Source organism: Brassica napus, chromosome A7, assembly GCF_020379485.1.
Source record: "Brassica napus cultivar Da-Ae chromosome A7, Da-Ae, whole genome shotgun sequence".
NCBI lineage: Eukaryota > Viridiplantae > Streptophyta > Magnoliopsida > Brassicales > Brassicaceae > Brassica > Brassica napus.
Genome location: NC_063440.1, coordinates 4,057,336 through 4,118,283, shown reverse-complemented (window position 1 = coordinate 4,118,283; position 60,948 = coordinate 4,057,336). Strand labels below are relative to the sequence as shown.

The window sequence follows — 60,948 nt, the reverse complement described above, 5'->3', positions numbered from 1 at the left end:
TGTCATCTGATTAAAAACCTGCAAAAAAGATAGATTAGTAAGAAAGACATGAGACAAAACTGAAAAATTCATATAAAGTTTGGTGTTTTCAAGTCAAAGAGATTAGAGTGGGTTTGGAGAGTTTTAGTTTGGGAAAAAAGTAAGAACTTTATACAAGAAGAAGTTACAAAATGAAGAAAAATCAGACATAAAAACTTACCAAAACGCTCCAATCTATTATGAAAGGGAGACTTCGTCAGAAGACTTCCAGGAAGTCCAGACGACTTCCAAGAAGTCTAGACGACTGAAATGGAAGTCGTCTGGAAGACTTCATCGAAGTCGTCTAGTGCATTATATTTTAGACGACTAACAGGTAAGTCGTCCAAGAAATCTTCCAGATCTGAAAAATTTGCATATCAAATCTAGATCTGAAAAATCTGCATATCCAAAAACGTTCAAATAGCTTAAAACTGAAAAAATGAGTGGAAGATTAGATAAATCTACCTTTATAGAACACACAAAAATACATATCTAAAATTAATAGATCTACCCTTAAATGAGTAGAAGATGAGTATCATCTGATTAAAAACTTGCAAAAAAAAGATAGATTAGTAAGAAAGACATGAGACAAAACTGAAATATTCATATAAAGATTGGTGTTTTCAAGTCAACAAGATTAGAGAGAGGTTGAAGAGTTTTAGAATGATGAACATTACATTTTTGTTGCAGCCATTTGAGAGGAGAAGAGAAAATGTATAAATTTTTCTTTATATAGGGAGACAAAAAATCTAATTAGGTTAAATATTTTTGATTCAGACGACTTCTTAGACGACTAACTTGTCTAAGAAGACTTTAATATTTTTAGCGGGAAATTAAAATATTTTAAGCGGAAAATTAAAATATTTTAGACGACTTACTTGTTTTAGACGACTTACTTGTAAGTCGTCCATAAGACTTTAATATTTTTAGCGGGAAATTAAAATATTTTTAGCGGGAAACTAAAATAGAAGATTTCCCAGACGACTTACAAGTAAGTCGTCTGGTTTAAATTATTAAAGCGGGAAAATATTTTTTTTAAAACTTAATAAACTAACTAAACACTTCATAAAACTTAATAAACTAACTAAAATGGAAGACTTCCCAAACGACTTCAAAGTAAGTCATCATTTCATCAGACGACTGAAATGTAAGTCGTCTAGACCCTAAACATAACCGCTAAACTTAATAAACTAACTAAACACTTCATAAAATCAAATTAAACTTCAAAAGTGTTTACTATACACAAAAATAAACACGTATAGGTAAAAATTTAGTTTTTCAAAAAAAACATTCAAGCTTTCCAAAATCTAACCCTAAGAATACATACAATACTACAACTTATGTTGCCAAACCCTAGACCAAAGAATACCATGATTCACTACCTACACTCATCTATGTTGAAAACAGTTCAATTTTGTTATAATTTAATTTATATCACTTAAAACTGTTTATAATTACATGATTTTAATTTTTCGCTTATCAAAATATTTTTTATAAAATTTATAAATTATTTTTAAGATTAGCTACACCATAAGACTTACTTTGAAGTCGTCAAGACGACTTCCAATATCTCAGACGACTCACTGGGGCTATATTCGTAAAAATAGCTTTTGTTTTTTTGTTTGGTCACAAGGGCTGGACTGTAATTTCACAAGGCTTTTAGGTTAGTTTTGAATTTGATTCAAGTTTGGGTATAGGTTTGGGGTTAAAATCAAGTTGTGAGTTAGTTTTGGCAAAACCCCAAAATTTTGATTCTAAACTTTCTAAGGTTCATAAAGTCATTCAAGCTCATGATTCTTGGTCATTAACAAGTGGGTCACTTTGGTGGTGAAATTTTGTGTGGTTGGAGAAGTTAAACAAGTTATCTCACTGGTTGAAAATATGAAATCATTTTTTTTCCAGATTTGACTATTAGAAGATTTCTGTGTAAGTCGTTTCATGTTACTTTTGCAAAATAAAAAATAAAACTTAAATATTTAATTTTATTCGGACGACTTCCCTGCAAGTCTTTCGATAGACGACTTACACGAAAGTCTTCCAGAATTTTATTCCGAGATTCTGGTCATTCTGGTCAAACCTTGATTAATACAGAAGACTTCCGTGTAAGTCATTTGCCGAAATACTTACATGGAAGGGGTCCGGATAAAATAAAATATTTAAGTTTTATATTTCAGTTGCAAAAGTAATCCGAAAGGACTTACATAGAAGTCGTCTAAGAAAAGTTAAATATTTAAGTTTTTTTTTTCTGTGGATGACTTCTCTGTAAGTCGTCTAGGAAAAGTCAAATTTCTGACACAATCTGGTCAAATGCCAAACAAACATGTTTATCTAAGACGACTTACTAAGAAATCTTCTCTGGTATTTTTGAGATTTTTTGAAAACAAAAGTAAGCCAATATTTACAAAAAAAAAGACTTCCAAAGAAGTATGATGTAGAGTAGACTTCTCTGGAAGTCTTCCTTTATAAATTTTCAATTGCAAAAATGATCTTATTGTCAACTTCCTATAAATCTGTCAGAAGACTTCCATAGAAGTCGTCTACGTCAACGTTTGATAAACTTTCATTTTTCTCAAAGACTTTTTAACATTTTTTTTATTAATTCATGTATATTGGTCAACATTGGAATTCTTGAATGAAATTCATAACTTATTTGGTGATGATTATGAAATTACAACATTCATGCTTATTAATGTTTTTAGCTAATGAGAGAAGTCTTCTACGTTAATTTTTGTAAAACTTGTATATTTAAGATATATATTTGTAACTTTCAAAAGTGTTAAGTAACTTCAAGAATATCAAATCATATGGTTTAATGTGTCTTTTTAAATCATAAGATATACCCATCATAACCTCTATTTTTTCTTATAAAACCTATAGTAGAAAGATAAGTTTTGTTCCAATGTATATCTCAATAGTCGAATTATTTATTTTCATAAAATATAAGGAAAACTATTCTTATATATATATATATATATATTTTTTTAGAAGCAAAATTTTGTTTTTTTTTTATATTTACTAAAAAATAGATAAGCCTTAAAATAGAGGAATGCATTGTAACAAAATCTACATCTATAATATAGTTCACTATTTTAGAAAACATATAGAGTTATGTTTGATAAAAAAATATATTAGAGTTATGTTGGTGATGATTTTATGCTACCGTGATTCATATAACTTTTTAATCTATTGTATAACCCCTCTGTTTTAGTGATGTATATTTCAGAAGGGTACCCATTTTAAAAAGGAATAAAATTCAAAATATATGATGCTTCTATTTATAAGTATATTATCGTTCTTTTTCTTAATTTATTTCTTAATAATTCAATTTTTTTAAATTGAAAACTATAATACTAATTAAACACAAAAATAAAATAGAGTATAATTGCAAATAATTTCTTAATGTTTAAAAACCTAAAACATTTAACAACTAGTAACAAAGAATATATTGTATCACTCAGCTAGTTTGTGACATTTAGCTAAAACAATATATTAGTATTTTAGGGTGTCGTGCAATACTGTTTAAATAAAAATAAATATAAAATAACGTTTTCTGTAATATTAACTAAACCTAAAAACTTTGTTAAGATTTTTTCCTGTAATTTTGGAATCAAACAAATCCTAGAAATATATTAAGGGCCTGACTGGTTTAACCGCAGCGGTTGCGGTTGCGGTTGCGGGAGTTTGCGGATGCGGGTGGTTGCGGTTTCTAGCGGTTTTAAGAGATTTGTACGACTAGTAGCGGGAAAACCAGTCATGCCCTAAGAATATATATCTTATTTTAGTCATGACTTCTTTCCATGTGTGATTTTTTTTAGTTTGGACCATCCTTAGAAAATATCATATTTTACTTAAGTTCATTATTATATCTTTTAATATATTTATTTTTTTTATTTGAAATACAAATGAATATATTTAAAATGTTCTAAAAAAATCTTTTTAAAATCTTCTTAGAATCTTTTTAAATTTACTTTCAAAAATTAGTTAGTTTTAATTTAAATTATCATAAAATATAACTAAAAATGAAATTGAATATAGTTTTCCTTTATAAACGAAAATTTAAATAAAATGAAATTAATTAATTTCAAAAATACATTTACAAATAAATTTTAAAGATTTTGTTAGAAATAAATATTTATTTTTATTTTAATTTTTTTCAAATTTGTTTTCTAATAAAATAAAAATCATGATTTTTTTATGAGTGATATTTTTATTTGGACCATCATTTAAATTTTATATTAAATGTATATCACTAATGCTAATATACATAATATTTTTAGTTACTTTAATCATAATATCTTTTAATTTAAAAAAAACAAATTCTAACAAATCTCTTGAAAAAGATTATAATAAGATCTTAATTGTCATAAATTGAATATAAATATTTTCAACTAATTTCGTAATTAGTAATGAAATGTTACTAAAAGAATATAATTATATCCTATTTTATCAATTTTATAATAATATCTATCATTTTAAAATAAAAATATTATATTGAAAAAAATATGATAAAATTATTTTAAATTGATAAGTTAACATTTTTTTCTCTATAAATATAAAATATTTATGCTAAAAATATAATATGTTGGTAGAACGGGTTAATATTTGTAAACCATATAATACATGTATAAAAATTTAACTTATCTTAAACTTTTTAATATACAGTAATTTATTAAATAAAATTAATAAACATTAAAAAATTACTAAAAAAATCTAGCGATTTGAATTACGGATCATGATTATTATAAATTAAATACAAAATTGTTTTCATATATGTTGTTTCATGCATTAAAAATTTTACTTTAGTAATCAAACGCAAATTAAATAAGACAATATATAATAAGCAACATATATATGTGATGATTTTAATTTATAGCATGAAAACTATAAAATTATTATATTTGGTATAATTATACAAACATTTAAATATGTGAGTAACATTAAAAATATATAATAATTATGTAAAATAAATATCTATATATATAAATATGAAAATATATACTCACACAACCGTGCGGGTGGAAATCTAGTTAGTTTTAAAAGGTAATAAATTATATGATACTAAAAAGTTAACGATTTTAATTGTTTTAGCGTAACAACATTTAGAATATTCTGTATATATAAAAAAAATATAAACCACATGAAAGACCTATGAAACTGATCAAATATTTTCAAAAATCTTGCAATCATGTTTATATAGAATTATTTAAAATAATTGACAAACACTTTAAAAATTGGATTTTAACAACTGAACAATGTATAAATTCAAAAAATAATTTCTGTAACCACTAAAATGCACTTATATGTTTCCACATAAATCAACTTCTAATAAAGATCGTTATCTTATAGTTTCACTTCACTGCATAAGTAATAAAATCAGATATAACCGATCACTACATTAGTAACATAAGCCCAAACAACCTAATATCTAATCAAATGGTTTAACATTCACAATAATTTGTTTGTCGGTTTTCTAAATCAGAAAATAAAGAAACATAAACGCCGGTTAAAATCTAGTTAATATATTAATCTATAGAATAAAACAAAATAAATTATGAAAGTTTTATATGTAAATTAAGATTAAACTGATATGATGCTGTTACTCCTAATGAAAATCTAAAAGTATAAATATTTCTAAATGAAAATTTCTCAAGTCACATGTGAGCTTAAAGATAATTCTATATAATGTTTCTTTTTTTAATCAAAATTTATATGTTGTTTCTAAATTAATAAAATAGATAGTTAATTAATATTCCTTCTTTCATATGATCTAAGATATATAAAATGTTTTTGGTTTATTTTAAAATATGTATATTTTATATTTATCTAATACGCTATAACTATTAACATTTAATTACATTTTTATTATTGGTGAAATTTTTAGTTAATACTAAATGTTTTTTGTATATAAAAGGTAAAAACATTTATGGTTTTCTTTTCTCCTATCATTAGCCTTAGGTTCTTATTAAATGAAACTAAAAGATCATATTTAGTGAAAGTCTCTTAAGTTAATGGTTAAAATTTGGATTACAGGTATATCTTTAAATAATTTTTATTATATTTTCTAGGTTTTTCATTTTTAATTTATACATATATAATATTGATGTTAAAAACACATCAAACTCATATATTTTACAAAAAGACTTAAAAATGCTAACTTTGAAAATATAAGTTACTAATGTTTAGATAATATTATAAAATTTTGACTTTTTTTTTTTTTTAGATTTTTTATGGTAAAACGCCTCAATTATGTTTACTTAATATAGAAACTCCAACTAAATATTTACCGATAGTAATGGTAACTATAATCTGTTAGGGTTTAATTCATTAAATAAAGGTAGTTTAAGAGTTTTTTGGTTAAATACTTAGTTTAATGGTTTTTACCCAAAACAAACTTAGTTAAGTGATTATCGCGTTAAAAATCCTTAAAAGTTTAAAGTCTTATATATTATGCATGAGTTTGATTCTAAGCACTGAATGGATTTTATTATTGTGAACACATACAACGAATTTAGTTGTACACTAAATGTAAGTTTAATTCTTCAAAGGGAAATACACATGTCTTCGATTTGTTAATTTGTAGCTTTGAAAAGGAAAAAAATTAATTCAGTTCCTATACTTCTTACATGAGAAAAAAACGAGCCTCCACAATAACCGAGTTGAAGAACTTACAACAGTTACATCCTAAATCAAAATTAAAAGCTAAACCCCAAGATTGTGTGAATATAATATGTACTGGATGGTTGGCTTTATTTATTCTTCCACCCCACATTTAAGTTTTACTATTTTATTCTCATCCAAGTTGAAAAGGCCACGTTACCTTGTAACGGCATGTTTATGAATTCTGAACATATAATTGGAAATAAAGGACAGTAGATAAAAGAAGTAGTTGCTTCTTTCTTCACTCCTATTTATTACACATGAATGTGGGTAGTTACTCCATAAATAAAGCATTATCTATACATCACTGTTTCTTTGGCAAAAATTTAAAGAAACGCGACAAATAATAGGTGCGGGATTTGATTTATTTGATACTGTACTGAGTTAATTTTAGCTATTCATAGAACCATATATATAGTATAGATGTATATAACAATGATGATTGCCAACGTTGATCTGTCCTTCAAAAGAATAATATTTGGAGAAAAACAAAGCAATTAATTTCTCTTGAGAGCAATGCTCGAAGCAAAAGAAATTTATATATACTTAAGTGTTTATATTTAAGTTTCAAATCTAACGGGTGTTTAATTATCTTAATTATATATATATATTCTTTTCTAGCCGAACTAGTGTGCAGGTGTGTAGAACAACATTAAAAATAAATATAAAATCTTGCCTCATTATGCAAGAAGAGCAAGTAAAATTAATTTGTTTGGTTATCGCTTGCTCAATTCACGGTCCATTTTCTATATATGTAAACCGAGCCATCTCGAAACGAAAGGCCACAACACAGCTTACTAAGAGCAAACACAACAAACTTTTTCTACTCTTCTTTCCACTGTTTAGGGAAAAACTCCAATGAAGAATTTAAAGATGTTTTTCTTCAAGATCTTGTTCATCTCATTAATGGTAGCATTATCCATGAAAGGATCTGGGATCAACTTAGAAGATCTACAAAACTTTTTTCACCATAACCTAGAAACCATAACCCTTCTTTCATTTCCTCTGCTTTTCCTGTTGACCATCTACATGTTAAGCCGACCCAAACCCGTTTACCTCGTCGACTTCTCCTGCTACCTCCCACCGTCCCATCTCAAGGTCAGTGTCAAAACACTGATGGAACATGCGAGACGTGCAAGAGAAGCAGGCGTGTGTTGGAAGAACAAAGAGAACGACTATTTGATTGAGTTTCAGCAGAAGATTCTTGAACGTTCCGGTCTCGGTCAAGAAACATGTATCCCCGAGGGTCTCCAATGCTTCCCGCTTCAGCAGGATATGGCGGCTTCACGTAAAGAGACGGCGGAAGTCATATTCGGAGCGCTTGACAATCTCTTCCGCAACACCGGTGTAAAGCCTGGCGAGATCGGTATCTTGGTGGTGAATTCTAGCACATTTAATCCAACTCCATCACTTGCTTCCATGATTGTTAACAAATACAAACTCAGAGACAACATCAAGAGTCTAAATCTTGGAGGAATGGGTTGCAGTGCTGGAGTCATAGCCATTGATGTTGCAAAGGGATTATTACAAGTTCATAGGAACACTTACGCCATCGTAGTAAGCACAGAGAACATCACTCAGAACTTGTATCTGGGGAAAAACAAATCAATGCTAGTCACCAACTGTTTGTTCCGGGTCGGTGGAGCCGCTATTCTGCTCTCTAACAGATCTAGAGACCGGTCACGCGCAAAGTACGAGCTTCTTCATACCGTAAGGATCCATACCGGATCTGATGATAGGTCCTTTGAGTGTGCAACACAGGAAGAAGATGAAGATGGTATAATCGGAGTTACCTTGACAAAGAATCTACCAATGGTGGCTGCAAGGACTCTTAAGATCAATATCGCCACTTTGGGTCCTCTGGTTCTTCCAATGAAAGAGAAGCTAGCTTTCTTTGTGACATTCCTCAAGAAGAAGTATTTTAGGCCGGAGTTGAAAAACTATACACCGGACTTCAAACTCGCCTTTGAGCATTTCTGTATCCACGCTGGTGGAAGAGCTCTAATAGATGAGCTTGAGAAGAATCTTAAGCTGTCTCCATTACACGTTGAGGCGTCTAGAATGACACTTCACAGGTTTGGTAATACTTCTTCGAGCTCGATTTGGTATGAGTTGGCTTATACAGAAGCTAAAGGAAGGATGAAGGAAGGCGACAGGATTTGGCAAATTGCTTTGGGATCAGGTTTTAAGTGTAACAGCTCTGTTTGGGTGGCTCTACGAAACGTTAAGCCTTCGGTTCACAATCCGTGGGAAGATTGTATGGACAGATATCCGGTTGAGATTGATATTTAATTTTGTGGTTTAGGCCATGTTGGCTATTTATCGAACTATCTATCTTTGTTTGGTTTGTGGACCATTTCTTACGTTTGTTCTTCAGAGAGTTTCGCATCGTATGTTTATTCATGTCTCATGGTTGTTTTTGTATGGTACTTGTTCAAGTAAGAATTGATGGATGTTATAGAATATTCTTTACCTAAAAGTCTTACAAAACATTCATAACTAAGTTTGGTTTCGTCATAGATGGACACCAATTTCGCTAGAGTCAATATGTAGCCAAGTCGGAGAAGCCGCACAGAGGTACGAAAATTGCAGTGTCTGAGTTTTTTTCTTACCAATGGCTACGGTAATGTGCGTTTTTCCATCTGTCATCTGCATACGAATTAATAATCCATTTTGATGATTTATCCAAATGATCTATCTGGATGTATTTTGAAATGGTTGGTTTTTCCATCATGATAGTTTATCTCTGTTGTTTGTAACCACAAATTCGTACACCATAAAATATGTGAACTTATTATTTTCACATTTGGAACTAAAAAAGCACATAGGAAATCGAACATAGATGTTACTACTTCCATTTCGTTTTATATGTCGTTTTAGGTTCTTTCATACATATTAAGAAAATTATTAAATTTTTTATTATATCATTAATTAATATACTGTTTATTTATTTTAATTAATTAATGAACTGAAAGATGAAGTGAAAGAATTATCAAACATTTGCATTGAAAATAAAAATTGACAATTATAATGAAATAGATTCTAAATTATACAAGACATTTAAAATGAAACGGAGAGAATATTATTTTTTGGGTAAGCATGTTAAAAACGGTGATAATTGTTCTTTATGTGAAGTAATTATTTCCACACATTTTACACCAAAGAACGATGATAATAGTTCTACCCAAAATTTACGTTCAGTTTCCAATTAATTTCAAACTTTATATGAGCTGCTCTCTTTGCCTTCAGTTTGTTCTAAACACTTTAACGGTGACAACTGATAAGTAGTTGATATCAGCATATCAGTCCGTTATCAAAATTTACATTCAATTTCTAGTTAATTTTTAACACTTGAACAATATAATTGGTTGATGATCTAGGAGTTATTCGTATTAAACTTTTTGTCTAATTTTCAATTAACTAGGGGCGTAGCTCCGTGCAAGCGCAGAGTCGTGGGCGTTGTTGTTGCACTATCTAAATATGTGGAGGTGATGATGTGCTTGTGATGTTGCTTTTTTTGTTGCGTCATTGATTCTCTAAGATTTGTATTGTAATAGAATTGAAATGGGGTGATGAACTGTGCTACTTTTTGTGATTGGTGTTTTGCATTTGTTGTGTAAGCAGAGTAGTTTACATGGTTGGGTTTATTTGATGTATTTATATTTAAACAATGTTCATACTTCCAAATTTGGTAGATATTCATGTTATATCCTTTATAATATGTAATTGGCCGTAAGTTGTGTAAAAATTGCATACATTAAGTGTAAGTGGTTATTGGGCCATAACTGGCCAAAAATGTAGCGAAGTTTTTTTCCAGAAAGATAAAATCGAATGGCTCGTATTTTATCAGGCTAGGAACATTGAATTAGTTGTTTGTCAATTCCATAAACGAAAATTTCACGAACTCTGTTAGGATCGGTGGCTCTGAATCTCGAACTCTTTCAGCTCACAAGATCAATCACTCAACTCAAAACAGAATACAAAGATGACACAGGAGAGTTATACGAGTTCGGGCCCTCAAGAATGAGTAACAACCCTACGTCTCGGTGCTGATAGAATCACAGCACAATCACTATCTTTCTCACGTACAAGGAACTCTTTTGAATCTGATAATCCCTCTCTTGCTCACTTAGAACAATAGCTCACAAGAGAGAGGGGATAAACCACATATGCTCTATTTATATGATAGAGTCTATTACACATACTAAGCCGGTATAAACATAACCGTAAACCATGAGCTAACCGTCTTGAACCGAAGAACCATCCTCTTTAATCTTGACAAACCCAATTGACATAACCAGTCGCGGTTTAAGTAAACCAGAGTTGATTATCATCACCAAAGCACTACAAACCCCACCTTGATGACATCACTCTGCTTTAGCTCCTTAGTATGGCAAACATATGCATTCCCACCGCCCAAAGGCTTCACCTTAGTGACTCGCTACGCCAAGAAGACTTAACGCCTTCTCAAGCTTCTCAACCGGAAGAACCTTTGTCAACATATCAGCAGGGTTCTTCAGCGTAGCTATCTTGAGCACTTTTACATCACCTTTTGCGATTATATCTCTGATGAAGTGGAGTTTCCGGCTTATGTGTTTCGTCCTCTCATGATGAACATTATTCTTCGCCAGACACAGAGCACTCTGTGAATCACACCACACTTTTACACTCTCTTGTTCATAACCAAATTCCTCTATCAAGCCTTTTAGCCAGATACCTTCTTTTACCGCCTCAACCAACGCCATGTATTCAGCTTCGGTCGTTGAAAGCGCTACTACACCCTGTAGTCCTGACTTCCAGCATATAGCATTTCCTCCTGCTGTGAACACATAGCCGGAAATAGATCTCCTTCTGTCTAAGTCTGACGAGAAATCTGAATCACAGTAGCTTTCTACTATAAACTCCTTCTTCCTTCTGAACACAAGCTTCACGTTTTGAGTTCCTTTCAAATATCTCAAAACCCATTTCACAGCAGACCAATGAGTAAAGCTTGGATTACTCATAAAACGACTTATCAGTCCTACTGCATAAGCCAAATCACACCTGGTACCTGTCATTGCGTACATAATGCTCCCAATGGCATTCGCATACGGAACATCATCACCAACCGCTTCCTGTCCATCATCGTCTTTTATTGATGATACCTTAAACTGTGCTCCAATAGGTGTGGTCACTGCCTTTGCTTCATCCATATTAAACACTTGAAGAATCTTCTTGATATATCCAGACTGAGACAGTGTTAGTACCCCACCTTCACGATCTCTTTCGATATCCATACCAAGAATTCTTCTGGCGGGACCAAGATCTTTCATCTCAAACCTTCCTGCCAACGACTTCTTTACTCGCTTAATTTCCTCAATATCTCTTGAAGCTAGTAGCATATCGTCTACATACAGGAGCAAGTAAATCTTAACCCCTGTCTTTATCTGTTTAATGTATACGCAGTGATCATACTCACTTCTCTGAAAACCCTGACTCACAACAAATTCATCAAAGCACTTATTCCATTGCCTGGGCGCTTGCTTAAGACCGTAAAGCACTTTTTCAAGTCTGCAAACAAACTCTTCTTTGCCTTTGACTACATACCCTTCAGGCTGCTCCATATAGATCTCTTCTTCTATAACCCCGTGAAGAAATGCCGTCTTTACATCTAGTTGCTCTAACTCAAGGTCTTCATTTACTGTGATTGCAAGTAGTAACCTTATAGAGACGTGTTTCACTACCGGAGAGAACACCTCTTGATAGTCCATTCCCTCTCTTTGTGAGTAGCCCTTTGCTACTAACCTCGACTTATGGCGTGGTTTCTCCACTCCAGGAATCCCTGGTTTTAATCTGTAGACCCATTTGCACCCTATCACTTTCCGATCCTCGGGTCTCTTCACCAACCTCCAAGTTTTATTCTCTTCTAGAGACTTCATTTCATCATCCATACCTTCACCCCAGAGCTTTCTATCTTTGATTTTCATTGCTTCTTGAAAGTCTCTTGGTTCATCTAAACTCACTTCAACGGCAGCAATTAGAGCAAATGCCGCCAGGTCATAGTCACCAAGTCTAGATGGAGGATTAATAACTCTTCTAGGTCTGTCTCTAGCTATATTGTAGCTTCCATGTACTTCAGTTCGATCACCAGCATCGTTTTCCTCCTCACTATCTGACTCCACTCCTACATGTGAGTCTGTGAGAGCTTCACTCTTTGATGCTTTGTCACCCTCTTCATTTTTGTTTCCGATATCAGTTTCAAGTGTCACAGAGCTTGTCTTCTCCATATCTTTAAGAACTGACTCAGAAGATTTGCCCTTGCACTCATCTTTATACACTTTATCTTCAATGAAGATTACGTTCCTGCTGATCATACACTTCTTCTCATCTAGTAGCCAGATCTTATACCCTTTGACTCCAACTGGGTAACTCAGAAACGCTCCCTTGATTGCTCTTGGTTTGAGCTTTCCTTGATCCTTGTGAACGTATGCTATAGACCCGGATCTTCTCAAATGCATATAACCCGGCTTCTTTCCCAACCATAACTCCTCTGGAATGTTACTGTCTATAGCTGAAGAAGGACTTCTGTTTATCTGATATACTGCTGTGGAAACTGCCTCTGCCCAGAACTCTTCCTCAAAACCAGACTCATTTAAGAGACACCTCACCTTCTCCATTATTGTTCGGTTCATGCGCTCTGCCACACAGTTTTGTTGTGGTGTGTAGGCACATGTTCTGTGTCTCTCTATACCGTGTTGCCTGCAGAAGTTATCAAACTCAGTGTTACAAAACTCTAGGCCATTATCAGTTCTTAAGCACTTCACCTTCCTGCTTATCTGATTTTCAACTAGCCTCTTCCATTCGCAGAACTTCGTGTAGTCTTCACTCTTCACCGTGAGGAAAAACACCCACACTTTTCTTGTGTAGTCATCAATGATTGAGAGGAAATATTGTTTCCCTGATATACTTGGCGTGACGTTCTGAGAACCCCAAAGATCTGCGTGAACATACTTCAGAGCCTCACCGGAGTTGTGCTTCCCAATATGGAAGCTCAGTCTCTTGTGTTTTCCCATTACACAATTCTCACAGAAACTCAAGTCACCGATCTTCCTCTTGTCTAAGATCCCTTTCTTGGTTAGTATCTGCAGATTCTTTATACTCATGTGGCCTAGACGTCGATGCCATAGTTCGGTTTCATCTTGTTTTCCTTTCGACATCACATTGTTGCTTTCACCTGCAACAATTGTTTCTCCATCCAACAAGTATAGAGTTCCAGACAATGTTCCTTGTAATGCTAACTTGCCGTCTTTATAAAATCTAGTCTTCCCTCTACCACCGGCATGATCAAAGCCTAGTCTATCCAATGTTCCAGTAGAGATAAGATTCCTTTTTAGTTTAGGAACATATCTGACATTGTTTAGGACCTTCACTGTCCCTCCATATGCTTTGATTCTTATTGATCCGACTCCTTCCACTTCAACAGAGAAGTTGTCACCTAGCATTACATGTCCTGAAGCTGTATCTTCAAACGTCTCGAACCAGTCTCTTCTTGACTTCATGTGGTAAGAAAAACCAGAGTCTATGACCCACTTCTCTAAGTGCCACGAGTCTGAGACTGTCAATGCATCTATCACAACCGCTGCCTCTGCACTTTCATCTCCATCTAGTCTTTTCTTCCGTGCATAGCAGTCTGCTTTCTTGTGGCCTTCTTTCTTGCAGTACCAACACGTTATTCTTGATCCAGAACCAGACCTTGATCTGCCTTTCCATTTCTTGTTGCCAGACTCTCTCTTTTCAGGTCTTCCTCTTGCCACAAGAGCATCTCCACTCTTTGCTGACGCATTAAGTTCTTGCTTCTCTCCCAACTCTAACTCTTTGGACTTAGCAGCATTCATGACGCTTTCTATGGTCAGAGAGTCTCTCCCATACTTTAGCGTTTCTTTGAGAGTGTTGTACTGCCCCGGTAATGAGTTTAGCAGCAAAATCGCTTGAACTTCTTCAGTGACCTCCACGTTCAAGCTGCTTAATCCAGAGACGAGCTTCAAGAACTCATCTATGTTCTGATCCACTGATTTTGATTCCACCATCTTAAACGTGTAGAACTTGTGTTGTAAGTGGATTCGATTTGGAAGGGTCTTTTGATTGTATAACCTTTCAAGAGCCGTCCATATAGCAGCGGCTGTTATGCAATCATCAAGCTTCCGCAGAACATGATCTCCAAGATTCAAGATTAACATGTTCATCGCTTTTTCAGCTCGCTCAAGTCGTTTGACTTCATCTTCCTTCAACCTTTCTTGATACGCATCTGGATCTTCTTCCTTCTTGATTGGCTTCGGATCTGGGATCGATTCTTCAAGATCGTCTTTCAATCCCAAGATCGATAGGTGAGCTAACATCCGTTTCTTCCCCATCGAGAAATCGCCTTGCCCGTCAAAGATCGCCACTTTGACTTTCGCCATCGAGTCGCCCATCGAGCCGCCGAACCTGGCTCTGATACCAATCTGTTAGGATCGGTGGCTCTGAATCTCGAACTCTTTCAGCTCACAAGATCAATCACTCAACTCAAAACAGAATACAAAGATGACACAGGAGAGTTATACGAGTTCGGGCCCTCAAGAACGAGTAACAACCCTACGTCTCGGTGCTGATAGAATCACAGCACAATCACTATCTTTCTCACGTACAAGGAACTCTTTTGAATCTGATAATCCCTCTCTTGCTCACTTAGAACAATAGCTCACAAGAGAGAGGGGATAAACCACATATGCTCTATTTATATGATAGAGTCTATTACACATACTAAGCCGGTATAAACATAACCGTAAACCATGAGCTAACCGTCTTGAACCGAAGAACCATCCTCTTTAATCTTGACAAACCCAATTGACATAACCAGTCGCGGTTTAAGTAAACCAGAGTTGATTATCATCACCAAAGCACTACAAACTCTCTGGATCTTTGATTTTCATTTCCAATCAAACCTTTTTTTTTCCTTGTGATGTGATCTAGTTTTGCGGAGATTTAAATTTAAATTTGAACTTGGATGATGTTTCTATTTTCACGATGAAATTTCACACACGAACTAACTGGGGTGAGTTAACTCAGAGGAACATTCATCATTAGTCCTCTGGTATGCTTTTTTGGTTGTTCATCATGTTCGCTTTCTTTACTCATTTTGGTAATGCTTATTCTTATTGTTCTTGTATCCAATACTTAAGTAATTTCCAAGCTTCCAGCCAGGTCTGTTTTCTTGGGGCGCCTAAAAGCCAAATCCTTTGAGTTTAGTTAAAAAAAAAGTTTATCGAAAATGGTAGGTTCAAGGCTTGAACCATGTCTTCTTGCGCCGTTAGTGTTAGATTAAATAACTATACCCAATTATTATTTTTAAATTTATTTCTCTTTAACTATATAACATAATTGTATCCCAATTATTGCTGGAGCTTGGCCATAAGCTCAGCTCACCGTCGCGACACTTATTGCTGGAGCTACACGAGGAGTGGACAATACACGGTCAAATCGGAATATTGGGTGGCTCAAAATGTATTAAAGAGAGAGGAGGAAAAGCAGGTTGTGGAGCCAAGTATCACCGACCTTCAAGCCTATGTTTGGAAGTTGAAGACGCCTAAGAAGATATGTCATCTTATAGGGCAATTGTTAACTGGTCATGTGGCAGTTACAAGGAACCTTGCGAGACGGAATATGAGGTGCGATAACTACTGTCCAAGATGTGGAGAACTAGAGGAATCTGTAACACACGCGATTTTTGAATGCCCTCCTGCTCTACAAGTTTGGTCTCTTTCATCAACTCCAACGGGCCCGGGGATATTCCGAGTACCAAGTGTCTATACAAATATGGACTTTCTATTTTGGAGAAAAAACGCTATCATCGAGCCAGACCAGGACAGAGATCCTTACCCCTGGTTGATTTGGTACATTTGGAAGGCTAGGAATAAGAAACTCTTCAGTGGGATAGATAGAGATCCGTTGGAGCTGGTCCGACATGCAGAAAGCGAATGTCAAGCATGGTTTGAGGCGAATAAGGTCGTACAACCAATCATACAAGACATCAATGTTGAGGAATCTCAAGTCATAAACTTGGGTAATATTTGTTTGTTAGATGGATCCTGGACGGCTGACGCTCATTTCAGTGGATTCGGATGGGTGTGGATGGACAGTGGTGGGAACACCCAACTTATGGGGGTAAGGAATCTCACGCGGCGCGAGTCACCCCTGCATACAGAATTGGAAGCACTGCGGTGGGCAATGGAGAACATGCTCCAACATTCGACATGCCAGAGCTTTGGAACGGACTGCAAGGAGATGATTGCAATGTTAAAAGAGCCCCAGGTTTGGCCAAGCTTTGCGACGGAGCTGGAAAGGATTGAGACGCTTCAGATTTGCTTTCCGGAGTTCAACATCACTTATGTTCCACGAGCGCAAAATCAGTTCTCAGATTTTTTAGCCAAGACTGCTAGATCCTTCCATAGGGAGTTATATTTTATTAGTTGTTCTATCCCGGTCTGGTTACCCAGACCACCTCAAGCTTGAGTAATAGAATGACCTTTTGACGTCAAAAAAAAAACTATATAACATAATTTGGTGCCTAAATCTTTTGATTTGTCAGCTTTAGCATAGAGACAACTTGCTATATTTGTTTTGACAAAGTTAATCAAGAAAAGTAAATCCTTTTTACTAGCTTATGAGACATGAGAAGAAGAGATAAACAAACATGTAAACAATCCATGTTTTATTAAAATTAAAAAAATATTTGGTTTAATTGTTTAAACAGTTTTAGTTAAAAGTAAACCGATTAAAACCATAGAGATGTTAAGTATAGAACTACTGATTTACGGAGATATACATTTGTAACTTTTAATTCAAGGATAAATAAGCTTACGGTTTTCAGTACAAAAATATTTACCAAGAGTTCCTAATTCAATGGAGAAGCTATATACTAGCACTTATCGCAGAGAAATAGCACACGTCAAACCAAAGTTGTTTGAGGGGGGTTACACTCCCCTGTCAAAGCCTAATAGATATTGATTTCGGTCCAAAATTAGAGACAAAAAGACACCTCGGTCCATGGTAATTCGGCCCAAAATACCTTCGGCTTTTCTGTTCGATCGAACTAAGTCAAGGACCGAAAAGCATTTTGGGACACCAAGTATAAAGAGGTGACGAGGAGCACAAAATAGAGGCATCCTAAATCAAGCACACAACACTAAAACGACTAGAATTAGGAATTATCATTCCGGTCATCTGTTTCGACTAAAGTATTGGCCTTGTCTTTCTGTTTTCAGACCTAAACTCTTGTAACTCGTACTCGAATAAAACGTCTTTTTGACAGGGGTGAGCACTTTACCCGATATCCGAAGTGGTACCCGAATCCGATCCGAAAAATCCGAACCGAAATCCGAACCGAAGTAGCAAAATACCCGAACGGGTATTGAATAAGGAGAGATTGGATACTCGAATCCGAACGGATAATACCCGAACCCGAATGGATATCCGAAGATAACCGAACATATGTATAATTAACCTTATATTTCTAGTTTACATCTCTTATTTTATATAAAATATTTATATTGATACAACACATACTTTAAGTTCATGATATAAATACAATTACAGAAAAAATGATTTGCTACTCACTTAAAATTCATGTCAAGTTTTTTATTTCAAAAATTAACAAAAAGTTACATCCAAAATTTTTTAAAAATAATTAAATTAATGCATTTTTAGTTTTAAAATGTTATGTCCATATCTATTAACCATTCAATCTATTAAAAATAAAAAATTAGTTAACTGAAAGTTACATTTTTAAATACAAGAAACTTGAGAAATAATTTTTTTTTTTTCAAAATCTAAATATCCGAACCCGATCCGAAATAACCGAATCCGAACTAAAAATACCCGAACGCGACCCGAAGTACAAAAAAAACCCGAACGGATTTTACACCTCTATACCGAAATATCCAAAAATCTGAAATACCTTACCCGAACCCGAATGGGTACCCGAACATCGACCTCGTACTTTTTGAACACCCACGAAATTTACTCTTATCTTAAATAATCGTTTAACAAAACTTAGGTTAAATAAAAGTCGTCGAATAAAAGTTATCCCTTATATATTAATTGAGGAACATTTGAAAAGATGTAACCTCAATTTTGTATTAATTAAAAGAGGCTCCAATGCATAGGTGGCACTCAATTAGGTAGTCAATTACATTCAATTGAAAAATAAGTAGGTCCACATTCGATTTTTATATGTTGTTAGATACATAAGTTGGTCAAACTATATGATATAATGATATGATATGATATTTTCTTTCCTTAAATAAAACCTACGGAATTACCATAAATGACTAATATATATATGACAATTAATGAGTTTAATAATAAAGATTTGATAACAATGTATATCTCCTCCATCATTTTTTGTTTAATTTTATATTATTAAAATAAATTAAACAATCAAATTAGCTATAAAAATAAAATTTAGATTTTTTCGTATATGTCATATTTTGAATTTTTAAAAACGACAATAAATGACTAAAACTATTAAAATTATTATGTTAAAAATTAATGATCAATGGTTTAACATTTTTATTATAAGAAGATACACATGATTTTAAAACCATATGAGTAAAAAATATCATTTAATAATAAAATAAATATACACTATATACCATAAGATTACATAAATATTTTAATATTAAAACTTTCAATGAATTTTCAAGAACATTTATAAATTATAAACTTATTAAAGATTTCAGATTGAAAATTTTGTTATCGATGATTTAAATATTTTGTTATAAAACGATATGAACGATCATAGAACCGTATGATTATAAATTCTTATTTAATAAATAACTATACAAAATATACTATTCCTAGAAAAATAGGTTGGTCCATCTTAACTTATATTACACTTTTTATTAAACTAACTACCGAATTGATAAATAACGTACCAAAAATTGTTTTGCACTTTCCTTAAATAAAAGCTACGATACCTAATATGATTAACGTATATGTGAAAATTAATTATAATGAATAATAAATATTTGATAACAATTTTTGTATCTTAGTTCTTTTTTTAATTTTATATTATTAAAATATATTTAAAAATCACATTAAATATATAATAAAAAATTTATAATTTTTCTTATATGTTATATTTTGAATTTTTCAAAACGTCTATAAATTATTAGAATTTTGAAGATCCCCACTCAGAAAATTTTGTGATCAATAGATTATTTTTTTTGTCATAATAAGTTACAAATGATCATAAAATTGTATTAATATGAACTTTTATTTAATATTATAAGAAGATACACATTATTTTAAAACCATATGAGTAAAAAATATCATTTAATAATAAAACATATATATTTATATATATATATATATATTATACTATATACCATAAGATTACATAAATATTTTAATATTAAAACTTTCAATGAATTTTCAAAAACATTTATAAATTATAAACTTATTAAAGATTTCACATTGAAAATTTTGTTATCGATGATTTAAATATTCAGTTATAAAATGATATGAATGATCATAGAACTGTATGATTATAAATTCTCATTTAATAAATGACTATATAAAATATACTATTCTTAGAAAAATAGGTTGGTCCATCTTGACTTATATTATATTTTTTATTAAACTAACTATCGAATTGATAAATAATCTACCAAAATTGTTTTTGCACTTTCCTTAATTAGAAGCTACGAAATTACCTAATATGATTAACGTATATATGAAAATTAATTATTATGAATAATAAATATTTGATAACAATTTTGGTATCTTAGTTCTTTTTTTTAATTTTATATTATTGAAAGATATTAAAAAATCACATTAAATATATAATAAAAACATTTATATTTTTTCTTATATGTTATATTTGAATTTTTCAAAACGTCTATATATTATTAGAAATTTGAATATTCCCACTCTGAAAATTTTGTGATCAATAGATTTTTTTTTTTTTATAATAAGTTAAAAATGATCATAAGATATAACGCATATGAATTTTTATTTAATAAATATTCAAACTAAATAATATATATATATATATATATATATATATATATATAAACACTAATGATTTAAAGCAACAAGATTGGCTGATCAATTTAGTCGTCTAGTTGAAATCTTTCAAAAGTATGTGAAAGACTAAAGTCAAAGTAAATATGGATTTAGAATAGTAGTTATATTTTACTAACCAAATACCAAAAAAAACCGAACCGAAACCAACCCGATATCCGGATTGAACACCCGTAATCTAAATGAAGCCAAACTATTGTTTCATTCTCCAAAATATAACAAAAATAATAACTTAATCCCGCGCAAGGCGCGGATCTTATCCTAGTAAAATAATATTTTCTTGTCATTGTCAGTTAAGCTTTTTTTTTTTTGTTTGTCACAGATTGTCAGTTAAGCTAAAATTATCATAAAAATGAAATCCAAGCGAAGTGAAGATAAGATTCACAGTCGTTGAACCAAACAGAAACGAAGGTCTCACTCTCGTTTATAAACGAAGAGGGTAAGGTTGTAATCTTACGTTTTAGGATAAGAACAGCCCGTCGTCTCCGGCGACGATGAAGTGGTTACTTGTCGCCGTGTTGACCGCTTTTACGATTTCTTCCGCCGTGACACAATCTCATATCCTCCTTGGATCTCCGGTCAACTCTCTCTGCGCTGACCTCATTCATCCGGCCGGTTACTCCTGCACGGAACACACTGTAATCTCATCGCTTTCCAGTCTCAAATCAAGATTCCTGTTTGGATTGTACCATTCACATCTCTCATATTCTTGTTTTTAGATTCAAACGAAAGATGGGTACATACTAGCTCTTCAACGCGTGGCTTCTCCTGCTCAGAATCTAACACTTCAGTATGGTCCGCCTGTTCTGCTTCAGCACGGTCTATTTATGGTATCCTTGCTTGCTTGGTCGCAAATTCAACTTAAAACAAGGACAAAACTGCTTAAATGTCTTGTCTTTTTGTGGCAGGCTGGAGACGTGTGGTTCTTGGATTCCCCTAAAGAGTCATTAGGCTTCATTCTTGCAGACCATGGGTTCGATGTTTGGGTAGGTAACGTTCGTGGTACGCGCTATAGTTATGGGCATGTAACTTTCTCTGAAACTGATAAGGTATGTCAAGATATGAATGTGTGTTTGCTCCTCTCTATAGTATTTGAATGTGATGTTATACTTTTTCTACATACAGGAATTTTGGGATTGGAGTTGGCAAGATTTGGCTATGTATGACTTGGCAGAAATGGTTCAGTATATGTATTCACTTGCAAACTCCAAAATCTTCCTTGTTGGACATTCTCAGGTCATTGTTCTTCTTGAACTGAATAAGGGGTCGGTCAGGTCCCCTCTTGCGGATTAGTAAACTAAACTTTTTTCAGTTTCTTTCGACAGGGGACTATCATGTCTTTTGCTGCTCTTACTCAGCCACGTGTTGCGGAAATGGTTGAAGCAGCCGCGTTGCTTTGTCCAATATCGTATTTGGATCATGTCACAGCTCCACTTGTAGAAAGAATGGTTTTTATGCATCTCGATCAGGTATTCTTGGCTCTTGAATATTATAGAAAGCGATTCCAGAGAATCGAGTTAACAACATTGGTCGGTTCTCTTTCTAGATGGTGGTTGCTCTTGGCCTGCATCAAATAAACTTTCGAAGGTCGTGACTCGTGTCTCATCTAGCTTTTGTGTGTGTTGGTATATAGTGTGACTTTTCTTTACTAACACTTGTATTCTGTGATCTCAGTGAGACTTTAGTTAAACTTGTTGACTCGTTATGCGAAGGGCATATGGATTGCACTGATTTCCTCTCGTCCATAACAGGTTTTCCCCTTCTCTTCCTGTAATATCTTTTTTAATATTCGTTCCATAACTATGTTTGTTAGAGGAAAAAACAGATTAAAAAATGTAAAATAGTGGAAAGTGTTTGATAATGTATGTATGTGTATGAATTCATGCGCCTTTCTAATCTAGCTTTTGAACTGATGTTAACGAATGGCAGGGAAGAATTGTTGTTTCAATGACTCGAGGATAGAATACTATTTAGATTACGAGCCTCACCCATCATCTGTGAAGAACTTGCGACATCTTTTCCAAAGTGAGATCTCTACTCATTTGATTCTCGAGTCATTTTTCATAGTTTTTATTCAATGGCCTTGGCTTTTACTTATCCACGCTTGACACTCCCTTTTGGTTTTGATTCTAATGCATTCAAGTGATTCGGAAGGGGAGCTTTGCACAATATGATTACGGCTTTCTAAAAAACATATTGACTTATGGGACATCAAAACCTCCGGAATTCAAACTTAGCCTCATTCCGGCATCATTACCAATGTGGATGGGGTACGGTGGAAGTGATCTTTTAGCAGACGTGAAGGATGTGGAACGTACTCTCGCCGAGCTACCTTCGAGACCAGAGTTGCTATATCTTGAGAATTATGGTCACATTGATTTTGTGCTTAGTACAAGTGCCAAAGAAGATGTGTATAAGCACATGATTCAATTCTTCAGGGCGAGGAAAAAATCCAGTACTTGGTGAAACTACTAACTGCAAGGCTGGGCACATGTCATCTGGTATCTGTCTCCTAGTTGATAACGTGTGTGTATATATATATATGTCAAACTCAGTTGGCTTCCATAAAATTGAACTAGATAGACTAATCCTTGTGAATGACATTAAATGAGATACATAAATGAGATATAAACCCAATGTGACTATTGTTTTCATCGTTGACCAATCTGCAGCATTATTATAGAAAAGATTATTAAGATCAAGAGTAAGGAATAAACTAAAACTCATAATTCAAATGAGATAAGGAGATGCTTCATCATAATTCAAAACTAAAACTCTCTCTAAACAATCTTTAAACTCATAAGATATGCTACATCATGGCATCTCCTTATCCCAATAGGTAACTTATATTTAGATAACTTTTAATTATATTATCTAATTGTAATCTTTTTAGAAACCATAACTCAGAAGGATTATGATGACTTATGACTTAAGTTATCTTCAAGTTTAAGTCAACATTATCTCCCTTAAATATGAAATCATCTTTCAACACATCTTGAATCCCAATGAAGTCTCTCATTTCATTAAACTTGGTCATACCAAAAGCATTTGTTAGAATGTCTGCTTTTTGTTCTTTTCGGGTAATGTGTTCTATCTCTATAACATATTCCCAAGTCATACTTTGTGCGTATATTTCGACCATAAAAACTGAGTTCTTAGTAAGAGAAGTTACTGATTGATTATCGATCTAAATGATGACTTTCTCACATGATAATCCAGTGACTTCGCTAAGTTAGTCTTGGAGCCAAATCGCTTACTTTGCTGCTTCGATACCCGCCATAACTTTGGACTCACATGTTGATAAGGCTACAGTATATTGTTTTTGTGAACACCAAAAAATTGACGATTCACCAAGATAGAATATGTGACAAGTTGTGTTTTTGTTTGTATTTTGTCATCATGATCAACATTATGACTACTATCTAGGGGTGTTAAAACGGGCTACCTGGGTCCATTTAGGCCTGTCCGTTTAGATTCTGTAACTTTAAGCATGTTTATTTACATGTCTGTTTAAACTCATTTAATTTTAAGCCCGTTATTTTGGTACTGCCCATTTAGATCCGTTTATGGCTTTTTATCTTCTTTTTTTTTGGTGTAAAGGTTTTTTTCTCTTCTAAATGCAGTTTTAATTTTTTTCTTACAAACTATGTTTTTTACATACAGTTTTGATTATTTCACCTGTTTAATAACATGTAATGAACCTGATTTGTGTATCTAACACATATTTAATATCTGAAACTCAGAAAGTGAAATACAACAAACCATAGAAAATATGAAAGTGTTATAAACGTGAAGAATGAATGTCAAGAATACACGCAACAAAAATTTACATTTTTGTGTGTATGTATATTATGTGGAGCCCGCGTCACTATGCACACACGGTAAATCCTACTTTTTCACTTCTATATAAACAAACGAAGTTCGATGATTGTAACTTGCACCTCAACATCTCTTCTCTCTCTTTATAAGTATTCTCTCTCTCACATATTTATCTCATATCAGTCTTATTTCATTTTGCGGGAATAAAATTTCACCATTATTTAAATTTCTTGATACTATAAAATTATAAGTTATTTTATAACATGATCACTCTGCGATTCAGTAAAATTTATATGTATCATATATACCCTACTATAATGGCCGGTATACCGCCTATATTGCTATTTATTATTTTGTAGAAATTGTTTTAATTAATTATCATTTACCTATATTAATGTGGGCGGTATGTCGCCTCATTAATAAACCTTGATTGTTAAATACATTATAATTATTGGCATGGTTGTGCCGCCGCATAATTTATTTAATGTTATAATTTTTCTATCACCATAATATGAGTGATATTTATTTGTTCATTTTATTATGGTTATTATATAAATGTTTGGCCACCTATATAAAATATTATGAAATTTACGGAATTTGGTTGACTTATTATTACAATATTATCAGATTTATTTTTGGTTCATACGATTTAATCCCACCGGTCACAAAAAAAAATATCAAAATTTTTACCTTTCTCAAACGGGTATGAATAGTGTTTTCATCTACAAATATACTCATTCTTCACTCATTTACTTCATCCAAAACATTTCATCTTCTCTCAAATATATTCAAATCGCCCCATTCCAGTTTTTCATTGCAAGAAAGATGATTTGCATATTTTTGGTTTTATGTGCAATTCTAATTTTTGCCTCTATGTACGGTCTTTTTATTGGAGAATTTACTCCTGAAGAATTTACGCTTAATGTCGGTTTACTTTTCTATGCGCTTTTTTTTTCTTGTAATTGTGTGTATTACTAACGTAAATGGTTCATTTTAAAATTACAAAATTCTAATTATTACTAACGTAAAAGGTTCATTTTAAAATTACGAAATTCTAATAAAATATATTATTTTGTGTTTTAGAAATATAAATGGAGAACATCGATAAGCTCTAGTTCCCGGCTCTAAAAATAACTGGCAAAATTATTTTGGATGGGCCACAAACGTGAAACCTTATCTCGTAATGAAGAAGTTAACTGAACGATAAAAACCGGTAACAAATCGCCGTCCGAGCTTATAGTCAAAGCGATAATCTTCCTGAAGAAGTATTTAGATGAGAATCTAACGCACAACTATGCAGAGCGTCGAGGACCCAGCCGAACTATGGCAAGCATTGAAGGAGAGGTTTGATAACCAGAAGAAAATTGATATACCATGGATTTTACTCATTATTAGCCATGGTATATAGGTGTTTTACTATGGTATAGAGTATATTTAGATTATTTACAGGTTCAGGGACGATTTGGTGGAAAGTGGTCATTTTGGTGTCTTTTAGAGCCTTTTGAGTGAAGAGCTGCACAAATGCATCTGATTTTTAGCTATGGATGGAGACCTTCCCACCGTTAGATTGAGCCCATAGTTTGACACAAGATAGAGTTTTGAGTTAGTTTTTCAATGTCATTGGTCTGAGGTCAATCAGCATCCTGTAGCAGAAGTTATGCCCGTTTTACCGAAGAGTGGCCAGTCTGCCTCGCGAGAGGAAGCTGTCGAGGAGATGAAGGACTGTCAATCGATGGTGCACCCTAGCCATCGATTGAAGGTGATGCCATAATATGGGCCAAGCATATTTTATGACCGAATGAAGCCCATAAGCCACACCAAGTTACCAAAATACCCATGGACGACCAGAAACCCTATTTATGTATTTCTAAGCCATTGTTGATGGCTACACGCTTTCTTTAATTCATAGTTCTAGGTTAGGAGAGAAAGGAGGAACTCCTTCAGAGTCCTGCTGGAAGTTTTTTGGTTTTTTATATCTATTCTATTGCAATTTTATATCTGTTCATCTATGATTCCTATGACAAACTTCATTCTTGACTAGATCCACCTGTTAGGTTTAGGGTTCAAATAGGTTATGAGGGATTAACCCAAAATATATAATTGCTAGTTTGTGATATTCATCAATAGTATCTTCTTACTTCTTGTGTTCTAGAGTCGCGAACTAGAACCATGATCTTAGAATCATTAGGCACAAGTGATAGCTTGGTCTTTTCTCTGAATAGATCCTCATTGAACTAAGTTTGCTAGAAACAAATGATAACTGATCTAGGAACCCTAGTGACTACTTTATCAACCCGGGCGCAAAGCTTGCTAGAAGCGTGTCGATCGATATTCCAATAGAATAATCGATCGATGTCGTGAAAGGTGTATCGGTCGATATTCCTCTAGAATCATCGATCGACACTTTCTAATTGATCGACAAACGATAGTTGAGATCAATAGATCTAGTCAATAGACGAATCTAGAAAGCGAGAGCCGATCGGTTTGTCCTTAAGTGTGGAGCTCTTTAATATCTTGCATACAAAAATTAGTCTCTATATCATTATAATCTTGATTACCTGAATAGAAACCCTAGATCTAGCAACCATCCATCCATCAAACAACTCAATCAATCAATCGAGCAACTACCTTGCACACCACTGCCATTTACATTTAAACTATTAGCCTAGCTTAATCATACAACTATTAGATCTTTTGTGTGCCCTAGCTCCCTGTGAATTCGATCCCTAAGTGTACAACTCGACCTCTTATTTGAGAGAGTATAAATTTTTCCTTAAGGTAATTTGAGTGATATCATAAATCAATCTCTCTCACTCTCTTGAAGAGTGGAAAAACCTAAGGTTTCAGGATTTTCAAAAAGTTGTAGAATACAATTCTGCTGTTTTGAGGATATCTGCACAACTAAAGTATTGTGGTAGTCCCGTCTCTGAGGCAGAAATGCTGGACAAGACATACAACACTTTCCACAAAGAGCATAAAGTCCTACCCCGAATTTACAGAAAATGTGGGTATACTAGATTTTCTGAATTGATAGTTACGCTCATGTTGTCTGAAAAGAACGATGAGATACTAATCAAAAACCACAATTCCCTACCTACGGGAACCAAGGCATTCCCTGAAGCGAATGCTACGGCGGTAGAAAATTTGGAAAGGAGAAACCAGACAAACCGAGGTCGTGGTCGCTGTTTCAACAACAAATGTGAAAAAACTTATAATCCCAAGTGGAAGAGATATAACAAATGGGTTAGATCTGAACAACTTCCTAAGGGTAAAGAAACTCAAGAGGATACCACCCAGAAGCGTGAGACTGTTTGTTACAAATGTGGATGTAAAGGACATTGGTCTCGTACATGTCATACTCTTCCACATCCCTGTAAGTTATATCAAGAGTCCACGAAGGCAAAGCTAAAGAAGTGAATCTCAATATAAACTTTGAAGGGATGTCGTACCTCGAAACCTCCGATTTCGCAAATGAGCTGGACTAGGTTCCTCCTGAAGAGAACTGAAATGCTTATAAAAGACTACTGAATAGTATTCAGTATTGTCATGTATAATTATTACATTTCCTGTTTTAAACGAATAATGATGTCTTAACTTCACCTTAATGTATAACTATTGTGTGTTTCTTTATATGATTATTATATGAATGAATTCCATGTTTTCTTTTATTAATATTTAAGACAATTTCAGAAATGGATCATAATGCTAATGAAGCAAAATCCAAAAAACGGATTCGAAAAATATGTATACCAGATAGTGGAACAACGCACACTATTCTGAGACAAAAATATATTCTCTGATATAAAACCGACAAGAATTGTCGTCAATACAATATCAGGTCCTGCAGACGTGATTGAAGAAACTGGTAAAGCAAACTTTCGTTGCCAAATGGAACAAATTTTTCCATAAACAATGCTCCATATTCTCCGAATTCTAAAAGGAATTTGTTGAGTTGTAAAGACATATATCTTCATAGATATAATACTCAGTCTGCAACTGAGAATGGAAAGAAGTACATATATTTAACTTCTGGTAAATGTGGCAAAAAGCACATATTGGAAAAGTTCCCAGAACATCTTTCGAGATTGCGTCATACTTATATCGATGAAATTGAATTAAATTATGTAATGAAACAAAATCCAGAAGAATTCACATTATGGCATGATCGCCTTGGACACCCAGGTACCACAATGATGCGTAAAATCATAAAAAGCTCACGTGGTCATTCACTGAAAATCCAGGAGATTTCTCAAGGGAATAAAATGACATGTGTTGCATGTTCTCTTGAAAAATTGATTGTAAGGCCATTGCCAACCAAAATCGATAAAAAATCACCAAAGTTCCTTGAAAGAATTCAAGGAAATATATGTGGACCAATACATCCACCTTATGGACCATTCCACTATTTTATGGTATTAATTAACGCATCTAGTAGATGGTCACACATTTGTCTATTATCATCTCGAAATGTGGCATTTGCGAGATTTCTAGCTCAGATAATCATGTGAGAACAGTTCCCTGATTATACTATTAAAAGAGTTAGATTAGACAATGCTGGTGAATTCACATCCCAAGCATCCAATGATTATTGTATGGTAATGGGAATTGAAGTAGCACATTTTGTTGCTCATGTTCATACTCAAAATGGTTTGGCTAAATCTTTAATTAAGAGTCTGTAATTAATTGCAAGACCATTGATCAGGAGATCAAAACTTCAAACCTCTGTATGGGGACATGTTATTTTTCATGCAGAAGCACTCATTCAGATCAAACCAAGTGCATACCATAAGTATTTCCTAATACAGTTAGCATTTGATCGAGAACCAAACATTTTCCATTTAAGAATCTTTGGTTGTGCAGTATATGTACTTGAAGCACGACAACAACGTACAAAGATGGACCACAAAGAAGATTAGGAATATATGTTGGTTGTGATTCTCTATCAATTATATGATACCTAAAACAACAGACTGGTAATTTCTTTACGGCACGGTTCGCATATTGTCATTTTGATGAGAAAGTATTCCCAGTTCTAGAGGAGAAAACAAAAATGTAAAAATGGATATCAAAGGGAGTGTACCATCATTGTTACATCTTGATCTTTCTACTAAAGAATCAAAACTAGAAGTTCGACGAATGATGCATTTACAGAGTATAGCTAATCAACTACCTAATGCATTTCCGGATACTAAGACGGTAACCAAATCTCATATACCAGCTGCAAATGCTCCTGCTTGTATCAAAATATCAAACGAGGAAGGAAATACACGTGAGTCTAAAACACGCTTGAAGCGTGGTAGACTTTCTGGTTCTAAGAATGAAAATCCTAGAAAACAAAAGGATGTCGAGATAAATGACACAACCAAAGTAGCAGAAATTATTTTGGAAGAAACAAATAATGAGGATACTAAGAAAGTTGAGCATCATGAGACAAAAAGTAATCATGAAATTTATATCAATTACATCCATAATAAGAAGATATGGAAAAGAAATTAAATGGATGATGTTGATGATGATTTCTCATATATTGTGTCAAGTGAAATAAATGAAGAAATCGATGATCCAGAACGAAAATTTGTTTATGAATGTCAAAATAGACATGATTGGAAAAAATGGAATCATGCAATATAAACCGCACTCAATTCGCTTAATAAGCGAGAGATATTTGGATCTATTACACTCACACCTACAGATGTGAGACCAGTTGGATACAAATGGGTTTTTGTCATAAAGCGAAATGAGAAAAATGAGGTTACAAGATACAAAGATCGCCTTGTGGCCCGGGTTTTTCTCAAAGACCTGGAATTGATTATAAGGAAACGTATTCTCCTGTTATGGATGCAATCACATTTAGATTTCTGATGAGTCTAGCAGCTGATAAAAATCTTGAGATGCGTCTCATGGATGTTGTTACAACATATCTATATGGATCATTTGATACTGATATCTACATGAAAGTTTCCGATGGATATAAAATGCCAGAAGCATTAAGTTCCAAACCTAAAGAGTTATGTACAATAAAATTGCAAAGATCATTATATGGGTTAAAGCAATCTGGACGTATGTGATATAATCGTCTCAGTGAGTATTTAACAAAAGAAGGATATGTGAATAATCCTATATGCCCATGTGTTTTCATCAAGAAAAAAACATCCGGATTCGTGATAATCGCGGTATATGTTGATGATCTTAATATTATCGAAACTCAAAAGAAAATAAAAATGGCATCAGACTATCTTAAAAGAGAATCTGAGATGAAAGATCTCGGACGTACACAATATTGTCTTGGCCTACAAATAGAGCATTCTCAAAATGGTATGTTTGTGCATCAACCCACATACACTAAAAGAGTATTGAAATGGTTTAACATGGATAAATCTACTCCTCTTAGCATCCGATGGTCGTTAGATCACTTAATATTGAAAGTGATCCATTTCGACCACCTGAGAAAAATTAAAAGATACTTGGTCCGAAAATACAAAATCTAAGTACAATTGGAGCGCTGATGTACCTTGCAAATTGTACACAGTCTGATATATCATTTGTTGTTAATCTTTTGGAAAGATTCAGCTCATCTCCCACACGAAGACATTGGAGTGGAATTAAACATATTTTTGGTTATCTTCAAGGGACCATTGATTAGGGCTTGTTTTACCCTAAGGATTCAAAAGGTCAAATGGTTGGTTTTGCAAATGCATGATATCTTTCAGATCCATACAAAGGCCAATCGCAAACAAGATACATTTTCACGATCGGAGGCACTGCTATATCTTGGCCTTCTCAGAAACAAACGCTCGTGCCTCCGATCGTGGCTACTTCTTCAAATCATGCCGAAATCATTGCACTCCATGAAGCAAGTAGAGAATGCGTATGGCTAAGATAATGCGGCATGTGTTGCTCAAATAAAGGAAGGATATATCAAAAGCGATAGAACGAAGCATATTCATCCGAAGTTCTTCTCATACACTCAAGAGCTCGTGAAGAAGAAAGAGATTGAAGTAAGATATGTCAGATCATGCGACAATGCAGCCGACCTCTTCACAAAATCACTTCCGACTTCGGTATTCAGAAAACATTTCCATAACATTGGAATGTGTCATCGGAAGGATCTATGACTGCTCATTCGAGGGGGAGCTTACGTAGTTGTACTTTTTTTACCTTACTATAGTTTTTTCCATTGGGTTTTTCTAGAATGGTTTTTAACGAGGCAACAAAGACGTTAAGCAAGAGATGATAGTGACACCGGTCTCCAAGGGGGAGTGTTATAAACGTGAAGAATGAATGTCAAGAATACACGCACCAAAATTTGATGTTTTCGTGTGTATGTATATTATGTGGATCCCGCGTCATTATGCACGCACAGTAAATCCTACTTTTTTACTTCTATATAAATGAACGAAGTTCAATGATTGTAACTTGCACCTCAACATCTCTTCTCCCTCTTTAAAAGTATTCTCTCTCTCTCGCATATTTATCTCTTATCAGTATATTTCATTTTGCGGGTATAAAATTTCATCCTTATTTAAATTTTTCGATACTTTAAAATTATAAGTTATTTTATAACAGAAAATACATAAATTTTACTTCATAAAGAAACTGCAAACCATAGAAAATAAGATAGAAACCAACTTCATCCTCCTTTTATAATCTCAAACTAGGATTTGATCCGCGCTTAAAAAGCGTATGATTTATTTAATTTTTAAATTTTAAAAATATTTTTAATGATGAAATTAGAATTTATTTTATTTTCAAATTTTATAATATTTTTAATGATAAAACTATAATTTATTTAATTTTTAAATTTAAAAAATATTTTTAATGATGAAATTGTGTTTCTATATAAAATGATCTTATCTATTTACAATTGTGATGATTGTTTATGTTTGAAAAATATTCTTATATGTTAGACATGATACAGTTTATTTACAATAAAATTTATTGTATAATAATTTTTATGACTTTATTGTCTACCAACAATATCAACTTGAAAATATTTTACTTCCACAAAATCTCTTTTCTCTTTAAAAACAAACAGGTAATTGCAACTTGCTATGTCCACTGAGTACTTCACTTTTTAAATCTCAATAGTATATGCCTATATATAGTATTATGGAAACAGAATTAATAATATTGGAAATTTAGTTACCATATATATATATAGAAGAATCGTGTAGACATGAAGTAATTGTAAAGTGGCATTTAATTCTTCGAAAATAAGAAATGGAATGTTAGTAATTGTTGCTGCATATGATTGGTTAAATAAATGCTTGGCCGGATTATTTTTTTAATTGTTCGAAAAATTCGGAATGACACTGGTCAAATTAATGGGATCCAAAATCCTATTTAAGAAAAGGAAAAAAAGATAATGACATAAAGTTGTAAATAACTTGAAAACTCAAAGGCAGAATTCTACAAAGATTTTGCTTTAATAGTATAGATCAACGATCCTTTCTCTATCTTCTTGTTATCTGAAAATATTGTCTTGAGTAGAAGAAGTACCACGTTCTTGGCCTGTACCTGAAGAACAAACTTTGTATCAAAATCTGAAGAAACTGAATCTGAAGAACGAGATGGGTAATAATCCACTCAATCAACGAATCTCAATAAAAAAAAAGAAGCATCAACAAAACAACCACACTTCAATTCTGTGGAGAAGAAAAAAAAAAGACAAACACACGGATGAGTTTATGGTGCTTACAATTGAAGCGAAGATAGAGTTTCGGGACTGAGATTAAGTGGTAGTGAACGAGAGAGAGGAGGACGATGATAAGAAGTTTACAACCAAACCTCCTGCAACCCAGAATCAAAATCAAAAGAAGAACTGTTTTAGAGATTACTCTTGAAGAAGATGAAAAATGTCAAAACAAGCAGTTAGCTTAGTGAAGAAAATCCAAAGGACCCTTTTCTCGATTTCTCAAGTTCGATTCATATAGTTTTTTCCAGATTTCATCTACGATGATGAGTTTGAGCCTTTGATGTAGAAAACCTAATAAAAACGGCATCATTTCATATATTATGAAGGATAAAATAAATAACTGGGCCTTAAAGGACCTTGTTGAACCCGATAAGTCTTTACATATAAATAAACTTGTACGGACTCTACCCGTTTAAACTCTGCCTGTCAAAGCCCACAGGCACCTTACCCGTTTTAACATCCCTACTACTATCGTTGTAGCCTACTATCTTTGGCATGTTTGAAGTCGATCCGTTTCGTCCGAAAATCTAGTTATCTGATTCGATCAGATCTGTAGCTACCCGAATATACGGTGTTTGGATATTCAAAATTTTTTTTTATATTATTGACTGGATATTCGTTTCGATCCATACAAAATAAAATATATTTTTTTAAATAAATATTAATTCAAAAATACTACTAATTAGTAATATTTTATTATAAAAATAAAAGTTACCTTTTATAACTAATAACTAAAACATTGTACAATTACAGAAAATATAATATATAACTAATTAAATATATGTTTATATATGTCCATAAAAATATTAGTATTTATGATTTGTTTCATTCTTTATGCATGCTTCATATTATTATTTGCTTTGTTTCATAGAATCTCACATATTCAATTTTTTTTGTTTGAATCAAAACAATCAAAATTTACACATATTTTGCTCAACCCTAAATTGAGACTATGCGGAGGGTTTATAGGAGCAGGCCAAGCACATTATAATTCATTCCAACTTCTTTACTTGAGGCTAAATTACAGGTTCATTATTGCTATGCTATGTACACGACCTAAAGGTTTTCACTAAAGGTAATTAGGGAAGATGGCTCTGAGGAGCTTGTTGAGTTTTTAATTGTGTCACTACGTAAGTGGGAATCTTGGAAAACATAACTGGGCAAGAGAAGCTACGATTGATCCTTCTATTAATAGAATAATGGGTGCCCAAGACTTTAACGAAACCAAAGATCCATCTCAACACGTATAACACATAAAAAATACCATGAATTTGAAGGAAAAAAAAAAGACAATAGGAAGTTACCCCTAAATACACTACATTTAACAGAAGTCTTGCTAAATGGGGTCAGGTTTAGAAAAAAAATGTTAACCGGTTCTATTACGTAGCCTTTGAAGTGGTACCAGAAACTGAACACTACGATGATCTGTTACGGGTAAAAAAGAAAAAAAGGAATCATACTCTCTTCTTCTTCCTTGCTTGATAACGTATGTGCAGTGCAGAGCCCTTAGGATTCAACTGATGTGGCTTGCTTTCTCATAACCTTTGGCTGAAGTACATGTTCATGAAATAATTGGACGGGTTGAATCCACTTAAGATCACTGAAAATATTATAAAAACAAACTTAAGATGATGTTCTACCATTTTTTCTAAAAGAGGAAACTGCGAAACTAATTTATGATCTAAGCTTACAGATAGGAGACAGGACAATCACGATCCCGATTGGGTAGAGGAAGAATGTTGTTCGTTCCAAAAATGGAAGCACTGTATTGGATTCATTCACAGGAAGCAATGTCAAAAGTTATGCAGCAGATTATTTGTGGAAGGAAACATTAAAATTTATGAGACTTACCGTCATATCCTAGGAAGTTAAGATAATGGTAATACGAAGCCCCGACCATGAAAAGCAAATTCGATAGCAGTAGAGGGATGAACCCGTGAGTTATCAGGAGTGGTGATAGAAAATAATGTACGACTGCAGCGACACAAGAAGAAAGTATAAGTCATAGATACAATCTCTTTTTGCGGAGATTCTTCTTTGAGAACTGAGTGATGTGTTTGAAGATGGAATTACCGTAGAGTAGCACAAACATTGGAAAGAAGGAGTTGCAGTGAACATCAAATGTATACAGCCTACAGAAGTTTACATAGAAGCAAAGTCACTGACAAGCTCACACATGGACAGAAAGAAACACTGATATGGAATATGGATACTGGACTCTGTCTTAGAGAGAGAAAAAAAAAATCAAAATAATAATAATGATAATAATAACTAGGACAAGAGACCAGTCAGTCAATAAACTTACCATTCAACGCGTTGTTCCACCACATGACTGTTTGGAGCCTCCTCACGCAGGTAAGAGTTCGTCAGAAACCTGATAATCCATACCTCAAGTCAGAGAGACGTTGTAGATTTGACATAAGAAACCAATCAAACTGCAATGGTATTACAAGGAAACCATACAGAAGGATTAAGACTCTTGCAAGAGCGATTTTCACTAGGCTGGCAACGTTCGTAAGAGGAGATTTAGTATTAAATTTTAAGTGTTTGTCTTGCACTATAAATATGATCAAATTAGCAAGCAATTACCACAGACACATGGATGCAACATTTAAGAAATGTACTTACCAACAGCATGTAGCTATAAGTCCTCCCGTGATTAGGAAATGAGTAAGGAAAACTGATATAACTACGACGACAGCATGAGAGCCACTATGGTCATACCTGAAGCAGGGACGACAGATTACAGTCAAAAGCAATAACAAAAAACATAACAAAGTAGTTTTCCAAGGAAATAATTTTAACTCACACATTCTAAAAGATGCAGATTTACAAAATACTTACGTGGCACAGTAGGCTAAAGTTGAAAGAATGAGAAGCAGGCTACAGATCACAATAAAAGCAGGGTCATCACGTGCCCATTGGTTTTTCGTTTCTGAGAGAAAGAAAGAAAAAGGAACTCACTTATATTTTACAATGCCATTAGCAAAGTTTTACTAGGCTTGGTAATGAAAGCTAAAGCTTACGTTTGTGGTACTTAGTGTGTTGATAGCTGATGCCGTAGTTGCGTTCACATGCAAAATGGACAAGAATAAGAAATTTGAAGTGAGACAATCTGAAAGTCTATTCCAATAAGCTCTGTAGTAAAAGCCTGTGTCACTATTCCAGTTGCGAAATTTGAGATGCATGAGTCTCTCAGGAAATTAAAAAAAGACTTACACAACTTTGGGAGATGTACAAAGGTTAAGCATTTGCCAGAAAGTATATTCAATATCCATTTGTTGCCACTGCAATGGAGAAAAGAAATTACGAATCTATGTATTGTTCGCAATATCAGTTGATGAAAATGGATCAATATCTGAGATGGCGATTAAAAAGAGAACCTTGACGATGCGACGAAAATACTGGAGGAACATTGGGTTAGCTCGGGATGATGAAGAAGAAGAAGAAGAGCGAGATCTGGAAGTTGTGGGTAACATCTTCGTCTTCGCCTTTCGTTGCTCTTTCTACTGTTGCTTGCTGCTCTTCGTCTTCTTCGTTTCGTTTGATCTAATGATGATCTCTCTCAGGTTCCCCCCTTTGGTTATTTTTCGGGTTTAGGGATTGATTTGCTTCCTCCGCACCCAAACGCTTCTTTTTCCGTTGCGCTATGCGTTTGATACAAAACCGTTTCAATCACTATGTATTAATCATTGAGCATTAGCCACCTATCATTACGAAAATGATTCTTAGAATTGTTATAAAAATAAGTTGGTGCATATATATAAGTTGGTTCCACAATCCATATGTACTAATCATGGAGCATTACAAGATAAATAAATAAGTTGGTTCATATATATATATATATATGATGCTTTTTATTAAACTAATAACTATCAAATTAATTAGTAGAATACAAAAAAATATTTTTTTCTTTCCTTAAATAAAAGCTACGGAATTTCCTAGTATTGTTAACATATATATCACAATTAATGATTATGAATAATACATATTATATAACAATTTTTCTAACCTCTCTCTTTTTTATTTAATTTTATACTATTAAAAGAAATTAAACAATCATATTAAGCATATAATAAAAAATTTAAATTTTTTCTTATATATTATATTTTGAATTTTTAAAAACGACTATAAATTACTAAAAATGGTAAAAGTCTCACATTGAAAATTTTGTGATCAATGGTTTAACCTTTTTTTTGTTCAAGCAAGATACAAATTGTCATATATCGTAGGGGTGGGCGTTCGGATACACGTTTGGGTTCATATAGGATATTTCAGTAAAGATGTATAGAACACGTTCGGGTATTTCTACACTTCGAGTCGGATTCGGGTATTTTTTGTTTGGGTTCGGATATTCTGGGTCGGGTTTTGATATTTAAATTTTGAAGAAAAAATAAATAATTTATTCATTTTTTAAGTTTTATATTTAAAATATATTTAACTTGACCGGTTATCAAAATTTTAAAATATTAAACTATTAAAAGTTTTGGAGATAAAAATTTAAAAATAGAAAGACACTAATTTAGTTGTTGTTTTGAAATTTTAGATGCAACTTTTGTTAATGCAAGAAACAAGAGCTTGATATGTATTTTAAGTGAGTAGCAAATGATTTTGTCCATAGTTATATGTATAATATCTAATTTTGAGCAATAAGCATCATTAATATAAATATTTTGAGTAAAATGAAAGAAGTAAACTATAAATATAGGGTTAAGTACACATATGTTTGGTTATCTTCGGATATCCATTCGGGATCGGATATTACCCATTCGGATTCAGATATTACTCGAACTAGTGATGTAAGTAATTTGTTTTGTTGTTCTAGAATTATATGATTTTTAGACCGAGCTGGTGAATATATATTATTTCATGCGTTTATATTTCGAGTCTGCACGTATATTCTATAATAGCTTGATATATTAGATTTGAACAGAGTTTGCCGGTGATTTGTTTTTCAAAATTTTGATTTTTAGATATGTATCTGGAATGAAAGTAATTTTTACATATGTCCATTTTTTAAATTGACACTTATGTAATTCACTGAATTCATAGAATAAGTTTAAAAAAAAAAGAAACTTAACTCATATCAGCGAAACAAAGACAAGAACGAAAGTACAATTTTATAGAGGTAGAAAATAAAATCACTTATGGAAAGTCAATAGTAAACAAATTGGAAGAAGAAAACCTAATCTTCTTCCGTCATTATACAATCGATGTTGCCTATTTGGTTTTGGTGATTTGTGTCAGCCGCAAAACTTAATTTTTTTTTTGTGGGTATGAAATCTTAAATGTAATTAAAATAAGATGTAATACGTTCACTCTTCAACAACGATGATATATTTAAGAGACCAACGTTTGTATTGGTCATTTTATAATCGCTAAAGATTGCAGTGTTACAAAATGTTAAAACCATTTAATAAACAAACATTATTATAAAAACTCACTTCACGTATGCATGCGGGTTATCGTCTAGTTTTCTTATATTTAGGCTGTAAGTTGTAACTGGTTTACATGTTTAAGAATTGATGGAATAAAAATTAATGAATAATATGAATGGAAAGCAGATAAAAAATGGAATAGATCCATTCCATTCATTTCATTCTATTGAAGACAAATGCTGATTTATTTTTAGGAATTGATAGAATACGTTTTCATATTATTTTTATTATAAATATTGATAATCCAGTTGCACCTTAATGGAATGAATAGGTGTATATTCTATTTACTTTTAATCGATTAAAACACAAACATTTTTTTAACTAATTTTTTTGTAAGATTTTAAATTAAAATACCTCTCTTTTATAAAGTATTTAGATGTTTTACTCGCACATGTGGACATAGTATTCTTACGAATATTTATTATATTATGTAATATTAAATAAAAAACCAGCATGATAAGTTATTATTTATTTTTCGAAAATTTTAAATCAAACATCAGATTATTTATATATGACAACGTTTTTTTATTAAAATGTATATCCTTATTATTGTGTTGAAATTTTTAAAGCACTCACATATTAGAATTTTTTTTTGGAAATATCTTTATACAAATTTTTTATAGTTTATATAACTATAAGTTGTTTTATATCTTAAGTTTTAAGTTTTCTAACAGAAAAATAGAATTTCAAGATAAAAACACAATGTATATAAGAATTATCTTATTTTCAAAAAATCGAAATCTAATAATATAAAATAATTTTTATATATAATAAATTATATATAAAATTCATTAAGGGTAACAACAATATTAGACAATCTAAATTTTGAAGTGAGAGTTCCATTGATAAAAATCACTTCCCAAATAATAGTATAGATTATGGAAACAATATTATATTACTTTCTATATTTCCAAAACAAAATAATTAATCTTGTATCCAAACAATATAAAACATTAGATTTTTATTTTTTCAACTTTTTCAAATTATTTGATAAATCAAATAATTTACTAAAACATTCAACTAATTTCTGAAAAAAAGAAAAATAATTATAACTTATTTTTCCATATTTAAATACTACAAATTATTTTAATCAGTATTAAATCAATTATACTAATATATATATTTACATTTTCATTAAAAGTTACATTCATTTAAATATAAATAACCTTCCATATTAAATTAAATACTACATATAAATACAATGCAATAAATTGACATCAACTAAATTTTACTATTAAAATTTTGTCAAAATATTTATACCATTATTCAAATAAATTATAGAGGTTTTAATAAAATTTATAAAGTAAAGATTTGAAATAACTAAAAATTAAATCAAATAATATCTTATACGATTTAATATTTGATCAAAAAATATATTCAAATACAATAAAGTAAAAAAGTAAAAAAAAAATATTTTTGAAATTATATTTTATCAAAAGATATTTCCAGGCTTAAAAGTCCATTTAAAATTTTTTATAGGATTGGAATAATATGTAATCGAGTTTTTCTTAGATTCACCCCGTAGGGTGTATCTGTAGGTTCACCCCGTAGGGTGTACCTGTAGGTTCACCAACCAATAATAGTTTGGTACCTCATATTTAGTTAAAAAACAAAATATTAATAATTTTCCAAGCCATATAGTATTTTTAAAATAAAATGATAAAAATAAATAAAAAATAGTAGTAACTGCCACAAAAAAGAGTTTTTTAACATCATTGTTAGCGCCGTCTACAAAACACTAAACTCTAAATCCTAAACACTAAACCTTAAACACTAAACCCCAAACCCTTGGGTAAAACTCTTAACCCTTTGGTAAATCCTAAACCCTAAAAGTTTAGGGTTTAGAGTTTTTTTTACCGCATTTAGGGTTTAATGTTTAGAATTTAGTGTTTAGTGTTTATGATTTATGGTTTAAGATTTACCGAAGGGTTTAGGATTTACCCAAGGCTTTAGGATTTTGGGTTTAGTGTTTTGCTGACTCCATTAACAGTGTTAAAAAAAAATATTTTAGCAGCTACTACTATTTTTATTTACTTTTATTTTTTTTAAATAATATGACTTGGAAAATTCTTATTATTTTGTTTCGTAAAAAAAAACTTAATATGAAGTGGCAAACTATTGTTTGGTGGACCTACAGATTCACTCTATGGGTGAATCTAAGAAAAACTCTAAATAATATGCATGATCGTACGGATCCGACAAAAAATATATTATTCGAACGTTTATTTGTTGTTTAGGATAAAAAACTGTTAGATAAGGCGCTTCAGTTTAGAAATGAATGATTAACAAAATCTGGTTGGTCAGATCTATATTTATATTCATATATGTTTTTGGTTGGTCAATTATTTTCAAATAAATAAAAATGATTTCATAAAAACTGTATACAAAAATAAGATATAGAAGAGACGTTAAAAAGAACTTATACCATGGTCTAAAAGTGGTAAAACCGTGGTATATCAGTTAGATGTGCGCTCAGTAGTGCCCACATTCTTCTCTTTATTTTTGTCAGGATCCATGCTTGACCTCTTTAACAAACTGATCTTCATGTAACCGTAGTCGGTTCTTATGATTTCTTGAATGTCCGACTAGATTTTTCTTCCTTTCGACCAAGTATTTTCTTTTCCATTTGCCTCTGCTTATGTGTGCTTTGGGTGTTTTCCGTATATTCATTTATGTGTGCCTTGTATCTATAGAGAAAACCGGCCAACCACTCTACTAAGTGGCAAGGTGCAATTTGGCCATCCGAATGGACATCTGTCCATTCCCTTCTGTTTGGCCATAAACTGTCCAACCACTCAGCACACTTGTACCAAGACTTGTCGCCCAAAAGTTCCTGATCGACCACCAGTCCATTAACCGTCCCTGTCCAGCCAACTGCCTTAACTACCTAATACTCCTTTCATCTAAGTTGAGGTTCCTGGAATATGGTCTAGCTAGCTGAGCCCATAGTGCTAGTTCTATCATGCGTGAATCAAGCGTTTGTATGATTCTTTGATAGAAAGAAAAGAAATCTTAAACAAAATAAGGGGCTTATTGCTGCCCTTTTTTAATAAAACGATCAAGATCACCGAAGTAATGTCTAAACCCAAAGATTCAAAGTAAGGATAAAGAATCCTGAAACAAGGAAATCCCTTTTTCAATTGTTTGAACAACTAGATCAGAATGAAGAATCAAAATTGATTCGAAAAAATGAGACAAACAAAAAAAGGTTAGAGACTACTCAATAAAAAGAGTACTTAAGGAGTCTCTGTTGCGATATTTGAGAGTTATTTAACTTGAGTTACGAGAGTACGAATGTTACGAACGCTTTTTATGAAAAAAATAGTTAGGGTTTCAATACTGGCTAATTAATTTAATGTTTGAATTTTATTAAGAGAGTTAACTTATACTCATTGCATTTTTTTCTCGAGCCGTATGAGGCCAAAGCCTCGTATACGGCCTAGATGAGCTTAGACCTAAGCTCCTTCCACTAGGTCAAGCTATCTTCATTCCTTCCCTAACTCGTTCCATCTTAATTTCCCCATTTCTCTTTATTTCCTTGGCTAATTATCTATTTTCCTGGACTTATCTCTTTACTTCAGACCATGCAACACATGTCTTGATGTCCTTCTACCGAATGTTCGTTCCCTTGTCCCATGGTCTGTGCCGACGACCCTAATGTGGATAGGAGAATGCCAATTTACATTTTGATTGATTGATATCCTATTGAATTTTCAAGTAGGACCCCATTTCACCTTTGTTATTAATTCCCAAAAAGATTTGATTGATTGCTTTACATTTTTAGGCATTCTCTTACCAGAGAGTAGAGATGACTTGTCAAAGTTAATACATTTTCCCAAAGCTTTTTCATATGTCCTAACAACTTTCATTGTTTCCCGTACAGAAAAAAAAAGATTATCCTCAGCAGAAGAAGGTGCTACACTGGGGCTAGCGCATGAGATACTCATTTCCGTTATCTTTCCTTGATTTTTCGCATGATTAAAAATTCTAACTCTTGGTTCTGTGTATAGAATAAATATTAAAGGAGAACAATGATCTCCTTGACACAATTCTCTTTTAAGGACAATAATACATCTGTGTTGACCATTTAGAAGAACATGATAATTCACAGATGTTATTCATCGCATTATCTAATCGATCCAGGTTGCTGAGAACCCTATCATCTGCATGACAACTTTGATAAAATCTCATTGTATCGGTCATAAGGTTTACTCATGTCTGTGGGCGTTCTCGTGTTTCTTCCTCCTTGATTCGATACTCTTTATATATGTTTATTCATTTATATGACATATTTCAATCAGTCTCTCATAGTTTTATATTTGTCTCAAACAGCTATTTCTTCTGAAAAATCGAAATTCTTGATTAATTTCCTACCTATCTTTGTGGAATGCTTCTTTGTGCTTAGTTTGAGCACTCAGTGTAACTTTTATACAAAAAACCATTTTTAAAATAATTTACTTTTACATAATCCTCCTATATATTAAATGAGAAGTCACTTAAGTTGTTTTTGCCTAGGTGTCAATCATAGAGAGAGTTTAAGAAAATTGTTATAATTTGATTGGTTGAAGTATATTTTTAATTATTTTAATTAGATCTAAAATAAAAGGTAAGTCAAGAACCAATTAATATAACTTACCAAATAGTCTAAATGATATTACAAATAATAATTTATGGTAACTAACTGTCAAAATTATAGAAAGTGTAATAATATTTGATTAATTCTTTTTATATTTATATACTACATAATATAATTAATTGAACACAATTTCTATAAATCAATATAACGATTTCATATTGTTATATAAATCATTATATTTATATAAAAAGAATTATAATAATTATTAATGTCTTATAAGTCATTTATAAAAAAAATAAAGCATTTATAAAATTATCTATCATGGCTTACAAAATTATTTTATCTTAATTTAAATTATTACATGAGTTTATAAAACATTTATAAAAAATAAAATTTCTCCTATATATTAAAATAGAAGCCACTTAAGTGAATTTTGCTTACATGTCGATCATTTGTGCAGTCTTAAGAATTTTTTTTATAATTTGCTTGGTCGATAATTTTTAATTTTGTTTTAGATTTAAAATATAAAAATCTAGATCCAATTAATATCACTTGCCGAATATCTAAATTATCCTATATATTAAATGAGAAGTCACTTAAATGACTTTTGCCTAGGTGTCAATCATAGAGAGAGTTTAATAAAATTATTATAATTTGATTGGTTAAAATATATTTAATTTTTAATTATTTTAATTAGATATAAAATAAAAGGTAAGTCTAGAACCAATTATTATAACTTATCAAATATTCTAAAGAATATTACAAATAATAATTTATGGTAACTAACTGTCAAAATTATATAAAGTGTAATAATATTTGATTAATTCTTTTTATATTTATATACCACATAATATAATTAATTGAACACAATTTCTAGAAATCAATATAATGATTTCATATTCTTATATAAACATTATATTTATATAAAAATAATTATAATAATTATAATGTCTTATAATGTCCATATATGTACTTATAAGTCATTTATAAAAAAAATAAAGCATTTATAAAATTAACTATCATGGCTTACAAAATTATTTGATCGTAATTTTAAATTATTATATGAGTTCATAAGACATTTATAAAAAATAAAAATTCTCCTATATATTAAAACAGAAGCCACTTAAGTGAATTTTGCTTACATGTCGATCATTTGTACAGTCTTAAGAATGTTTTTTATAATTTGCTTGGTCGATTATTTTTAATTTTATTTATATATTTTAGATTTAAAATAAAAAAAATCTAGATCCAATTACTATCACTTGCCAAAAATCTAAATTATATTACAAATACTTATTTATGGTAACTAATTGTTAAAATTATATAAAAAATATTAACGCTTGATTAATTCTTTTTTATATTTATAAACTACTTAATATAATGAATGGAAGTTTCTTAACTTTTTATTATTTTAATTATATCTAAAATAAAAGACAAGTCTAAAACTAATTAATATCACTTGCCAAATAACCCAAATGATATTAAAAATAATAATTAATGGTAGCTAATTTTCAAAAATATCGAAAGTGTAATAATGTTTAAACACTGCATAAAATAATGAATATAAAACAATTTATAGCAATCGATATAATGATTTCATATTCATATAGAAATATAGGTGTATCTATAATAATTACTAATCTCTTATAATGTCCATATATGCTTTATAAATAATTAGGCTTTTAAAATTGGAAGGATTATATTTAACGGATCATGTGAAAATTTTGATTAAAAATATTTTGAATTTAAGTCAAATAATATAGTGAATAAGTTATGTTATGACTGAAAAGAATTCTAAGATGGATTTTTGTTTCGTTGATTGTATGTTTTGTATTACTATTTAGAGAGAGAAATAAAATTTTGGCAAAATTATGTAAAAAATTAGGAAAACATTACCAAAAATCTATCTATACTAATAAAATGGACCTTTTGAGGCTCCATAGAGCGTCCACATCAGCAAAAAAACTTCTCCCGAAAGATGACACATGACATAAAATATAGTTTTACATTTTAATATTACTAATTTTCGAAAATTATAAATAATATGTAAACATACAACATAAAAAATGGAAAAACTACATTAAACATATGTAAGATTACCATTTTTCACTTAAAAAAGATGGCTTATCTCCATAATGTAACATTACCGTTTTATAAAAAAAACAAAAAAACATTATATATAATTTCGAAAATAATAAATATATGTAAACATACAACATAAAAAATGGAAATACTACATTAAACATATGTAAGATTACCATTTTACATTTTTATTTTAAAAAAATAATATGTAAACATACAACATAAAAAATGAAAAAACTACATTAAACATATGTAAGATTACCATTTTTCACTAAAAAAAAACGGCTTATCTCCATAATGTAACATTACTATTTTATAGAAAAAACATTATATATAATTTCGAAAATAATCCTTACTAATAAAAGGGTCCTTTTGAGGCTCTATAGAGTATCCACATCAGCAAAAAAAACTTCTTCCGAAAGATGACATGTGGCATAAAATATAGTTTTACATTTTAATATTACTAATTTTCAAAAATTATAAATAATATGTAAACATACAACATAAAAAATGAAAAAAACTACATTAAACATATGTAAGATTACCATTTTTCACTAAAAAAAAGACGGCTTATCTCCATAATGTAACATTACTATTTGTAAAAAAAAAACATTATATATAATTTCGAAAATAATAAATAATATGTAAACATACAACATAAAATGGTAATAATGATGGAATGATTTTGGATTGCATAACTAAAGGAGTACTATTCTTTTATGCGAGGATTGCAACCAATCTTTACGGATTTGATTTGATACGGGTTAAGTGTGAGGTGAAGATACTGAGGATTATTTGGATTCAGGGAGATGATCATGTTTTTACTATTTACAGATTTGGTCATAATGATGGAATGATTTTGGTAGAGGGAATAGGAATGCAGAGACCATATAAAAAGCGTGGTGGGGGTGGTGTTTACTACATCACACTCTCAAGTTTTCTAGCTTTTCTTTTTGATAAAAAACTAGATTTTGGTGTTGTGTGGGTCATCATGACACAGGGACAGCTATTGGAAACTGGTGGAGCCATGAAGGAGGGAGAGAGCACTCGGAAAAGATTGAAGATATCGGTTCCACATTTTGATAATTCGGCTCTCATTAAGACGTACGCAAAGACCTTGATTGGGAGATGCATGAATCCAGCTGAGCAAGAGATGCACGCGATGTTACAGAACATCCCAAAGATTTGGAAGTTGGAGGACCGTGTGGTGGGCACAGATTTGGGTCACGGGAAGTTCCAGTTCGATTTTCAGACGGAGGAAGAGATTGAAGCCGTGCTGAAGCTGCAACCATATCATTTTGACTATTGGATGCTGGCTCTTGCAAGGTGGCAACCTAGGAAGTCACCATTGTTCCCGTCAGAGATTCCATTTTGGGTTCGGGTGCGAGGTGTTCCAATGGAGTTCAAGACGCTTCCCACTTTCGAGAGCATTGGTGGCGCAATTGGGAGATTAATCTCGGTGGATCTTGAGCTCTCAAGAGTCCAAGTGGTAGTGGATGGTTTTCAACAACTCTGTTTGGAGACCACTGTGGACTTCAACGGAGGAGAGTTTTATGATGGGGAGGAAGCGGCGATCACTCTACGGTACGAGAAGCTGTTTGGATTTTGCTCAATCTGTGCTAGTTTGTGCCATAAGGATGAGAGGTTTCCTCTTGCTAAACCAGAGGTGAAGCAGAGTCCGGAGAGGAAGAGGGAGAAGAGAGATGGTAAGAGCGGGTGGTTTGAAGGTGGCAAGCACGAGGAGATAGCCAGGAGTTATAAGGGCGTTGTCATAAACGGGAGTACCGGAAATCAGCAGAAGGAAAGAGATGGGAGAGAGTATTATGGTAAGGGTAAAGGGAAGATGGTGGAGGAGAATGATCATAAATGGAGGCGTGTAGCTGAGAAAGGGAACAAGAACTCGCTTAATAACCGGGGAAATTACAAAGGAGATGGAGAGGGTCTAGGCAGAGAATGCCGCGTAGGGATGAAGTAAGAGTAGTCACTCAGGAAGAAAGAGGGAGGGGCATACCTGGACAAGTAACTGGACAAGTAGAAGACCAACAAGTGATGAGAGGATCTCATGTGGAAGAACGGGAGGAGGGGGAGCTACAACGTTCGGAAGCTAAAGTGGGCAAAGGTAATCAATCAGATGAGATAGTTCAACAGGATGTACCTTCCCTTGAGTTTCAGGAGGAGCTTGCTAAGACTCAAGCTACAGGAGCAGCTTTCATTTCGGATCCAATGGACACAGAGAGTGGGTTACAAGTGGTGAAGAGTTTGATAGGCAATGTAACTGAGGTTGATGATGGTGCGGATACGGATACGATCATGGATATGGATGAGATAAGGGCGGTTTTTCTAGAGCACGGTGTTGACATGGACGCGGCTGATCTTGTGGAATGCTCTGAAGGGGAGATGGCCGAAGCTTTGAGAGAGTTAGAGGAGGCAAGTGGAGAGGAGAACCGTGAGGTTGAAGAAGTGACTAATGTTGAGGCTGAAAAGGATATGGCTGATGGGGACATGGGAAAGAAAAATGGATCTCGCAAAAGGTTGTTCAAGCCGACGATAAGCACTGCAGCTAGTACAAAAATGAGACTTGCCAAGGCTCTGGTTTCCCCACGCAAAAGAGCTGTAGGTAAAACTGGAATGCGTCATGGTGAATCTGGTAAGCAGATGGAGAACAAGGGCCCCCTCAAACCCGAAGCTGGGACCTCCTAAACCATAATTTTATGGATCTGAGTATAAGAAGGAGATGGAGAGAGCAGGGGTTGGCTCGTGGTATTAGTGGTCTCGGTTTTTTATTAAGCTCTATGAGTATTATCATAGTCAGCATAAGGGTTCTGGGTTTTATTATTGTCAAGGTTTTTCATATTATTATAATTATCAGTTCAGTTTTAAGTTTGAATAACTATTGGAATAAAAGTTGGGTCTGTTGTTTCTCGGTTTTATGGTTTTTAGTCTCATGGTATGAAGTCTTTTCACTTGTTGGTTTTGTTTATCATCGAGTGCATGGATCACATGGGAATAAAGGCTTACAGTATGAGGTCACTTGCATGGATCTATGTTTGATTGTCACTAAGGCATTATGGTTTTTTCAAGTAGCATTATCTGACAATCTGCTGTATTTCATTGGGTTTGGTCTTTCGTACAGGAACAGCACGTTCATACTATGGCCAGGAGTTAGGAAGAGAGCTGATTATCTGAAGAAAGCGGGTCTGCAGACAACGTTTGGGTCTTCCTCTGGTACAAACTTGTTGTCATGGGATGAAGATACTATGTGGAGCGTTGATATGAGGGGACTACTGTGGTGTTTTGGAACGGTTTACTGGTTTGGATACTGGGACGAGGATTTCAGAATCAATTTCTGGATGCAGTCACTCTGTTGGGTCTCATTAAACCCAACACAAAGGGTACTTGCCATGCAGAAAATGGGCTTACGTCGACAGTGTAGATCGAGGTTGATGGTTTCAAATACGGATACGGGAGGTTTGACTTTGTCTTATGCGATGGGGTTGTGGAACAAGGTACATAAAGTGGGACAGTTACACGTACGGAGAGGAATATATGGAGCCCACTGGATAGGAAAAATCTTTTCGATGGCTTTCACAATATTAACTATTGGTTTTGTGCTGGAATATTTGTATTCTATCTGTAATTTGCTTGGGTGTTGGGGTTACAACGGTTCTGATAATGGCTATATGGGATTTATAAAATTTGAATGTTATCTTTTAGTATGGTATAACAATAGGAATGGTATATTAGATTACGTTTATCTAGGAACAATGGAGATATTGGATTGGCAAATACATGAAATTGTTCATGATACAGTTTGGAAAATTGGTATGGAACTATTATATGACAAGTTTCTACACAAGGACGAGATTTGGGTTGAGCATTTTGGGCTTCATTACACCCATCAAATAGGCTTTTCGAAGCATATAAAATTCGTTTTTAATGAGAGTACTAAGCTGGAACTGTAGAGGAATGGGAAGCAAATGGACAATAAGTTATTTACGGGAGATAAGGCATAAGCATAAACCTGATTTTCTTTTTTTTTTATCAGAAACGAAACAAGAGAAAGAGTTTGTTCAGAATTTTCAAGCCCACTTGGGTTTTGATAATTTGCACTACAAGAAAACCTGCATTTTCCGACTGCATTTTGCGACTAAAATAGTAGTCACAAAAAACAAGATGACTAATTTCCGACTACCATGCGACAGAATAGCGACGACAAAAAATTAGTCGTACATCAGTCGGAAAGTAGGGACACAGATGTTTAGTTGGATAACAGTCGCTAAGTTTACGACTACTTAGCGACTGATTTATGACCAGAGACTCGGTCGCACAATAGTCGCTAAATTTACGACTGCTATACGACTATAACGCAGTCGGGGAACATTAGACTCTGGTCATAAATCAGTCGCTAAGTAGTCGGGAAAAACCGGTACAACACGTGGTAAACATTTGTCGCCAGTGTACCTAATTTTTATCCGCAGTCGGAATTTAGTCGGTAATTAGTCAGAATATTTTCTATATATAGGTTCTTACCGTTTTCTTCTCCTCACGCGTACAAAGCACGAAAAAAGTAGCAAAAAAAAAACGAAAGTTAAAAAAAAAACTTAACGTTTATCGTATAATGTCTGGAAATTACAATTATTCAAATTTTCGAGAGTGGATGTACAAGAGGATCGATGAGGAGACAGAAAAACTTTCGGAAGAGTTCATAGCAGGGGTGGAACAATTTATGACATTCGCAAACAGTCAGTCTCTAACACAAAGTAATGGCGGTAAGTTTTTCTGCCCATGTACTGTTTGTCAGAACGATAAATTTCTCGTGGGAACAAAAATTTGGAGACATATATATAATAGAGGATTTATGCCAGACTATTATGTTTGGTATAAACATGGAGAAGAAATTGATATTGCATTAGGAACGAGTTATGTTGACCCGACGCATTTAAGTGGTAGTGATCAAGAAGTTGATAATGAGGATAATTATATAGATATGGTGAATGATGCATTTCGTGATAATGTGAGTTTTGATAACTATCAACATGATGATATTTATCAGAATGTAGTAGACCCGGATGGGAAGAAGTGGTGGATTAGCACTTTATTATAATAATGAGTATTATATTCTAGTAACCGGATGATAGATGTGGAAATAGAGGTCATGGGGAAAACGGCTTATATAACTTTTGTGTATGGAGATCCAAATCAACAACTGAGGGAACATGTATGGGAGCGCTTAACTAGATATGGACTTTCACGATCCGAGCCATGGTTCATTATTGGTGATCTAAATGAGATCACAGGGAACCATGAAAAAGATGGAGGAGCTTTAAGAAATGCGGATTCTTTTATTTCTTTTAATAATATGATCAGAAATAGTGGATTACTGGAATTTCCGGCGAGGGGAAATAAAATGTGATGGCAAGGGAGAAGAGGAAAAGGAAAAGGGGCAGTGATGGTTCGGTGTCGTCTTGATCGTGCTTTGGCAAACGAAGAATGGCATACTTTATTTCCATGCTCTTATACAGAATATTTAAAGATGGTGGCATCGGATCATAGACCAGTGGTAGCTTATTTAGACGATAAAGTTCCTAGAAGGAAAGGGCAATTCCGATTTGATAAGAGATGTATTGGAAGAGATGGTTTTATGGATTCAATATCAATGGGATGGTTGGATTCTAGGGAAGATAGAACTGAGGGTACAGTGAAGAGTATTGTGGCAAAAATTAGTAATTGTCGTCATGAAATTGCTAAATGGCGGAAAAACAATCCACCTTATGGAAAAGAAAAAATAAATGAATTACAGCAAGCTCTGGAGGAGGTACAGACAGATAACACAAGGACTCAAGAAGATATAATGGAAGTGTCTAGGAATTACAAGATGCTTATAGGGATGAAGAAGAGTATTGGCACCAGAAAAGTAGGAATATGTGGCACTCATCTGGAGATCTCAACACAAAATTCTATCATGCTTTGACAAAACAGCGACGGATACGTAACAGAATTGTTGGATTACTTGATGCAGATGGGAATTGGATTACCGAGGATAGTGGGGTAGAAAAGGTGGCTGTTAGTTATTTTGAGGATTTATTTACCTCTTCTTCACCATCAGAGTTTGATGATTTCCTGATGGAAATTCCACCGACGATCACCCCTCAAATAAATCAACGATTATTGAGAATAGCTACAGAGGAGGAGGTTAAGGAGGCTCTTTTTATGATGCACCCAAAAAAGGCACCTGGACCGGACGGTATGACAGCATTATTTTTTCAACACTCCTGGCACATTATTAAGGCATATTTGGTGGAGCTGGTGAATGATTTTTGGGTTCCGGAGAAATGGATGCTAGACTAAATATTACTAATATATGTATGATTCCAAAAACGGAGAGACCTACAATGATGACGGAATTGAGACCAATCAGTCTTTGTAATGTGGGATACAAGATTATTTCAAAGGTATTGTGTCAGAGATTGAAATTATATCTCCCCAGGCTCATCTCAGAAATTCAATCGGCATTTGTGGCTGGACGGTTGATTTCGGATACTATTCTTATAGCGAAGGAAATGTTTCATGGGCTGCGAACTAATAAAGCATGCCAAGGAAAGTATATGGCAATAAAAATGGATATCAGTAAGGCGTATGATAGAGTGAAATAGGATTTTATTAAGGCATTACTTCGAAAGATAGGTTTTGATCCTCACTGGATTAAATTGATGATGGAATGTATAACCTCAGTTCAATATCGGGTTTTACTAAATGGACAACCGCGCGGTCTCGTTGTTCCAAATAGAGGATTACGTCAGGGGGATCTTCTGTCCCCCTACTTATTTATTCTTTGCACAAAGGCTTTGATCGAAAATATAAGAAAGGCAGAGGCAGAGAAACAGTTAACGGGAATGAAGGTGGCAAGAGCATGTCCATCAATATCTCATTTGCTTTTTACGGATGATAGTCTTTTCTTTTGTAAGGCTCAAAAAGAAGAATGTCGAACTATTCTTACGATTTTAAAGGAATATGAGCAGGTATCTGGTCAGCTTATAAATTTTGACAAGTCATCGATTCAATTTGGTCATGAGATTGAGGAAGTGCCCAGACAGGAATTAAGAGATATTCTGGGGATTCAAAATTTAAGCGGAATGGGTTCTTATCTGGGTCTGCCTGAAAATTGGGGGGGGGGGGATCTAAGATACAAGTTTTCAGCTTTGTACAAGAAAGGTTAAACTGTAGAGTTACCGGATGGGCTTTTTGGTTTTTCACAAAAGGAGGAAAAGAGGTGATCATTAAATCAGTGGTCACAGCCCTACCTAGCCATGTGATGTCTTGCTATCGATTACCTAAGGCAACTGCAAAGAAGCTGACGAGTGCGGTAGCACAATTCTGGTGGAGTCCAGGGGGAAGTACTAGGGGTTTGCATTGGAAATCGTGGGACAAAGTATATCTTGATAAAGAAGAAGGGGGTTTGGGGTTTAAAGACATCACTGATTTTAATACAGCAATGCTTGGTAAACAGCTTTGGCATCTCATAGAGAAACCAAACTCTTTATTTGCCCGAGTTTTTAAAGGTCGGTATTACAGGAATGCTTCACCCCTGGAACCGATTCGCATATATTTTCCATCCTATGGATGGCGGAGTATTGTCTCTGCTAGAATCTCAGGCAAGCAAAGGACTAATCAAAAGGGTGGGAACGGACTCTTCTATATCTGTATGGAATGATCCATGGCTCCCAACCACTCGCCCGAGACCAGCTAATAAAAATCAACATAATTTATATCCGGACCTCACAGTGGACTCCCTCATTGACTCCACTTCGCGTACTTGGAATTCTCAGGCAATTCGGGCTTTGGTGGATCCAAAAGATGCAAAACTTATAGAAAGTCTACCACTGAGTAGAACTCAGAGGACAGATAGTGTTGGATGGCATTTTACCAAAAATGGAAAATATACGGTTAAATCAGGCTATCAGGTGGAGAGGATTTACCCAGATAAGGCACGGCCACCCCCTCTGATTGGTCCCACGGTTGACGTTTTAAAGGCTTATTGCTGGAAAATAAAATGTCCACCAAAGTTGAAACATTTTCTCTGGCAACTTGTATCAGGAAGTATAGCAGTTAAGAAAAATTTACAAGGGAGAGGGATTAAAGGAGATATCTGCTGTGCCAGGTGTACAGCTGATGAGGAATCGATAAATCATGTTTTTTTCGAATGTCCTCCAGTGATTCAGGTGTGGGCTCTTTCGAAGATACCGTCGAACCCATATGCTTTTCCAACAAAGTCGCTTTTCACAAATATAAATCATCTCTTTTGGAGAGTTCTACCACAAATGGAGGATCATCAGTTTGCCTGGATTCTATGGTACATATGGAAAAGCCGTAATAACAAAGTTTTTAGTAATTTGGATATTGACCCCATGGATACACTCAAGTTGGCAGAAACAGAATCTAAACTCTGGGCGGAGGCTTAGGTTTTAAACGAGCAGCGAACAGAACCACGACCAGTGGTTACGTCTTTGCCGACAATTCCAGGTAGATGGTGTTTTATAGATGGTTCTTGGAAAGATGGTGATAACTTTTCAGGGCAAGGATGGTTTAGTACGCTAGTGGGTTTTAATGGTTTATTGGGGGTGAGGAATGTTCGGACTAGCCTCTCTCCTCTTCATGCGGAGATGGAAGCGCTACTCTGGGCAATGGAATGTATGAGGAATCTACGTTAATTTCAGGTTACATTTGCGACGGATTGTTCTCAATTGGTGAAGATGGTTTCGGAACCAGAAGAATGGCCAGCTTTTGCAGATTAGTTGGACGATTACAAGATCCTGACGGAGAGTTTCACAAGATCAGACATCATCCATGTTCCACGAACGCTAAACACTATGGCGGATAGTCTAGCCCGTAAAGCTAGGATGCAACCGTCTTATGTTGTTCATATGGATGCAGATCACCTAGTTTGGTTTACAGAGTCAATATGAGTCTGTAAAAGTCGGCGACAAAAAAAAATATATATAAAATATAGATATTAACTAAATATAAAGTATAGGAAAGAGAAATACTCAATATATAGAAAAATAAATAATAAGTAAATATTATAAATGCACAATTTTTAAAAAATGGAAAGAGTACATTAAATATTAAACATCTATCTTAAAATGTAAAATATAGATATTAAGTAAATAGAAAGTATAAGAAAAAAATACACAACTTAAAAACAATGGAAAAAGTATATTAAGATTTAAACATCTATTCTTAAAATGTAAAATATATATTACGCAAATAGAAATACACAACTTAAAAACAATGGAAAAAATACATTAGTATTTAAACATCTATCTTAAAATGTAAATCTGTCTTAAAATATAAAATTATTAGTAAATAGAAAGTATAAGAAATAGAAATACACAATAAAAATAAAAATAAATAATAAGTAAATATATAATATAGGTAAACACCCAATTTAAAAAATGGAAAATTACATTTAGATTTAAAAATATATCTTAAAATTTAAAATACAGATATTACGTAAATTGAAAGTATAACAAATGGAAATATACAATTTAAAAAAAAAGGAAAACGTACATTAACATTTAAACATCTATCTTAAAATGTAAAATAGAGATATTAAGTAAATAAAAAGTACAAGAAATGGAAATACATATACAGGAAAATAAATAATAAGTAAATAATTTAAATATATAATATATTAATTATATATATAATAATAAGTAAATACACATTTTTTTTAAAAAATGGAAAAAGTTCATTAAGCATTAAACATCTATCTTCAAATGTAAAATATATAATATAAGTAAATACACAATTTAAAAAAATTGAAAAGTACATTAAGATTTAAATATCTATTTTAAAATATAAAATATAGATATTACGTAAATAAAAAATATAAGAAATAGAAACAAACATTTAAAAAATGGAAAAAGTACATTAAGATTTAAACATCTATCTTAAAATGTACATCTATCTTAAAATGGTAGTAAATTATATAAAAATGGAAATACCACATTAAACAAAAAAAAAATGTATAGTTTTACATCAAGAAAGTCCCTATAAAACTCATTATTCCATCAACATCAACCTCACACTATCAAGGAAAACTTCAAAGTACTCGAGCAAAAAAATGGTTCCACTATCAACTCTTGCCGTACCAAAAACCTTTAATGACCTTGAAGGAGATTTTTTATAACAACAAACTTTTTGTTAGGTGGAATCATTGTTGGGAAACCCGAAACTTCCAAAAGCCAAACTTATTCATGGGAAATTGATTTGCTTTTCATAGACTCAAAGGTATTCTTACAAATTTAAATTAATCTAATCCATAATTTTATTGTTAATATTCATACTAACTCTTTCATGATCAAACCATTACAGTTAATAACCATTCAAGCGTTTATCCTGATACACTTCATTCCTCGCCGAATCAGGTATAAGTTCATGTTGGTTTAGTATTGTTTTTGGTTTATTAACCGGTTTAGGATGGTCCTATTGTAAATATAATTTAAGTTGGTTTAGCATATATTATGCTTAAAATAACTTAAATTAAATAATAGTAATATTATGCTTAAATATAATTTTAGAGAGTTTTCAAATATAGTTTACAGAACATTATAGGTGATGAATTTAATTTATTAAATTCGTTTATTACTTAAAACTAAGTTTTTTTTTAAAAACATACTGAGTTATAAATATCAATGATGGATTGGTGAGTATAACATGAAGATAAAAATATAAATATTTGATTTTCAAGATAAGAAATTCAGCTTTTATTCAGTTACTAAATATATAATATCTTAAATTATTATTTTTTAAATATACATAATTTATATATATATATATATAGATTAATCTTCCAAACTTAAACTATTATATAGATGGAGGAGTTTCTGCGATGTAAGGAATTTTCTCATCCTTTTACTATTCAGCGTATTCCGAGGGCACAAAACACAATGGCGGACAAGCTAGCACGAGGTGCTAGAAATCAGCCTGCTGCTATGGTTTATATTGATTCGATTCCCCCGAGGTGGCTCTTGGATCAGGAATCTGCTTAGTTCTTTTTTAGCCTTTTGTTGTAGAAAAAAAAACTATTATATTACATATGAATAATGTTTTTAAATAAAAATAATTTCTGATTTAAAAAAAATAAAAACAACAAATGGTTATTTTCGAATAATTGATGTAATTTACATTATACTATCATTTAATAAGTATTAGATACGTTTTGATATATCATTATTTTCTATTTCCAGAAAACAATAAATTGGTAAACATCAATATCATCTAGGTTAAGTATACGAACATCCCAAATTCAAACATCACAAAAACTATTTACATAAACATTATAATACAATAATTTAATCAAAAAATACAATTCAGAAAAAACAATATTCAAAAGAATAGTTATATACTTAATATTTGAAAATCAAAGATATTTTTGCTAAAATTGTACTTACCTGGCCAAGGAGATCGACCATCTTTTTACGGATCGATCGATTGTTGAGCATGTGGTCGATCCAAAAATACTCTGTAGTTTAATTAAATATCTAAAACATTTATTCCAACACTCAACAGATAGTTTTGCTAAATATGATAACTAGATAGCCAACAAAATTACAAAAAAAAAATTTAAATAGTAAAAAATATGTTAATTTAACGTGTTAAAATTTAAAACTAAATTTTAATTATGGCATGCATCTTAACATTTATATAAATATATATCATAACCTAAATATAAATAATTTAACAACTTAAATTAGAAAAAAAAAATAAAAATCTCGGGTGTAGCCCGGGTTCATCTCTAGTCTAATATAAAGAAGAGCTACTCTCTTCTCCCATACTGCCACGTCATCAATTCATGCATTATGGGAGTGACATGTCCCTTACAATCATACGCTGCGTTTTGTCTGAATCGTTTATGGGTTTTACGAACACAAGCCGGCTTGGACTAACGTTATTTGGGCTCATAACAAAACAAAATCAAAGCCGAATTCTTTTACCTTCACCTTCTTCAGACGTTGCGACCATGGATTTCTAGGGTTCATCATGTTGTGGGAGCTTTGATTAGGTCAACCGACTATGGAGTTTCTGGAGTTTTATGTTACATGAATCGTCATGAAGAAACTCTGGATCGAACTCTGTTTGTGACGTTTTCGTTTGAGGTTCCTCTCCTCCAGACCGTTACAGATGCTTTGATTGATGGTCTTAACTCATTCTCCCCACTCTTACCAAGATTCCTCATTCAATGCATTTCTCTTCCAGTCGGTCAATCTTTTGCTATAAAAAGGTATGCATTCATCCTTAAACATCGTCCTTTCACTCCTCACAACACTTAAAAACCTTCTTCTTTGAGCATAGTGGCTAACTCATATTTCTTCCTTATTGATTTGAAAGCTGGTAGCTGTAGCACCACCGTCCAAGGCCGTCTTGGAGGCCAAGAATGTGAAAAGAGGTTGCGATCTTATGGGCGTAGTATGCTTCTCCTTGATGCCAAGGTAGCCCCGGCGATTTCCAAAACAAACCATTCCCTTTTCCTTTAAGATTTACAAGTGAAGGTATGATTAGTCATTTGAGTTTAACGTTTTTCAGGCATAGATTTTGAGTATATTAATCATCTGATTCTTCCCTTTTCCAATTGGTTCTGATTCTCGCTGTATGTGTAACAAAAAAGATAGAAGGTGTTTATTTCTAAAGAGTTAGTTCATTTGTCGACATCTAAACCATTTAATTCAATCTATGATTTGTGAGTTTCAACATCATTTTGAATCAATTATTTTTTCGAGAACATTTATTTCCAAAATTCCAATAAATTCAAAAATACACATACAAAAATAAGAAATAATATATATTTATCTTATAAAATATAATCAACTACCATTCTAAAGATATTTATTCTAAATACTATCATAACCAAAAAACATTTGTGATCTCTACCAAAAATAACAAAACAAATAGTGAAAATTACATTTATATTTACAAATGCTCATTCAAATATAAGATGTTTCAATATTATTTTTAAATTAATGTCCCGCCCGTAAGACGGGTTTACCCTAGTTTAATAAAAAAAACGAAATGATAACGAAAAAAATAAGAAAAAGCCGAAGAAGATGCATAATATATGTTGGAGAAGTTAATGAGATAATTACATATATAATTTTACAAATATTTGATATTACTAAATATTCATCAGTTATTTTTATATCAAATTTATATAAACTTTACGATTTATTTTCAAACTAATTGAGGTTAACAATTATATTTTTAATGTTTCTAATTATTATTCAAAATTTATGACATTATATACATAATATATTTTTTTACAATATTTATATCTGCAAATTCGCGGGCAACCACCTAGTTTAAACTAAAGCAAAACAAAATTGGGAATATGGCTTTTTAGGACAAATATGTTACGGTGGAATAATATCAAATTTCATGTATAGTAATTTATTTTGCAAAATTCTGGAACATCACAGTAGCAATTAGAGAACACAATCTCCAATACATGAAAATCGTTAATGTGAAGGAATAAGATGAGAATGATGGTCATGGCGACTGCGGATACACTCTTTGAAACAGTTGTCTAAGCACGTAATGCTTGGTGGGAATGGACCTAAACATATGCCTTGGCATATTTTCTTGCATTCTTGTACTGTCTTCGCTTCACTTTCCATTGTCAACATCGTCATCACAATCACCATGATCATTATCATCAGCGTTCGTCTATCCATTTTCTTGGTCTTAACTGGCGAAATAATATAACGAAATGTTAGTAATGATAATTTTTTAAATTCCTTGTTGCCTCTTTAGAACTATTTATAGGTTCAACTACACTATCATTTACAACTCGATTTTTTTTTACACTTACATGGAAGCTCATTTTTTAAGATCCGCATTATTTGAATTTGTTTAATGTTTCGTTTGACTCTGCTATTAAATTTCCTTGTTTCTTCGATAGTTTATATGCATATATATCCCCTATATTGACCTGAAACCAATGCATCCAGTTATTCTTAAAAATGTTGACCAGAAGCAAAGGCTAGACCAAAATATTACACCAGCAAAATTTTCTAGTTTAGTTTCAAATTTGTTGACCACTGAGTCATTCCCTTTTCAAAATCATTTAAAATCAAATAATAATTATAGTGGGGAAAAATCATATATATCTTAGAGGGAATTATAGATTTACCACAATTTTGATACAACTTTCAAATTTATCTTTAGTATTCACTATTTTCATAAATACCTTAAGTTTGTGATAAAAAAAAGAATAAATCGACCAATCTAAATCATTTACAAATGTTCAAGAATTATTTTGAGAAGTTTATAAACTCAACTCCACCCGCTAAATACTGAATCCTAAATAGTAATCCCGAAATCCCAAAACCCAATTTTTAAAGTATTTTGATTGAGTGAACTTTTGAAATTAGTATTTAACTTATGATATTTCAAGCAATTTCTTTATGTTTTATTAGTTACAATATAATTTTTAATTTTGAAAGTTGCTAATTAACATGATTGTGACATATATCAATAAAAAAACTATAAATGTGACATGGGCTTACGGATTTCCAATAAATATATATAACATAATAGCATTTAGTTTGTCCTGCTTGGAGGTAGGAGTAATAACTTATGCACTTTAGTTTACCAGAATGATTCATTCTCAGCAGGTCTGCCATGTCCCCAGTCCTAGATAGGATTGTCGGGATAGACCATGGTTCAAGGAACCGTACCAGCCGATCATGAGATCATAAGGGAATCGTATCATGATCTATCAAAGAAGGTTAAGTGCTCTAAGAGACTAAGATTTAACCAAATAAGGAGGAAACAAGGATAATTAAGCTGGACGAGTTGGAAGGCAGCTGGGCGATGCAGACATGAAGTTCGATCAGATGGACAAAGCTCGATCATGGTCAGTCTAGCTCGTTCCAAGTTGGGTCAGCTCAACCAGCTAGACTACTATCTCACTCAGCTGGGTCAGCTGGGAGCCAGCAACTCATCTTGATGGAGTGTTTGGGTCTCCGGCAGTTGAACCGGTTCCGGGCCAGTGATGGGTCGATTGGCCAGCCAAGTTGTTCATGGACCGGAGGGGTCTTGGGCTAGGCCGTGGGCTAAGCCACAAGGGCTTGTGAAACTTGTTGGGCCCCAGATCGACCCAATAGGGGGCGGTTATAGGCGATGGGGTGGGAATGGTTCGGGTTGCAACCATTCGGCCAAGTCATGTTCTCCCATCAATTTGTGCATGTTCGCCCATCAAGTCGTGCATGTTCGCCCAAGGGAATGGACGACCTTGACTCCTATAAATATAGGGCTCTCTGTCTTAATTTCGATCATCAGTTTCCAGAGTAAAAACTCAGAGAAATATCGTGAGAGAGAAAGAAAGAAAGAGAGATAGTCCAGTGATATACCATGGATTTTACCCACTTTTAGCCATGGTATATAAGTGTTTTTAAATACATTATAGTTGTTTTGGAGTCTTTTTAATATGTTTTCAGGTTTAGGTGCGTTTTGGAGGAAAGTGGTGATTTAGGGTCTTTTGGAGCCTTGTGAGTGCATAACTGCAC

General features: G+C 32.9%; 4 protein-coding genes and 1 long non-coding RNA gene across 5 annotated transcripts; 4 read left to right on the top strand and 1 right to left on the bottom strand.

The window, feature by feature from the left end:
- Positions 1-7,403: 7,403 nt before the first annotated feature.
- Positions 7,404-9,140, top strand: LOC106358599 (3-ketoacyl-CoA synthase 8). The gene has a single exon (XM_013798429.3). It carries the CDS (start codon positions 7,534-7,536, stop codon positions 8,965-8,967), a length of 1,434 nt encoding a protein of 477 aa, XP_013653883.2. The 5' UTR covers positions 7,404-7,533; the 3' UTR covers positions 8,968-9,140.
- A 6,821-nt stretch (positions 9,141-15,961) lies between these two features.
- On the top strand, positions 15,962-17,039 carry LOC125576087. Its single transcript, XM_048735435.1, has 3 exons — positions 15,962-15,999; positions 16,095-16,740; positions 16,830-17,039. The coding sequence occupies exons 1-3, from the start codon at positions 15,962-15,964 to the stop codon at positions 17,037-17,039; spliced, it is 894 nt and encodes a 297-aa protein (XP_048591392.1).
- Positions 17,040-21,086: 4,047 nt separating this feature from the next.
- LOC106358600 (triacylglycerol lipase 1-like) lies at positions 21,087-23,429 on the top strand. The gene is made up of 9 exons (XM_013798430.3): positions 21,087-21,413; positions 21,495-21,605; positions 21,684-21,824; positions 21,901-22,011; positions 22,101-22,244; positions 22,322-22,362; positions 22,450-22,526; positions 22,705-22,800; positions 22,919-23,429. The coding sequence occupies exons 1-9, from the start codon at positions 21,270-21,272 to the stop codon at positions 23,239-23,241; spliced, it is 1,188 nt and encodes a 395-aa protein (XP_013653884.2). The 5' UTR covers positions 21,087-21,269; the 3' UTR covers positions 23,242-23,429.
- An 11,114-nt stretch (positions 23,430-34,543) lies between these two features.
- Positions 34,544-36,953, bottom strand: LOC106358601 (protein unc-50 homolog). Its single transcript, XM_013798431.3, has 10 exons — positions 36,673-36,953; positions 36,509-36,576; positions 36,316-36,341; positions 36,134-36,224; positions 35,918-36,013; positions 35,595-35,663; positions 35,363-35,421; positions 35,141-35,263; positions 34,981-35,052; positions 34,544-34,889 (listed from the first exon to the last, which is right to left on the bottom strand). Exons 1-10 carry the CDS (start codon positions 36,766-36,768, stop codon positions 34,825-34,827), a joined length of 765 nt encoding a protein of 254 aa, XP_013653885.1. The 5' UTR covers positions 36,769-36,953; the 3' UTR covers positions 34,544-34,824.
- A 20,100-nt stretch (positions 36,954-57,053) lies between these two features.
- Positions 57,054-58,166, top strand: LOC125576672. The gene is made up of 2 exons (XR_007315108.1): positions 57,054-57,668; positions 57,776-58,166. It is a non-coding gene; the product is annotated as an uncharacterized LOC125576672 (long non-coding RNA).
- Positions 58,167-60,948: the final 2,782 nt, after the last annotated feature.

Excerpts from the sequence above, each read along its gene's own strand:
- LOC106358601 (XM_013798431.3), bottom strand. The coding sequence starts at position 36,768 with ATGTTACCCACAACTTCCAGATCTCGCTCTTCTTCTTCTTCTTCATCA. Across the intron at positions 36,014-36,133 it reads ACTTTAGCCTACTGTGCCAC|GTATGACCATAGTGGCTCTC; the intron begins GTAAGTATTTTG and ends TCCCTGCTTCAG. Across the intron at positions 35,664-35,917 it reads CTTATAGCTACATGCTGTTG|GTTTCTGACGAACTCTTACC; the intron begins GTAAGTACATTT and ends ATGGATTATCAG.
- LOC106358599 (XM_013798429.3), top strand. The coding sequence starts at position 7,534 with ATGAAGAATTTAAAGATGTTTTTCTTCAAGATCTTGTTCATCTCATTA.
- LOC106358600 (XM_013798430.3), top strand. The coding sequence starts at position 21,270 with ATGAAGTGGTTACTTGTCGCCGTGTTGACCGCTTTTACGATTTCTTCC. Across the intron at positions 21,414-21,494 it reads ACTCCTGCACGGAACACACT|ATTCAAACGAAAGATGGGTA; the intron begins GTAATCTCATCG and ends TCTTGTTTTTAG. Across the intron at positions 21,606-21,683 it reads TTCAGCACGGTCTATTTATG|GCTGGAGACGTGTGGTTCTT; the intron begins GTATCCTTGCTT and ends TTTTTGTGGCAG.
- LOC125576087 (XM_048735435.1), top strand. The coding sequence starts at position 15,962 with ATGGTAGGTTCAAGGCTTGAACCATGTCTTCTTGCGCC. Across the intron at positions 16,000-16,094 it reads GAACCATGTCTTCTTGCGCC|CTTGGCCATAAGCTCAGCTC; the intron begins GTTAGTGTTAGA and ends TTATTGCTGGAG. Across the intron at positions 16,741-16,829 it reads TCAATGTTGAGGAATCTCAA|TGGTGGGAACACCCAACTTA; the intron begins GTCATAAACTTG and ends GTGGATGGACAG.